At 37.7% G+C, this 59,019-nt stretch overlaps 3 protein-coding genes across 7 annotated transcripts; 1 reads left to right on the forward strand and 2 right to left on the reverse strand.

Annotated features, from left to right (window-relative positions):
- The first annotated feature begins 7,406 nt into the window (after positions 1 to 7,406).
- LOC104217172 (paired amphipathic helix protein Sin3-like 3) lies at positions 7,407 to 18,243 on the forward strand. Of its 3 annotated transcripts, none has more exons than XM_009767334.2 (24): positions 7,407 to 7,781; positions 7,901 to 7,931; positions 8,028 to 8,157; positions 8,620 to 8,775; positions 8,871 to 9,051; positions 9,130 to 9,228; positions 9,379 to 9,552; positions 9,641 to 9,791; positions 10,057 to 10,193; positions 11,018 to 11,093; positions 11,215 to 11,247; positions 11,378 to 11,652; positions 11,758 to 11,912; positions 12,057 to 12,184; positions 12,265 to 12,519; positions 14,038 to 14,718; positions 14,833 to 14,900; positions 15,916 to 16,530; positions 16,605 to 16,705; positions 16,790 to 16,928; positions 17,019 to 17,171; positions 17,279 to 17,442; positions 17,514 to 17,622; positions 17,707 to 18,243. In XM_009767334.2, the coding sequence occupies exons 3-24, from the start codon at positions 8,108 to 8,110 to the stop codon at positions 17,854 to 17,856; spliced, it is 4,050 nt and encodes a 1,349-aa protein (XP_009765636.1). In that variant the 5' UTR covers positions 7,407 to 7,781; positions 7,901 to 7,931; positions 8,028 to 8,107; the 3' UTR covers positions 17,857 to 18,243. The 3 variants fall into 3 exon arrangements, with proteins under 3 accessions (XP_009765636.1, XP_009765637.1, XP_009765634.1); XM_009767332.2 differs by having other exon boundaries at positions 7,408 to 7,781; positions 14,821 to 14,900; XM_009767335.2 differs by lacking the exon at positions 8,028 to 8,157 and having other exon boundaries at positions 14,821 to 14,900.
- Positions 18,244 to 19,153: 910 nt separating this feature from the next.
- On the reverse strand, positions 19,154 to 33,523 carry LOC104217171 (DExH-box ATP-dependent RNA helicase DExH15 chloroplastic). Of its 3 annotated transcripts, none has more exons than XM_070158486.1 (17): positions 32,915 to 33,522; positions 32,652 to 32,827; positions 32,217 to 32,330; positions 31,755 to 31,863; positions 31,568 to 31,654; positions 28,307 to 28,425; positions 27,584 to 27,731; positions 26,764 to 27,363; positions 26,410 to 26,688; positions 25,751 to 25,957; positions 24,618 to 24,980; positions 23,517 to 23,753; positions 22,246 to 22,466; positions 20,778 to 20,877; positions 20,538 to 20,684; positions 19,998 to 20,124; positions 19,154 to 19,727 (listed from the first exon to the last, which is right to left on the reverse strand). In XM_070158486.1, exons 1-16 carry the CDS (start codon positions 33,377 to 33,379, stop codon positions 20,083 to 20,085), a joined length of 3,414 nt encoding a protein of 1,137 aa, XP_070014587.1. In that variant the 5' UTR covers positions 33,380 to 33,522; the 3' UTR covers positions 19,154 to 19,727; positions 19,998 to 20,082. The 3 variants fall into 3 exon arrangements, with proteins under 3 accessions (XP_070014587.1, XP_009765632.1, XP_009765633.1); XM_009767330.2 differs by having other exon boundaries at positions 19,998 to 20,146; positions 32,915 to 33,521; XM_009767331.2 differs by lacking the exons at positions 19,154 to 19,727; positions 19,998 to 20,124; positions 20,538 to 20,684 and adding an exon at positions 21,647 to 21,705 and having other exon boundaries at positions 32,915 to 33,523.
- A 1,267-nt stretch (positions 33,524 to 34,790) lies between these two features.
- LOC138880007 (uncharacterized) lies at positions 34,791 to 36,159 on the reverse strand. Its single transcript, XM_070159656.1, has 2 exons — positions 35,664 to 36,159; positions 34,791 to 35,566 (listed from the first exon to the last, which is right to left on the reverse strand). The coding sequence occupies exons 1-2, from the start codon at positions 36,157 to 36,159 to the stop codon at positions 34,791 to 34,793; spliced, it is 1,272 nt and encodes a 423-aa protein (XP_070015757.1).
- Positions 36,160 to 59,019: the final 22,860 nt, after the last annotated feature.

Below are 59,019 nucleotides of genomic sequence, written 5' to 3' on the forward strand. Positions count from 1 at the left end.
CGTTTTTCGATTCGTTAACCGTTGGATCGGGCTGATATTTTGATTGAATGTTCGTAATATCTTGGTCTTGAATTTGAACGGTGCAGATCGGATAGGGGGTTCGTAGCATCTGATTTCGAGCCTCGAACAGTAGCTTCATTTTTGTGGATTATACTCTTTCTTCAATTGATTAGTTGTTGCTCTTGTTACTATTGTTGCTTCGTGTTTGACACTTGTTGTGTAGCCAATTTGGAGAACTTTTGTAACCCTCTTATTGTTATAGTGGAGCTTTTTTGGATCTTTGTGATCCCGTGATTTTTACCTTCGATTTGAAGAGTTTTCAAAGTTAAAATTTGATGTTCTTTATTTTCGCGTTTGCCTCTTATAAGGTTTGCCAAACCCCCTGCCCAAAACAAGGCGCGGCGGAATAAATAAAAAGAAGTCACCCCATTATGATTGTTAAATGGTTTGTGGGACTGTTTTGACATTCTAGACAAGCTAATTTTTGAACCCAAAATCAAAGCTTTGTTATAAGCATATTTTCAAGTGGACAATTTCAATTACTGTCTTGACTTATTTAGAGTAAAATTTAGTAGCCTATTACCTTTTGTTTTAAATCATGTTTTTGTTACTGTTGTTTTAGATCATGTTTTGTCTCACTTAGGATTCTCAGTCCTCAATTTTCAAGTGAGGGGCAGGTTATACATAAATGAGGAGCAACATAATTTGACCAAAAAAGAGAGAAAAGGAACTAAAAGGGACAGCACAATCCAATTATTATGGCACTTTTGAGTGGTTGTTAAGTAAAAGTGATGAGTCTTTGATTACACGAATTTTTGTGAAAATAATTTAAAAAACAGCTAATTAGTTGGAACTTTATCCCTAATGCGTTTGGTACTACTATTCCTTTCTTAGCTTTTAATTTTTAATTCAATAAAGCCACGATAAATCATGGATAAATCAATTCCGAGATGCCTATTTTGAGATTGTAGTTTTGGGAATTGGGATAAAGGTTGTTTTATTGTACTCTTTATTTTCCACTTTAATAAAGCATAACAACTTAATTTGGTAGGATTAAACAAGTCGTGCCGACAATTGTGAAAAAATGCTTTCTTTTTTCAATTTTAAGTCTATAAATAGCAAGTGTTGTTAGGCTCTTCTTGATAATTAAATATTAAGTCATAAAAAAAAAATCATGTTGTATATTAAAACTACGTTACGATAGCCTTTGGCAAGGATGCACTTTAGAGATTACAATTATGAGATATTCAAAGTTGTGGTTATACATTGACAAATTATTTTACGTAGGAGCCTGTTTCGAATAATAGTAATTGATAACATCGAGTGCTGAAAAACGTACTTAACCTAATTTTATAGATAAGTAGTAGTCTGTTTGAGTAGAAATGCAAAATTTTCTTGAATAGTAATAAAGTGTGTTTAAGTTTTAGTGTTAGAATCATAAAAATAGTTGATCCTTTAGCAACATTGACTCATGAAATAAATCATTTTTCTTTCTTCTCCCCTTATTTGCCATTGTTGTCCAACTCTTGTAAAAGGCAAGATCATAGTAAAGCGAGTGTGAACTATATGTGTAGGCTGTAAGGGTACACGTCCAATCTGATCACCCCGATTCGCTGCACTTACATATTAGATTCACTTGAATTTTGATTAAGTGCATGAACTTTTCCTCCCAAATCAAGTACTATATGAAATTCAATGCAAGATTAATTAAACGTGAAATTTGAACTCAAGAAAAGTACAAGACAATTTAATACTACTAAATGGTAAATCACGTGTAGGTTATACGCCAACTATTTCCTTTGTTCCAGTTTATCATACTTCACTTTTTAGTCTATTAAAAGAAATATCATACTTTCTTATTTAGAAACAGTTTAACTTTAAACTTCTTACATTAATCTTAATGAAATAATTTGTAGCCACGCAAATATCTATGATTTATTTGGACCACAAATATCAAAAGTTTTTTTTTCCTCTTAAATTCCATATCAAATCAGATCATGCCGCCATATTGTGTACGGGTAAAATCGGGGGTAATGCTTGCCCCAATTCTCCGGTGAAAGAATGAAGGGAAAGCACGGATCCGCGAGGTTATAATCTAGGCCAAAAACACCGGGCATGGTAAAGCAATGGACGATATATACGATATCGGGCATGGTCAAGCAACACACCCCGTACTGAGTATAACTTCTAGACCCCGGGAGACGCGGTGGACGGTTATGCATGATAGATAAGGAGCCATAATACTCGCCCTCAACCGGATATTACGACGCGAATCTCGTGCAGTATCGATTATGGATCAACAATTACCGAAAAAAAGATTTTTACCTTTTTTAGACTTATATTAGGACTGAAATTCTCTTGCTATATAAAGGGGAAATCTTTCATTAGTCTAACACATTGTAACACACAATTTAAAGCAATAAAAGTTTCATTTTGTCTTCTAACTACTGTTAAAGGCACTACTCACTTGTTCTTTTCTCCATTCGTAATCGAGCTTGATTTGAGGGTCCAATCGAGGGCGTGTCCTACTGTTCAATCCAAGATCAGACTTGGTCATTGTATTGCAATAGGTTTGATCGTTTATTTTGTCTTTAATCCATTTATCTGTTATTCTTAATTATTCGTATTGAATTAAATTACGTATCCTTTAAATCGCGTACAAATTTAATCGTTACTTATTTTGGGTAAATACATATAAATTGGGACGGAGAGAATAATAGATCTTGACCCATCTCCTACTTATTGCGATAAGTAATAAATATAATAATCCATAAGTGGATCACAAACCTAACTTATATATCAACTTTGTACTCTGTGTCCATCACATAGCAATAGAGTATATGGGCCTTTTGTCTCCAAGTTTAGGCCCAAAAACTATAAAAATAGCACGGTATAACCAGCTTTTGAATTGGTCATTCAAAAATAGCTAGCGTTTACGAAGTCAATGAAAAATAGCCACTATTTTGCTGCAACAGATACTGCTCCAGCATAATATACTGGAGTTCGGTACACCTGTGTATGAACTCCAGCATATTATGCTGGACCGATATACTTTGCTGACTCCAGTATATTATACTGGACAATTATACTTGCTGGAACTCTAGTATATTATGCTGGAGTTCTAGTGTACTTATGCTGGAGTTCCAGCATACTTATCCTGGAACTCCAGTATAATATGCTGGAGTTCAAACATACTTATGCTGAAACTCTAGTATAATATATTGACGTATTTTCCGGGTTTTGATCATTGTTTTCGCTCAGATTTATCTTTACATGAAAAGTGGCTAAATTTTGATTACTTTTAAAATTGGGTTATTTTTGAACGACCAGTTGTAAATCTGGCTATTTTGAATTTCTCCCCCAAAAACTTTCTGTTCCTCCCACATCGTTAAGGCCCAAACTTATGATCCATCCACTAAACAAACTGGACCCCTTGCTTTAGATGGGCTGTATATGGGCTCATGGCCAATGTTGCCAGCATATCATGAAAATCTTTGAAAACAATTAAAGGGAGAAGCAATTTGAATTTTTTTTATTCAAACTTTCAGTTGATTCTCACCTTATACGTTCTTTAAAACACCTGACAAGAGAAGATGCTGATGTTAATTGAAATAAACACTTGGTTTTCGTCAACGGGAACAAAAAATTACGAATATAATCAATACAATACACACTAATTGCTAACCTATATTTATTCTCAGATAGCATTACCATGTTATATTTCATACTAGGTAAAGGTTATTTACTGTTTTGTGTTAAATAACAAATTCTATGCAATTAAAAGTCAACTAACAAAAAAAAAAACATAGTTTCAAATTGTTTTTGTTTTTCACTATTTGATCACTTATCACCCATCGGTTCTTTCTTATGGTATGAGAACCAAACTTAGGTGAGACCGTTTGACCAATCAATTTCTTTCTTCGTGTTCTATTGCATTTGGATTATGTGTGTTATTGGTTTGATTCGATCGGTTATTTTATAAAATTTATATCATATTAATTTTTGGTTATTTTATTTTGTATAACTAAAATTAAACTTTTTGAAACCGTCTCAATCATCTTGGTTTCTCTTCGTATCTATACGGTTCAATTAATTTGTTGGTATTTTTTTAATTATCATGTAAGAATCACATGAACATAAAAGTTGTGCGGAATAGGGATTCGTCTCACTATTTTATGGTAGCTTAAAACAAATTGAGCAAAGACAAAAGAAATTATAAATTACATGAGTGGAAAGGTACTAATCAAGTTGGGACTCTAGAATAGAGTTTTATTAGAAAATTATTATCCAACAAGAGAAATGTTATATCATTCGAAATGAAAAAATCAATAGACTTGCTACTCAAGATATTGGAACTTATTTAGCTTCAATTGAAGTATAAATTTAGAAGTTTGGACTTTGGGTATTAATTACTTGGTAGCTTGTAGTTGTCTTCATAATCCCAAGCTCAAGGAAAAAAAATTAATGCTTTGTTAGTATTTAACTTAACATATATGGTTCAGTATTTTTTTGGATTATTTTTATAAAATTTTAAGCGTACTATGTTGTTAGGTACGGTTATAAAACCTACAATTTTATTAAAAAATTAATAATTAGTAGATTTGGAAAGATCCATTGAGCCCTATTTTGGACATCTCTCAACTCACCTCATACAGCTGCTCTGGGCTCTCTGTCAATTTGATAAAAAGAAGAAAAAAAAAACTATTCTTTCACACCCCCTCTTTGCTTTCAGCTAATTTTGTCCCTTTTTCACGGCTAGGTTTTTTTTTATTTTTTATTTGTAGTCCAAGTTGCGAAAGTTGTAATCGTTAACTAGCAAGAGATTCAAATTCTTCCCGTTGTCAGAGTTTATTCTTTTCTTTCTTCTTTTTATTTTATTTTTTATATAGTCGCGAAAATAGGCTTTGATTACTCAAGCGGATCACTATTCTTTTCATTTGGAATATTCTGGGCTTTGGAAATCCATGTACAGCCAGGCCTTTGAGGCCCAACTTTAAATAGCCCAATCCCAAACCATTCAAACAAGTAAAAATAGCACGGACTAACCAGTTTTCGGACCGACGATTCAAAAATAGCCAACATTTACAAATTCATTGAAAAATAGTCACTATTTTGCTGCAACACGAAAAGTTCTAGCATAATATACTGGAGATCGGTGCGCCTGTGTATGAACTTCCAGTATATTATGCTGGAACTCCAACACCCGGAAAGTTCCAGCATAATATACTGGAGATTGGAGCACCTGTATATGAACTTCCAGTATTCTTATGCTGGAACTCCAATATATTATGCTGGAGTTTCAGTATATTATACTGGAGTATTTTCCGGATTTTGAACAGTGTTTTCGTTCAGATTTATCTTTACATGAAAAATGATTAAATTTCGATTACTTTTGAAACTGTGGCTATTTTTAAAGGACCACTTATAGATCCGACTATTTTTGAATTTTTCCCTTCAAACAAAGGATCCGAAAGAATTGCTTGATTTACCCTGTGTCAAACTGTAAAGTTATCTTGGAGCAACAGTAAAGTTGTCTTTGTATGACCTATAAATTATGATTTCGAGCCGTTAAAGCAATTAATAATACTTGCATTAGGATAAGCTGTCTACGTTACATCTTTTAACTTTGGACTCCTCTTGTGCAAACAAAAATAGCATATATACATGAGATTATTATGGTTAAGAAGCAATTCTAATTATAAAACGCGTTTGTACTCTGCATCCTCTAACTTGAAAAAAGTAAAAATAGAAAAAAGCCCAAAGTCAAAGGCTGCTTCTCCTTTTAGTTTTGTTATCGTTAGCTCTTTTGCCAATAGGCAATAGCCAAATATAGTAAAAATAGCACGATATATCTAGTTTTTGGATTGGTCATTCAAAAATAGCTAGCTTTTACAAAGTTAATGAAAAATATCCACTATTTTGCTGCAACAGAGACCAGTCCAGCATAATATACTGGAGTTCGGTGCACCTGTGTATGAACTTCAGCATATTATACTGGACCAGTATACTTTGCTGACTCAAGTATAATATACTGGAGACTGGAGCACCGGTGCTCCAGACTCCAGTATATTATACTGGACAATTATACTTGCTGGAACTCCATCATATTATGCTGGAGTTCCAGCATACTTATCCTGAAACTCCAGTATAATATGCTGGAGTTCAAGCATATTTATGCTGGAACTCCAGTGTAATATACTGGCGTATTTTTCGGGTTTTGAACAGTGTTTTCGCTCAGATTTATCTTTACATAAAAAGTGGCTAAATTTCGATTACTTTTAAAATTGAGCTATTTTTGAACAACCAGTTGTAAATCTGGCTATTTTTTGAATTTCTCCCCCAAATATAAGGGATTCCATCTCACAGGTCACCGGGAAACAAAAAGGGGAAAAATAAAAAGAGCTGAAAATGAAATCCATCCACTTCTCCAGTTTTCCCAATCAGGTAATCCAAAAAGAACCCTAACCCTAAATTTATTAATTAGGCAACCAAATAAACCCAATTAGCAAACCCGCAGCGTGCACAAGCTTTAGTAACTCAGGTAATAACTTTTTTTTCCGGACAATTTTGCCCTTAGCAATTAGCATGCTATATTTGCTTAATTAACATAACCTACTTAACTAACCAAATGCTACTTAGTAATTATCTACACTTAAACCTCAGTCTCCTAATAATACATTCAAGTCCTAATTACCTACAAGTGGGTCTATTGATTGAAACCAACCAACCCCCCCCCCCCAAAAAAAAAAAAAAAAGAGAGAAGAAGAAGCAAATAACAATGCAATGTGACTTCTCTATTTTCTTCATTATAGGTTGTAACTATATATTTATCACACATGTATTCATACACATAGACACACACATATATAAGGGATTGAAAAGAATATGGCGTTGAAACAAGAAGCTCAAACCATATAATTTCAGGAAATAATCAAATATTGATTCTCAATTTATCCTTATAAAATATTAAATATGTAATATTACACATCACTCATTTGATATCCCGATTTAATTTTTGTCAAAGTATCATTGATTTAATAATAAAGCCAATGTGTAAACTCTAAAATCAGATCATAATTTTTAGATGGTGTTGAATTATATAGTGTTCCACGTCAATTAGGAAAAAGAAAATTACATAAAAATATTTCGAGTTTAATATACTATAAAATTGCTATAATGGCATATGAAATACAATAGGATATAAAAATTGTTTCTACTAATTAGTGTGTGACAGTACGTTCCTAATTTTGTTTGACCAAAAGAAAAAACACCAAAAAATAACAAAATTAGCGGCTTTTCTTTTCTTTTCTTTTCCTCTCCCTCTTGCTCTCTGTATTGAAATTTTTATTATATCCATCTCCATATAATATCACCAAAAAACACCAGCTAAGACGATATAACAAATAACAACACTAATATATAAACTCTCTCTCTCTTTTTTTCTCATTGCTCCTCTCACATATTGTGTATCAGAAAGCAGATAATTTTCTCCATATTATAATCTTCAATTAACTAGCAAAAAAAATAAAAATAAATCACAGCCATAGCCCATAGCCCATAGCTTTATTTTCCATTTTAGCTTCTTCTTCTCTTCTTTTCATATTATACGTTTGAATAAGGAATTGAATTTCATATTCATATTCATCTCACTCTATACACACACCAAAAACACACAGTTTTGTTAAAAGGAACTGTTTCTTTCTTCTTCCTTTGGAAGAATTTTTCACAATATAAATAGCAACCGCCATTAACGGACTCGTTTGAAGATCTCTTCTTTCTCTGTAAATATTCTCAACCTTTTACTTACGTCATTGTTTATGCTTTTCCTAATTTTCAAGTAATGTAATTTAGTAAAAGAAGAATTTTTGTGTTATTATTTTAATTATTTTGTTTATTGTAGGATTTTGATGAGAATTTGGAGGTGATCTGTGGTAAGAGTTAAAGATTGTTAGTTGATAATTGTTGTTTGTTAGATCTGTAATTGTGTATGATTAATGAAGTGAGTATTATGTGATTTGTTTGTTCAGGATTTTTGTATTATTTGTTAATTGGAGGGTTAAATTTACAAAATGGTGAAGAGATATGACTTAGAGATGATGACGTATACATGAGTTCTCAACTCAAACGCCCCATTGTTGTTTCTTCCCCTGCTGAACCGTAAGTCTTATAAATAAATTATCATAGTTTTGAACTTTTATTATACTGCAAAATTACTATGTATTTTGTCCTAATTCTGAGATTATTAGGTAATATTTCCAAAATTTTAACGTATAATTTGGTGACCTTCAACTTACGTGCAGAAGCTTTATACAATTGGTAGGGGCAGTAATTTGTTTTGCTAAAGTGATAAGCTTTTTTGTTTTTTACTAAATTTTATCCCCTATTTGAGCTGAACAGAGAGTAGTAGTATTAGTTTAGTTGCATCACAATAAGTCTCCAAATTTTGTTTTTCCTTTTTATAATATTTGCACGAAATGTTTTTTTCTCCTTTTTTTTCCTTTCTGGTATTGACATTCAGTATTGATACTGTGACTTAATGTGGGCTCATGATAGATGTTGATTTCCCTGTAGAAAGATGTGTGCTTTTTATTTCATGTCTTATTACATTTGACACTGCAGTTCTGGGCAATCCCCAATGATGGGTGGAAGCAGTGCGAATAAGCTAACAACAAACGATGCCCTTTCCTATCTAAAGGCAGTGAAGGAAATCTTTCAGGACAGAAGGGACAAATATGATGAGTTTCTTGAAGTCATGAAAGATTTCAAGGCTCAAAGGTAGAATCTTGATAGGTTAAATGCCATTGATTTAGCAAAATATTTGGTGCTTGATTAGTTTTTTTATCCTTTTCCTTGGGACTGTTTGTTTGCAGAATTGACACTTCTGGTGTCATAGCGAGGGTGAAGGAATTATTCAAAGGGCATCGAAGCCTAATTATGGGGTTCAATACATTTTTGCCCAAGGGATATGAGATCACCAATCCTGAGGACGAACCTCCAGTGAAAAAGCCAGTTGAATTTGAAGAAGCAATCAGTTTTGTAAACAAGATAAAGGTGAAGCATCACACCACTAGTGAATGCTGCTTTTCAAATTAAAATTGCTCCTCATTTGATTAACATTCTGCTTTGCAGACTAGATTTCAAGGTGATGATTTCGTATATAAATCATTTCTTGATATTTTAAATATGTATAGAAAGGAAAACAAGTCCATTGCAGAAGTTTATAATGAGGTATGTTACTCGCCTTTGCTTGACAGCTTCTTTGCATTTGAGTCAAAACGGAAAGCATGAATGTTTTCTAATCTCATAATGAGATTTTATCTCTTTCAAATGTCACCACTGAGATCTTACACATTTTGAGGCGATTTTATGTTCTTGCAGGTCTCCTACCTTTTCCGTGGCCATCCTGATTTGCTTGAAGAGTTCACCCATTTTTTACCTGATGCCATGGCTGCAGCCCGAGCTCGTCAGGCTCAAGCTCATAGGGCCCCTATCCTGCGTTATGATGCGAAAAGCTCTTCGATGACCACGGCAAGGCACATGCACGTCGAGAAGGTAGTTTCGTGATGGTGATTTTCTAGAGTCCGTTGTCGTTGAATTTTGGCTGATAAATCAGGGTATTTTTATCTTTTGGCTGGTTTAGAAGGCTACTTCACATGTCGATCGGCCTGATCCAGAATACGAAGAAACAACGATGAAAACTGAAAGGGATAGAAGGGATCCACAATATGAGGATAGAGAGCTGGACAGAAAATCTGTTCATAGAGATACTGCTGTTGACCAGTTTGAACACAGTAAGTTTGCCGATTGATGTAATTTGCTTGTTCCGACCTTGAAAAGTAATTACCTAATATAGAAATTATTACTTGCAAGGTAAGTATTGATATTAAGAAAATTATGATTGAGACTTGCACCTTGTTGTATGGTATATAACAATTTGGCCATCTGAATTTTGCTGCCTGTATGTTTCATTTCCTGTAAACATACTCTAAGTTTCATTTTATTAGCTCCATCAGATTTTTTAGTTGAATGGCTAGTAATCTACTTATGTTGGAGCAGGTATGCAGGACCATGGTTTTGCTTACTGTGAGCGGGTTAAGGAAAGATTACAGGATATCGGAGATCGAAATCAGTTTTTTAAGTGCCTTCATATCTATAGCAAGGAAATAGTTACAAGACCACAATTACAATCCCTGGTATCCTTCTTCATGCTTTGAATTTTTTTTTTCATTGAGCTTGGTTAAATTTTTAAATTTGCTTGTCCAGGTGAAGGTTATCAATACCCTTGAACTAATTAATACTCCCTCCGGTCTACAATAAGTGACCATTTTACCTTTGGCACACCCATTAAGGAAATACGAATTCCTAGAGAAAAAAAGATGCATCACTAAATTAGCCTTAATTAATTGCTACCTTGACACATTGGAATATGTAAATAAGGGCAAATTTTGGAAAAATAAAATTAATTCCTTCTTGATTATGTAAATGGACACTTATTTTGGACCAAAATAAAAAGGTAAAATGGTCACTTATTGTGGACTGGAGGGAGTATCATTTTATAATAGAAATATGAAACCAATAAGGCAATGACCTATATATCTGCTATATTCCTTCTTTTGTTTTAGGGAAGTAGTATACAGCTTTGTCTGTAGTGAGAAATCTTGTGTATGCATCCCAATGTTCATATATCTTCACATACATCTGACGTTATAGACAGTAATGGCGTTGATTATCAGTTGCATAAATACACCACCCCACCCCCACCCCCACCCCTTTTTCCAAAAAGAAAAATGATGAAAGTTCACAGAAGTATAATCTATCGCTTATAAACACACTGATGAATCTTTTCTTAATGAGGATGTGGTTCCACCAGCATGTCTTTCTGTGTCTGGCTTGACTTTATGCTTGCAAGGCGTAGTCTCAATGTTAGTTGTCAATTACATGATTCAGTTTCTTATCTATAATGCTTCTATAGTATCAGTGAAATCAGTAATTTGGAGTAAAAATTTGTTTGCCTTAGGTTAGCAGCTTACTCGTGAAACATCCAGATCTCATGGACGGATTTGATGAATTTATTTCTCACTGCGACAGGACAGGTAATAAGCTAATGATTCCTGCTTACTTTTCTGTTACACTTGCATTGCTTTGCTACTGCTACTTGAGTTTCATTTTCCAGATCTTAATAAAGATTTTATTCTATTTGGAGTTTTTCTGCAGATGGTTATCTTGCTGCTATTCTGAGCAAAACACGTAAGAATGATGTTAGCTGTAGTCTTGAAGATGTAGTCTTATTTCTTTTTTAGCAATATGACAATGACTATAATGAAATTGCGGCACCTGTATGTCCACTAGATCTCTGACTTATCTCAATCCATTTCAGGATCCTCATGGAACGATGAACACATTCCCAAGTTGGATAAAGTAGAAGACAGGGACAAAGACCGAGATTGTGAGTGGGAAGACAGGAATAGAGTCCGCGAAACAAGAGAAAGAGATAGACCTGATAGAAGCGTCGCCTATGGAAGTAAAGATATACAAGGGCAGAAGATGTCTTTGTACCCAAGCAAGGATAAATACGCAGCAAAACCTATACATGAACTTGATCTCTCCAACTGTGAAAGTTGCTCACCGAGTTATCGGCTTCTTCCAAAGAATGTACAGATCTATTGTTTAAAGTAACTCTATTTGCTTCCTAAGATACATGTATTGGTGTCTTATAAATCTTTTGCACCGATTGGTGCAACACTTTTCTTGCTACAGTATCCAATTCCATTAGCGAGTCAGCGAACCGAGATTGGTGCTGATGTACTAAATGATCTCTGGGTATCGGTGACATCAGGAAGTGAGGATTACTCTTTTAAACATATGCGCAAAAACCAGTATGAAGAAAGCTTGTTCCGATGTGAAGATGACAGGTTGGAAGTTGTCTTGATGCATGTGGTCTTAAAGTCTTAACTTTCATTTTACCTAGAATGTGAAGTGATCTCATATCCTCTGACCAGTTCTTGTAAAGTTTCCTTAATACTCCTTTGCAATTGGTGATGCTTCCATAATAATAGGTTTGAGCTGGATATGCTTTTAGAGTCTGTCAATGCAACAACAAAACGTGTTGAAGAATTGCTTAACAAGATCAATGATAATACTATTGCCAGTGATAGTCATATCCGTATTGAAGAACATTTTACTGGTAAGAGGCTGATAACTGATGCTGATATTGCTATTGGATTGTTGTAATCATAATTTCTTATGCTTTTTTTTTTGGTATAGCTCTGAATCTAAGGTGCATTGAACGTCTCTACGGTGACCACGGGCTTGATGTTATGGATGTGTTAAGGAAGAATGCACCACTTGCCCTTCCAGTTATACTCACTCGCTTGAAGCAGAAACAAGAGGAGTGGGCAAGGTGTCGTTCTGATTTTAATAAAGTTTGGGCTGAAATTTACGCTAAGAACTATCACAAATCACTGGATCATCGTAGCTTTTATTTCAAGCAGCAGGACACGAAAAGCTTGAGCACAAAAGGTAATGTAAGATGACATTTTCTGATTTAGAACTAGTTCATTCTAATAACTTTATACTTTCACCATATTGTGTTTCGGAAGTTATTCTATAATTTATGAATTCTAGAATTCTCTTCTAGAAGGAAACAGTTTTTTGTCCTTGTAGCCTGGGCTGTCTGAAGCAAGAGCTTACAATTTAAAAATTGGCTCTTGTAGAACCAGAACAATGTTCTTAGAAGTTGAAATGAGTTTTTAGAAAGGAGCTCAAGATTTATGGCTCTCACAATATTTGTCAAGAGGTCAGAATCCGTGTGGAGTTCTACTTTCTAACAACTAGAAGACCCAACAAGCAGAAAAATTGATGAAGCAGAAATTCCATTTTTGCTTTCACCTAACTGTAGTTGTTACTTGCTCTCCGAAGTCTTATCGAGCTTTAAGAATAATCTAATGCTTGCCCTGCTGGAGAATTTGTTCCATCAATGCCTGCCCGACCAAAAGTAAACATATTTGAGCCTACTGTTTAGCTTTATAATAATGTTGAAGTTTATGTTTACCGTATAAAATAGGACAACATGCATTGATCACAAGCCTTTTTTGAGACTATTCCAGATGATATAAGGACTATTACTACTTATAGGTATTCTTGTCTTGAATTATTTACTTATCTTATCAAAAAAAGGTATTCTTGTCTTGAATTATTTACTTATCAAAAAAAGGAATTCTTGTCTTGAATTACCCTCTATATAGGTGACAAGAGTATCGACGTGAAGGATCTAGTCTGAGACTCGAAGCTACTAGGAAATTTTAAACTAGAAGTAACATTCTCAACTTACAATTAAAAAACCTCTCCCCTTCCTCGAAAGATTAGAAACAAACCGTATCTGCTCTTTTGAACTTGATTTGGCAAAATTGGTGTGCCTAAGCTAGCTGTTGTTTGTGAATGAAGTAGCATGTAGCTGTCTAAGCTCACAGCAATTCGTGCAAGTGGCCTAATGTTCTTTACTTGGAAAGGTTCCATCACAACGGTAATAAATGCCAAAAGGAGGTGTAAGAGATTTGACCATCTATATGTTGTTGTGCCATCTCAAATGGATTACCCTTGGTAGTCATTTTTGATAGATGTAAATTCATTTGCTTGTGGATGGGCATGACAATGCTTTCACATAATTCAGCAGTAGGTTTTATTCAACAAGTGCCTTTATTTTCTTGCAGACAGAGGAGGAAGTTTGTTGTACATCCACAATAGTACTACTTTCTTGAGTTGATTATAGAATTTTCAATCATCTGTTTTTGTCCCAGCACTAGAAGCACACCTTGAATTGTAATGTAGAGAAAGATCTTTTGAGAGATCATAGTGCATTATATGAAATATTGTTCAAAGTCTTTCCAATTTTCACCAATTCCGACCTACCTTTATTTATGGGATATTTGAAGGAGAGCTTTGTTACTTTTTCTATAAAATTCTCTCTATCTCGAAAAATTAGTTTTTCCTTGCTACAAGTAGATGTTTATCAAGGAGCTGATGTTTTCATCCCCACAGCACTGCTGGCTGAGATCAAAGAAATCAGTGAAAATAAGTGCAAAGAAGATGATGTGCTTCTCTCTGTTGCTGCTGGAAATGGGCAACCAATTATCCCTCACCTGGAGTTCGAGTATCCTGATTCTGACATCCATGAAGACCTTTATCAAATCATTAAGTATTCATGTAGTGAAGTTTGTACAAGAGAACAGTTGGATAAAGTCATGAAGATTTGGACCACCTTCCTGGAACCAATATTTGGTGTTCCTCGTCAACCTCAGGGTGCAGGGGATGGTGGAGATGTTGAAAAGGCTAAAAATCAAAATGCTATAGGTAACACAGCAATTGATGGGGAAAGGGCTGGTAGCCCTGCTAGTGACTCAGGCATGAATTGCAGACAAAGCAGTTCCAGGAATGGAGATGAAGAGCCTCCACCTCAGCATTCAATTTCTTCCAGAGTTCGGATTGCAAATGGTGAAAATGGGTTTAAGGATGATAAATCTCCTGATGCAACTGGTGTGACACTGAAAATTGTCACTTCAAGGACCCTCCTTCAGCATGGAAAGGCAGCCGCTGATCCCAAAATGGCGGATGCAGCATCTGGTCTCAGCAGAGAGTCTTTTGGTGCTGACCAGCTAGTGCTTTCAAACAGCACGGTTGTGGAGGAAAGCCATGGAAGAGTCTTTAGAGAAACTGCTTCAGGTTCATGGGCTGCCTACTTTGGATTGCTCTTCCATTTTGTATTTTTCACACTTCTTCATAGGATTAGTAATTGAAAATTTGATGTACCCTTTCCATTGATAGGGCATGGTGCAGGTACTTCCAGACCTAGTAGTTCCTCAATCAAATGTGAACTTGAGATAAAATCTTCTAATGAATCAAAGGTACTGTGTTTTAAGACTTTTAGATCACTTGACTATTTTAAAGTTCAACCTCCAAATAGAGACTGACATTTCTATGCATTTGCTTTACCTATTCATGATTTTGAAGTTACAACCCCCCCCTCCAAAAAAAAGACAACACAAAGTTGCCGTACCACTTGTTCTCTTTCTTCAACCTCTTCCCCATGCTCTAGTCCCAAAAAGCCGAACAATTAGGAAATAAGAGGTAGTCTTTAACTATGTTGCGCGGACTCTTCAAAATGATGCCACACCTGTGTTGGATCCTCCAAAAATACACTATTTTTGGAGGATCCGACACCCACCTGGCAACATTTTCGGAGAGTCCGAGCAACATAGGTCTTTAGATAAACCACTGGCAAAAAATCTTGACATGAATCCAAAAGAAGGAAATTTTTGAGATCCTGCTGTGAACTGTGTTTATCTGCCTCTTGCTCCCTTGTCAGGCACAGACTAGGGGTGGCGAAATTTCCCCAAAAGTAACCTGCCCAAAATTTTATGGGTTGGCCAATTTTTCTGGTGGGCTAATTTGGGCTATGCCCAAAGTAACCTGTCAGAAAATAGCAACCCAAGTTGAGCTGTTTAGATACCCCACCCAACACTATATTAGTGGAACAAAAGCTTTTTAAGAACTTAAATCGTTATCTTGCTACATCTTTATTCCACCAACTGCAAACTCCACGACATGGCCCAGGGGGCGCATACAGAGGTTCCCCGTATTAGTGGTTTTGGGCTTGTTTTTAATTGGACACTGTTTGCAGTGCCTCTAAACTTGAAGCTGATACCTGGTTTTCTGCTTCTTTGGGATGTGAAACCGTCCGCAGTGAGGGTGTAATCAGATTACATTGAGAGTGCACAAGTAGCCTTTTTCCAAGAAAACCCCAAAGCACACAGACACAACTAAAAGAAAACCACATTCAGATACTATTTAAGCTTGCAGTATATCTGTTGTTGCCCCCCCATCTCTAATTTTTCCCCCTTTTTTGCCGCATGATTTTAGGATGGAGGGTTGGTGGACCCAAAGGCAGAAGGTGTCAAGGTTGAGAAATGTCTTGAAGAATCCATAGGAAAATGTAAACTTGAGAGAGAAGAGGGCGAATTAACTCCAAATGGTGATTTTGAGGATAATTTTACACCATCAAATGAAGGTGGTCCAAATGTATCACATAGTTTAAAGGGAAGTTCAAGTAGTAAGCTGTACCAAAGTGGACATAGAGAAGTAGTTCGTGGTGGAGAGAGAGGATGTGAGAATGATGCTGATGATGAAGGGGAAGCAAGTGCTCACGGGACATCAGAGGATAGTGAGAATGCTTCTGAAAATTGTGATGTTTCAGGTAGTGAGTCTGCCAATGGAGAAGGTTCTCACGAAGAAGAGCGTGAAGATGGGGACAATGATGAGAATGATAACAAGGCAGAGAGTGAAGGAGAGGTGGAAGGAACTGCTGATGTCCATGATGCTGAAGGAGATGGTTCTGTTATGCCATTTTCAGAACGTCTTCAACATACATCCAGGCCTCTCACAAAGCAAGTTCCTTCTATATTTCATGACAGAGAGAAGGAATCACGTATATTTTATGGAAATGATTCATTTTATGTGCTGTTCAGACTTCACCAGGTAAGGCTACTTAATATCATGTAGTAAAAATCCTTCAGATGATGCAACACTAATGTTTCTTCTCTTAACTACAGACATTGTATGAAAGACTACAGAAAGCAAAATCGCATTCTTCGTCATCTGAACACAGATGGAGAGTCTCAAATGCTATAAACCCCACTGAATCATATGCCAGGTCACTTGAGTGATTTGTTTCCTGTTCCATTTCATTTTGATTAATCTGCACTTAATTAGACCAAGCTCCTCTTTGATGTTTCAGATTCATGAGTGCACTTTATAACCTGCTGGATGGTTCCTCTGACAATGCAAAGTTTGAGGATGACTGCCGAGCTATTATTGGAGCTCAGTCATATCTTCTCTTCACCTTAGACAAACTGATATACAAAATTGTCAAACAGGTAAATGCTTGTGTTTTTTCATTTTCTCCTTGTTTGGTGTATGCAGCTGCCTTGTACTATTCTTAAAATTTCGTTCTGCATCTCGTGCAGCTACAGACAATTGCAACTGATGAGTTGGAAAGTAAACTTCTCCAACTGTATGCTTATGAAACCTCAAGAAAATCTAGCACATTTTCGGATGTAGTTTACCATGAAAATGTGCGTGTTCTTCTTCATGAAGAGAGCATATACAGAATAGCATGTGTAAGTTTTTGCGACATCTTTGCTTCCTTTTATGTTATGTGACCAATATAGAACCTAGCATTCCCTTTTCCATTTAAACTATCATTGATAAATGACCTCCACTGCAGTCATCTACACCAACACGTCTATCCATACAACTCATGGACTATGTTCATGATAAGCCTGAGATGTCTGCGGTGTCAATGGACCCGAATTTTGCAGCTTATTTGAGCAATGAACTCCTCTCTGTTATTCCTCAGAAGAAGGAGAACCCTGGGGTGTTCTTGACAAGGTAGTATATCAACAGAGAGTGCTTTCTTGAATATTTTATATCATAGGTTAATGCTTTCTCGTATCTTGCAGAAACAAGCGGAAGTATGGATTTGGAGATGAGACTTTTCCAGGTGCAGTTATGGAAGGAGTTCAAATTATTAATGGTCTAGAATGTAAGATAGCATGCAGTTCATCAAAGGTACAATAGCTATCCTTAGTAATAGATACAAATTGAAGAGCCTTGTCTCTCTTGCTAACTGTTTTGTGGTTCCGGATGCCCTAGGTCTCTTACGTTTTAGACACTGAAGATTTCTTGATCCGGTCAAGAAAAAGGCGGAGAACATTGAAGGACAAATTTTCATCCAATGGCCACTCGAAGTCTTTGAATGGTTCTAGTAAAGTACAACGTTTCCGCAGATTACTCTTCAGTTGAAAGATGTGCATTTTGCATGTCTGCAAAATGGTAGAAAGGTAATCTACAAATTCAATTAGTCATAGTTATAGTTCTATGACACACAAAATGGAGTAATGGAGTCCAAAAGGTAGAATTTCACACAATTTACATGCTCTCGAAGGTTTCTGACTTTATGCTTCTGATATTTGTTTCTTAGCCGACTACTCGCATTTGTGGAAATTCAAATTTTGGCCCCCGCTACCATAGATTTATGTACCTTTTCCTATTGAATAAATGATCCAGCTAACAGCTTGGAAAATTTGTAGGATATCATCTCTAAATTTTGTGCCCAAATTGATGTATATATCTTTGCCTTCTCTGTTGTAAAACACTATAATTGTCAATTTCATGAAATTTTCCTTGTTACAGTGTAGCAGATTCCTCGTGTATTTATTTTCTTCTGCCTAATTTCCCGAGTCCGAAATTCTTATGGCCAACTCACCTTTCCCGTCTCGATGCAACTTTTTGAACCTCTTTCTTTTTGTGTTGAAATAACTGTCAAGGATGGAGCATACTGCGAGACCGCAATAATGGAGCTAGTTTTTTGTGCTTTTTAATCTTAAATTAAGCTAATATGTTATTGAAATTTGCTGTCCAAGTTTGGTACAATTTTCCATAAAACTGACCGAGTATTTGGTCGCAAATTCATAAAAGCATATTCAAGTTGTGTGAGTATCACATAGCATGCTGCTAGAAATTCTAGTAAAGTAGCTAATGAACAATGATTTTGGTTAGTAGAACTAGAAACATTACCAGATTGTTTTGGCTTGGTAATAAATAAAAAAAATGAGCTGCTGCAATCTGATTTTGTTCACGCCGTATCCTCTACCTTTTCCATCCTTTAAAATAAAATAGTGATATGCCATGTAACAGTGGCCTGTTTGTAGAACAGTTTCGGGCAAATTGAAGATGGCCAACAAAGGGAAATTTCTGGCGCTACATTCTTAAGTGTTTGGGCTCCATTTATTTATCTTTTAACTGAGTTTCTCTGGAGAACACACTTGGAAATTTGGCAGCTATTAAGATGTAACAGAATTGTGTGAACTTACTCATCTAAAAACTTAAAAGATGGCACAAATTTGATATTTATTTATATCTTAGGTATACCCTTTAACATGCAGATGGATTGTTTTAATGTACGAAGTACTTGAATTCTTTATATGATGGGTGGTGAAACTCAAGTTCTCTATGTATTTTCGAATAACGATATAAAAAACTTTGTAATCTATATAGGGGGTAGGGGAAGGGGATTACAAGGCTGAATTATGTCACAACATGAACAAAATGGCTGAAGCTTATGTATATCAAAACAAAGAGGTTTGGGCAACAGGACCATTTCCGAAATGGAGTGATATACATTTTGACTGAAATCCTGGTTGATCTACAAATAAGAAATTTATTTGTGATGGAATATACAATCACACTTTCTAAAAGCGAGTTATATACCATTCTGGTCTATTGCTATGTTGCTACTCCAAAGAAAAAGGAGAGGGCAATCCTCCAAGCTAATTGGTGAACAATCAACTCTAGGAAATCATGCTCACTTAAATTGAATCTATACTTCATTTCCGCTGCATGGTCATTCTACCAAGTGCCAATCAATCTGGAAACACAGATAGACCAACCTGATGTAGTGTGTTTGGTTTAGTCCTTACTACAGATGTATACAGCGTACTCCACTATAATACGTCTTGTATGAAGATACTGATTTTGTCGTTTTTTGACACCTCGCCCATTATCAAAAGCTGCACCTGTCAATTGTTCACTAGATTCTTGCTACTCTGCTGCTCTGAGCAATCTCTCTTATAGCAAGGCTGAGCCTGGCTCAATAATTTAAAACTGTTCTGGGACTGGTTTTAGACCAGTAAATTCAGGACAATGAGAGAGAAATCAGTATCATGAAAGGAAGACAAAGATGAGTCTACTTTGCAAGGGTAAAAGAGTTGTTAAGACGTGGGAGCTGATTAGTACTTCGAACTGTGTGAACCATGGAGATCGTGAATGAACCATCAATTGACATGCTGGTGATAAATGAGAAATTCACTAATTTGTAGCCTCGTCGACAGAACATAAATTGATCAAGTTCTATTACTTTTACAGGAACAGTGGCTATGGATTACCTGCGTTTGAGTTCGACTCCTTAAGGAGATGATGAATTTTCGTTTGAATATCATCCAGCTAATTCACTTATTGGTGGGCGGTCCATTATGTTAGATGCACCCTTGGCATTGCTTTGCAGCAGTGGATCTATATCAGGCAATTTAGGAATCTGAAATCATACAGAAAAGGAAAAATAAAACAGGAAGAAAACTAAAAAGAAGTGAAAGGAAGAACAGAAAATAAGGAGTTGTATAATCCCTGAATATAAGGAACTTAGTAAAGTGTAGGGCCATCTCTGTCTTTATTTAATTATATAGGCTGGGTGCCTAAACGTATGCCCTTAAACTTTGTAATACTTAGTTCTTAATCTTGTACAATAAAGATTTAGTTGCAAACAAGAGACGAGGCAGAATGAAGATTGACTGCAAATGGTCGCCAAAGAATATGCAATCGCTAGTGCAATATGGATTTCCTCAAATACAGCAAGCAAGAGACTCATAGTCTTTAACAACATGCATACCAGCAAGCAAGAGACTGATAGTCTTTAACAACATGCATACCTGAGCTAATAAATCAATTGTTCTTCGTAGAAGGCGAGCCAAATCTCCTTCATCCATTGCACAGTCCATCATAATCTCTTTCCAAGTAAGACCAGAAGCCCAGGCTTCAACCATGCCAGAGAATTGGCTATCCAAGCAGCAAGGAATCTGTGAAATTAGCAAGTTTGTTTCATAATAATGAAGTGTGGAGCCAACCTGGAACCTATTGTGAAGTGGCTCCAATCAAACTTGAAAACTCACTTGTACTCCATGCTTTTCCTGAAGCTCTAGAATTGAGCTTTTTGTTTCTTCCAATAAGTCAATGACATTCAAGACAGCGGTGGAGGGTTCGTAAACGAAACTGCAGATATAAGATTTCAAATCAGATCTTTCCTTTTCAGCATAGAGGTTTATAAAACATCGGCGATTGTGTAAAAGCCAACTTAACCATGATGAACTGATATTGGAAGTTCACTAAACATTTGCTTTGATTTCTACAATTCTTTTTAAAATACCTAGTTTACCAAAGGAATATAAAGCTCCAGCAAGAACTCCGCACTAAATTCTGGATTAAATGAAACCGCAAACAGATGTCTCACACGAATTGTGCCCAAATTTATAAATGGTATAACATATAAGAACCTCTTTATTTCAGAAACCCAAAAATCTTGTTCAATTAGATAGTCAGTACCTACTGCAACACAACTATCCAGCTATCAAATAGAGCTACTAATCTCCAAACTATAGACTAGTCTCGAGGTCAAGCACAAGTAAAACACATATGACATCGAAAATCTGGAAATTCACCTCCTTATCCAACAAAAATTATGGAAATTCACCAGGACACAAGTAACACAACAGAGAGAAGCCATTGTAATTCAAACTAGAGTGCAGTAAAAGTGAAATACCGTTCCTTCTGGAAAAGTAGCTGTAAGGGTACTGTATGTCGTTAATCCTTACTAGTAAGTATTGCATAAAACTTCAAATCAGGTTTCAGCGAATGTCAATAGTAAGGAAATCAAAATAAAGATTTTTACTCCACAAAAATTTGCCACAAGATTTCAGCTGGATATCAGACTCCTACTTGACATAATCTTCAAGAAAGCATCAGATATCGTCTGAATACTTGCCACTAATGAAACAACAGCCTTGATAGGGATATGAACAGATCAACTACCATCAGCAGTCTCTGCAACATATAGGGGAATTGTAAGCCTATGCTGGATCAGGCCCCATTAAGATCACAGGTAGGTTTAGGTTCTTCGTCTGGAAACTAACTTTTCCAAACCTCTGTACTCTCTTCTTTTTGCACAAGTCTAATGTGACACTGTCCTGCTTGCTGCCTTCTCAAGGGGTAAGACAATGGCAACTTACTGGGGATCCTCTATCCAATATAAGAGGAAGAGCAGGAGAGAGAGAGAGAGAGAGATGAAAAATAATGCTTTACATGGAAATGAGTTGGTCACCAATATGAACTTGAACTTTCTTGTAACTCAATATCTAGACCACTAAATCCTAATTTAGCAATGCTAAGACAAAGAAGAGCAGCGGTGACCATTTTCTTCAAAAGGATAAGTCCTTTATTTATATGGTGGAGGAAAATCCGCATGGAGGTGTATGCAAGAGCTAGACCAACCTACACACTCACATGAACCTATAAAGGTGAATAGGCGATGTCGGAATTGAAATCAGACTGATAGTACTCTGCATCTTTAGAACAAAATTCTACCTGTTGTTTTTCCAGGGCCGAAGTCTAATTCCTTCAGAAACTAGACTTCCACAGACTGCAGCAAGCTGTGCAGGTTTTAGGTCCAGCAACAATTTATTTCGAAGAACCGTCGCAAGCCAAAGTTCATTTTCTCCTCTAATTGCAGCTGCAGTTTCACCCAGGGGGAAAATGACATGTGTATTGATATCCAATGCTCTACTTTCATGTATAACATTGCTGACCTGGCAGACATTGAGTGATGAGTAATTTCTCTGCTTTGTGATAAAAATGAAACAATAATCTGAAATTCTGTTTTAGGACACAAGTTAATCAAGGGCTTCAATCTCAACAGGGAAACTGCCCCCAGGTAATTTGCCAGACCAAGTAAAATAACAATGAGATCATGGGCGCTTGCAGCAGTTTCCAGAATATTTTCTATTTTGAAATTTTTACAACAAAGAACTGGTTCAAGTATCAAACAGTATTCACAAAGCAGCATTTCCTATTTAGTTATCCCGCAAGGCAATATCATAAAAATGTTCTCTCAATCCTTTCCCTGTAAAACACACTCCCTTCATTTCAATTTATATGACGCTATTCGACTGGATACGGAGTTTAAGATCTTAATTTGACTTATATAGCATACTCATGATAGTGGAAGAAGAATATTAAAGTAGTGGTTGAAAAATTTAATTTGATCGCGAAATCATCACATCAAAGTTTAAGGTAGGGGATACTTTAATGAATCTGAATTCTTGAAATTTTGAAAGTTGTACAGAAATGGGATGGCGTCACATTTTGGAAGTCCAAGAATGGAAAGTGTCGTATAAGTTGGAATGGAGGTTTGCTTAAGAGAATGCTGCTTTCCCAAAAGATTTCCACGTCAACTTCAGAAAAGTACAGTTCACAGAAGTGACCGATCATTTTTTCCTGCTCAATTAGCAAACATTTCCAAATTGCAAAATAAAAAAGTTGATCTCCAAGCAGATCCCCAGAAAATGACAAAGGCAACCAACAACAGTGAGTTTCTTAAAAATAAATAATATCATGATAAATTCTTCTTCTCTTTCTTTTGAGTCAAAGATGGTCTTAATGTGTGGTGTTTGAGTACATGAGAGAATAGCAAGCACACTTGAGAATAAAAAGGATTTTACACAATGGAAGAATATGAACATTCAATCATGCCCAATATGAGGATGTTGTAGCAGACATAATGGACTAAGGATGAAAAGTTGCACAACTACACGAAGTACAATCAGTGGCATGTAACAAGCAGATAAGTAGTAATATACCTGCAGAAATTCCTTCCAACCAGTCGGCTCAATCTGCTCTATACGACCAATCAAACGCTTTGACCTAACCTTCAACCGCCGAATCTTCTCCTCAGTGAACTTAGCTGAATCTATTATCTTCTTATACTCTTTAAAGCCCTCTGTACGAGCTATCCTTTTCTTCAAACGGGAGACCTTATTACGTTGGTTCTTGTAACATTCTACTGCATCATTGTATGCTTGAGACAATTGCAAGACCTGACAATACACATCAGCAAAAAGATATTTCAAGTGTACAAGCAAGGATAAATGCTTCAATGTTTCACATGGTTTAAGACCTAAAATAAAAACAAATCATATAGTATGTGACGCTAATTTTTTATGACATGCTATGCTTTTATAAGTAGATGTGTGCAAGAGAGAGACGCAGATAAGTGATTTTCAGGACCTGCTGACATAATCAAAATTACTCGTCACGAGCTATATGCCAATACAGAAGTATGTTAACTCCACCCAGTGCTGAAGCTCAAAAAGTTGGCTCGTGGCAAACTTGTAAAATAAATAATGATGTGAGTAATGCAAGTAACACTATAAAGAGGTGGTCTAACATTTAAAAGTTTGACCAAAAGAAGAGCGATAAGTTGTCCTTATTCCAACGGCATTCCACCAAGAAAAACTAACTGGAGCTTAAACTTCGCACAACTTGAAGTGTATAAATAGTAGCAACTCTACCCAGAGTTCTACATGTGGATAAAAATTCGAAATGGCGAACACTAAAATCTGCAGTACCAATGCTTACTAAAGCAAATGTTATTCGTGCTTACTCTTTGTAGTGAGCAATTCCTGGAAAGAATGTTCTGCTACCTTATATATATATATATATATATATGTTCCTTCTTACCCCAGATAAGAACATCTATTGGCAGAGAAACAAGAAAGATTGTATTCGACGCATAGCTGTTTCTCATCCCTCCTTCCCACCCCCATCCCCCTTCGAAATAAACATGAAATGCAAAAGCAGATGCTAACAAGCATCAACATGAGGAGGAAATCCCCCTAATAGAATTAAAAATGCAACACAGGCAAAACAATCACACCCAATAATCAAGACAAATAGGGTACCTCATCCTCTTCAGATAGACTGCTCAAGACTGGCACATTTAAACTCCAAGACCATGTCTCCAAGGAACCTTCCAAACACCATAGACCTCCAAGTTCAGACACAGCTAACTTCTGCCACTGCATCTCTGCCTTATCAAGAAGCTCAGTCATAATTTCACGAGGCAAAGCATCACCAAGAGCTAAGGCAACATTTGGAAAGCCTGTTCTGTAAACCATTCTAATCCACTTCTCTGTGAAAAGATACCAAGAGTTATCTGAACCAAGAGCCACGTGATAAGACGGTTTAGCATCTTCTCCTCCACTATCACCAACTTCAAAATTTTCCACTACTGTCTTTAATGCAAAGGCATCATAGTCACGCACCTGGAAAAAGGAAGGATTACACATTCCTACTACTGTACGTAGATAACCGGAGAGAAATTTAGTTCAAGAGGAAACTGCAGTACTACAATCATAAACGGCTGTAAAAGAACTAGATATTTGCATGGTAGTGCAACGATATAACTCCTATATGGAATGCACAATAATAATGGCCATCTATTCCCTCAATTCAAAAGAGAAAAGAAAAGACATACGCCATATGACTTGGAAGATAAGAATTATGAAAGAGAGAGAAAGTAAGAGACTCTTTCAACAACAAGATACTTAGCTCCATAGAGTCTAAGATAAACTCCAACTAATTTGGGATTGAGGCATAGTTGATTGATTCATTGATCGATTGATTCTTAGCCAAAGAGTAAAGATACAAGATTAGTGAGAATTTGATGGCGACATGATCCCCCATATCAAGTAACCACAACTGAATAGGAGAAAACAGCCGAAAATTAATAGTTTTATAAACACGGGCAAACTTCAAGGGGTTATATGATATGTCAAACATGTCGCCTATTAAATTTTAACATCAAAGAGCAAGAACTGCATTAAGGTCTTAACACCTTTTCTACTTGCTGCAATTGAGAAAAGCCCCTACGAAAGAGCTTTCTAGTATGTTTGCAGATCAGATGCCGAAGATACAAGCTAATTGCATCTCTGGAGGACCACAATCAAGCATTGTACTTGCTGATGATATGAACGCTTCCATACTTACTGTTTTTTTTTTTCCCAAAAAGAGGGGGGTCACTTGAAATGCTTACCATACTTTTAAGCTTTTCAATATTCAAAGTATCAACCTTCCCCAGATAAACAGCAGCAACTAAATGTTGTACTCCGTCACTGTCGCTGTAGTGCAAAGACATGAATGGAAGGTGTCCATCTTCTAGCTCCTTCAGTAATGGTTTCAACGAAAACACTCTTTCCAGCTCCATTTTTCTTCGCAGTTCTGTTCGAAGACGCTTTTCGGCCTGGAAAAGGTAGGCACAATGACCATTAATAGAATCTTTTCCGGTATCCTTTTAAATTACTGAAGCTGGAAGAAATAGTGGCTGGAAAGAGTGTATGACATGCTGAACACTAGATTAATTTTCAACAGAAAGCAAAGTAGAAAAGATACTCAATAAATGAATAAAGAGCCTTTTCCAATTCATCGTGCTTCCAAAAACTGAAACATATAGGCCAGTGTAACTAGAAAATCATCCTTTAGACAAAGAACCTTGAAGAATATAAAAGGGAAAGCTAAATTAGTTTATACTAGGTAGAAGTAGTTTCACCAGACGACTGGCTCTTTACAGGCTTTTCAGGTCAGAAAGTGAACCTTTTTTCTGATAAGCAAAAGGAAAAACAATGTCCTGCTGCCAGGAAACAAACTGTCTAATTTGAGGCAAAAAAAGTTGAAGAGCATGAGTAACGAAATTACTCTTAATTCTTCCTGGAGTCCAGCAATCTCCTGATATGCTGACTGCGCTAAGAGCTTCTGGCTCTTTCTATCAATCGCTTCCTCGCTAATTTCTGAAGTAAGTGTTTCTATTTCCTTTTCTATTCTGGCAAGCTCCTCTTTTGCGGCAAACATGACATTGCTTCCCACGTAATTCCCAAAACTCTGCTCAATTAACTTCCTTGCCTCTTCCAAAGTCCGCCCTGCTCGTGAGACTTTTATCTCATCTAACTCACTTGATCTACGGGTAACTTTGGCCCCCTGGAGAATAAGAAGACATAAAATCGTGAAATTAAAATAAAATGAGTCAAGGAGGCTCAGGCTAGAATAACGCACCGCAAGAAGATTAAGCACCATCCCATACGAGGCAGTAAATTGTGAAACAAGAGGCTGAAGCCCAGAAAAAAGAACTTTGCAGCACTCTTCAGGCCCTTCATACGGAGTCTGAACAAGAACCACATGACCCTTTTCATCAATACCTCTACGACCAGCACGCCCAGCCATTTGGAATAACTCATTTGAGCTTAACTGGACACGTCCACTATCACCCCTTTTGCTGAGAGATGAAATGACAGCTGTTCTAGCAGGCATATTGATGCCAGCAGCAAGTGTTTCAGTAGCAAAGACAACCTTAACTAGACCTCGCTGAAATAATTCTTCAATGAATGATTTCCAAAGGGGGAGACAGCCAGCATGATGTGCAGCCACTCCTCGGCGGAGGCCTTTCACTGCAGTCACACGCACAGCATCAGGGTATTGAATACGGAACCTCTTGAGTGCCAGCTCAACTTCACTCGTTTCACACTCATCCAGTAACCTGCAGTCTTCAAGATATTGAACAGCTGCATCACATCCTTTCCTGCTAAAAATGAACCAAACTGCTGGAAGCATATCCCTCGCCTTTAGGTGCCACAACGTGTCTATAATTTGAGGTACCTGAGAATATATATTTTGTAACTAAATTTTGTGAAGATAGTCATATCTATGAGTTACTTGACAGGAAAATTACAGGATATAAGTTATATTGACAGTTTTCTGTGAAAATTACAATTTTTTGATACATTCTGTGAAAATGATGATGTAGCAACAAATTATCTAAGAGACGCGAGATAACATTGCAACACAAATTTCAGACTCAATAAGCTTTGGTGCACACCTGTGAGCGGCGAATATTATTTATATCATTCTTTGAAAGCGGACGAACATCATTTTCGCATTTTCTTGATTTTCTTCTTTTAGATCCTTCTTCCTTGTATAGCTCACTGGCGGATTCATCATACTGTAAATAGTTGAGTGACAGCTTCCTGCTCAGTCAGACGAAGGTAATTAGAAATGAAAATTTCAGCATCTTCTTGGGTAATAATTGTCCTTCAAATACTACAGAGTATTTCACACCGTTATGAGTTTTGTCCCATCACGCCCCTGACTATTTTCTGGCCAATCGATCATATGTAGCTGAAATATAGATTCCGAAAATTTTGTAGATACAATCTTTTGAGTTCAGAGTGCATATGGCATGCTCAACATCTAATCAGTTTTATTATATGCCGTGAAAAACGAGAACAGGGCCCAAAATTCAAACTGAAAGAACACTAATACCTGGGAATCAATAGTTTATCAAGTTTTTTTTTTTTTTTTGATAAGATAAATAGTTTACCAAGATTATGATTTTGAATCAATGCATATACCACGACCTTTGGAAAAAAACTATAACAAGTAAAGCAACATATGGTACAAGTTAATCCAATGTTGTAAACGAAATCCGGTGCAAATGCAGTGAGTGCTAAAAATTCCAGAAACAAAAAACAATGCAAGACATTGCCACTGATAAACATAAAACGAGAAGATAAATGAAAGAGTTAAGGGAAAAAAATCCTACCTATTCATGCGTGTACCTTTGTCATCAAGAAGAGGTACTAAAGCTGTCTTTGTGCCGAAGTGCCAAGTCAATGGAACTGGACGCTTGGATGATGTTACCAACTCTGTTCTACCATGAATCTTGAAAGATCGTTAAATTAGAGAAGTGAATACCTATATTTTTTCCTTCTTGTCATTAGATTAACTTTAACAAAACCAGTAAGTAGAACCAGTAAAAGTTCTACTTTGGCAGCCTAGATCCAGTTCAAAACCAGTAACTTTAACAAAACCAGTAACTAGAAGTGGCAGCCTAGATCCAGTTCAAAATTGCACAGCCAAATCAGAATAAAAGTTCATTTTACTATTCTCACAGTATTTTCTCATAATCAAACCAATTTTACTGACAGGCAGGTGATGCAAAAAAATTTAGATAGCAGACACTGAAAGAAAGAGACACAACATCCAAACTTTCAAATCTCCTTAGAATGGAATTGCAGAGCTTTATCCTACGAACAAGAAGGAAAACAAGGGGCATTTTGAGCAGTAAAAAGAAAAGAATAAAAAAAAGATGTAACTAGCAAGGTGTTAAATGGTGACAATATGCCAATGATAGTTTGATTACATAATCTCAAAGTTCACCAAAATTTAAATCATAACCAGCAGTCTACAAAAAATTTATAACTGCCAAAAATGTTTAAGACATTAACTAGAATCAAGCCAACCAAAAAGGCAAATAACCTACAGTTTATTAAAATTCAAGTCTTCTCTTTTGTCGACGCCACAGGTTCCCCAATAACTACCAATTATTAAGGGGTTTACTTATATTACGTTATAGAAGAAGTTTGACAAATCAAACATGAACCATCGAATTGTTCAAGATATAAAGATTCCAATTAGTTGTTGTCTATAGTACAACTTTTAGTGAGGCTAATATGCATACATTTCAAAAAAAAAAATATTTGTCACCTAAGTCTCAAGTTTCCCAAATCCAAGAACGCATTTAAAGTTGAATAAAGTAGGTCAATTATAAGAATCTATGCTCCTGCAATAAAAAGTGCACTTCGAAAAGCTCAACTCCAATAAGAAAGGAAAAGTATGGTAAATAAGACCAGCATCAAGAATGTCACAATCACAATTAAGTAACAAATAGTTTTGGTTTTCCTTAAATGGACAGTAGTTTAAAAGATGGCATATGAATGGATAATTATCGTTCCAACATTTATCTTGACGTGGCAGATAAAAAATATACTGGAAAAAAGCTCAACTAATTAAAAGAAGGAAACAATGTCTATAAACTGTGACCCGCCATCTATCTCTCAACCTGCCTCCCCACCCAAATATCTGCGCTCCTCTCTCTCTCTATATAGAAATTTCAGTTATGTATTATTTCAAATGCGACATGAGGATTACTAATTTCAAAGTAGCCCAAATAAACTGAAGAGTTATATATACTGTTGACCACATGAAAATCGAGAACATAGAAATGGGGTGAATGTCTATGTCTCCCCCCCCCCCCAAAGTTGTGCAAACTCTTTGTTTTTGGTGTCGCGCCCGTCGACAAGGGACGGGTGCGGGATACATCTCGGATTCGGTCAACTAACTTCGGATACTTTGACCCAAGTCCATCGACAAATTTGTGGGGGGGGGGGGGGGTGAGATTTTGATTTCTCAAAATTAAAAATAGAACAGATTTAAGACATGGGAAATGACACACCTTCAATTTTGTAGAACTTTTGTCTCATATTTGCTGCTTTGTGTTTCAGAAAAACCAAGAATTCAAGGGGTCGTGTTCTGAGTTCGGACTTCTGGTAGATAGTAGCAGCTATATAGATGGAGGGTTTTTCACAGAATAAAAATTTAGAATATCTTTATAGCTCTATTTTTTATAATTTTGAATTTTCTTAGTCGAATCCCTGCACCCGTATCCATACCTGGATCCGCACCCCGAATCTTAAAATTTAGATTTTGCCGAATTCGACATCAAATCTGTGCCCGTATCGGCTACCCGCACCCGAATCCGAGCAACTTAGTCCCCCTCCCCCCCAAACCCCCGATTACAGGTGCTTGTCATTTGTGAAATGGGGGGGGGGGGGGGGACGAACTTAGTATATTATAAGTAAACTAAACAAAATAAGGAAAGTTTAAGCTAAGTGAAGTTTCCAAATTCCAGAACTTTAAATATGACACAATAATTATGAATTTTCTCTATCATATTCCTTACCCTTAACCTGACCTATTCTATCATATAATTGTTGAGGGTCTACCGGAAACAACCTCTTTGCCTTCTTGAAAGTGGGGGTAAATTCTGCATACATACTACCCTCCTCAGACCCCACTTGTGGGATTATACTGGGTTTGATATTGTTTTTGTTAATTGCATCATTTCTCTTAAAACTTTATCATATTTAACCCTGGCTGGATAAGAAAATGATTTTTACCTAATGGATGCTCACTAGGGCTGTGCATTTGGATCGGATATCCGAAATCCGATCCGATCCACTCTATTTCGGATTTTCGGATTGGATACGGATTGTGTTTTATGAAATTTCGGATTTTCGGATTGGATTCGGATTGGTATGATTTTAATCCGATCCGATCCGATATCCGAAATTATATGTACCTATATAAATACACACTAAAATTTTAGGGTTATGCTTATTCATTTTTCACACACCCCCTCACTCACTTAGATTTTTCCGCCTCTCTTGCACCTCTCTTCTCTTCAGTGAAGACTAAAAGAGTCTCAATGACTCAAACTTCCGATTTTACTTTGATTTTATGTCTCTTTCTTCCGCCTCTCTTCTCTTCTCTTCTGTCTTTTATGTCTATTTCATGTTCTATTCTTCAACTTTTGATTTTATTATGATTTTTTTGTTTGTTTTGGTAGATGGAAGATGAGATAGAGACACCGAATGAACTTTAAATTGTTGAAAATTTTTGTGACAATCCGATCCGACAATCCGAAAAATTATCCGATCCAAAGTTTAAAATCCGATCCAATCCAATGTTAATTCGGATCGGATTCGGATTGCCCTTTTCAGAATCCGAAATAGGCTAAATCCGATCCAATCCGATCCGTGCACAGCCCTAATGCTCACTATAAGGACAAATGCATCTTTTTCACTTCTACTAATAAAAATGTAGATAAGACACTTCAGCCCAAAAAAAATAATATCTGAATAACACAACTTGAAAGCAGCAACGAAATTAAAGGACCGGAAAAGCATTTGCCAGATAGACTTCATTCGCTATACAAGCAATCACAATTGGTTCACTGCAATACCTGACCTATCCATCCAGCCAACTCATCTGGATTAGCTACAGTCGCCGAAAGACATATAAGTTGAACTTCCTTTGGGCAATATATAACCTTAAGAAACAGAAAGAGGGGAGTAAATATAGGAAATTGGTACTCTGAGGCTGCTCATGAATTGAGATGTAAAGAACTTGCACATTCAGAAGACACATACTATTTCTTCCCAAACTGTACCCCGAGATATGTCACTTAAATAGTGTACTTCATCCAAAACAATTACATCAACATGAAGAAGACCACCATCTGAGGAAGCAACCCCTATGCTGCAGCGTGAAGTGTAATGCAGTAGTAAGTTTAGGAATGAATAGAACAAGCTTGTAATAAAATAGAATAAAAGTCTGACAGTTTCTTTATCCTTTAACCCTTTTTTCAACTTTAAAGGGAAGCCACATGTTCCACAAATTTCAAAAACTAGAGCTCTTTAATAGTTTGATGGTATACATGGTCAACTTTGATTGAGCATAGTATCTCTGAAATTTCTAAGCACGAAAGCTAAATCAAGTTGTCACAAGCAGAGAGCTTTTTTCTCCTAAAAAGTAAATCAGCATGCTGTTAGTCTCCATTTCTTCTATCAAATAACTAATATGCAACAGTTCATAAAACCACTGAAATGTACCTCTGGTATAGCATATTGCGCAAAATCTCAGTTGTCATAATTAAAACCTGAGCATCTCTATTAACAGCTGAATCTCCAGTGAGGAGCCCCACATTACTTTCACCAAACGTTTCACTGTAAGGTGCCCCAAAGAAAATTGAAGCTCAGAAACATAAATATTATGTAAAGGGAAACATGACAAAATTTGATAGAGGTGAATCGTACAAAACAGGACAAAAGATAGGGAGTATACAAAGTTTATGCACTGACGGTATAAAAAATATTTACTCAATCAGGTCATTTAAAAGGTAATTGTAGGTAACTCTAGTTGATAGCATTGATTGGTAATCTACAATAAATAATAAGTAACCTGCTATAATAGTTTAGATAACAATGGTGTAAAAAATCATTACAATGTCACTGTATAGAACTTAAAATACTTCAGTAAATTCGTACCAAAATTCTCGAAATTTCTGATTGGATAACGCCTTAAGAGGAGTAGTATAGAATAGTCTCCTTCCTTTTGCCACTGTAGCAACAGCGGCAGCTTCAGCAATCAAAGTTTTGCCGCTACTTGTAGGCGCAGATACCACAACTGATGAACCTCTCAAAAAAGCTTGAATGGCCAATCGCTTCAACATTTCCCAAAAATATATCAATATAACTGAAAATTAAAAAATTAAAGAAAAACAAATTGAAGTATTTGAAACAAAACTGACCTGAAATTTGTCAATTCGAAAAGAGTAAATAGAAGCAAGTTCATTAGCATCAATAATTTCATCACCGAACTCTCTAACTTCATTCCGAAGCTTCTCGACCCTCTGCTTTCTCGTTTCGTCGAAGTTCAACAATTCACTAAGGGAACTTTCAAGTTCATCATCACTCTCTTCGCCTCCGTCGGATACCTCAGCCGAAACGACGTTATCGTAATCTTCCGCCGCTTCTTCGTCATCATCATCATCATCCTCTTCTTCGTATTCGTCTTGAGACTCTGTTGGAAAAACTGACCTCGGAAATTTGTAGAAGATTCTAGATTTAGAACTGTACGGAGTGTGAATCGAGTTAACGGAGCAGAACCCTGGGGTTTGGATTTGGAGAAGTGGAAGAAATGGAGAGAGGCTGGTTATGGAGTTTAAAGGAGAAGGTGAAGGCCAAGGGAAGAAGAGGATAGGGAGTGTGCTCATGGCGGGAGGGAATTAATTGTAATTTGCTACTCTCTAAAAGAAGATTTTATTCACAAACATTCCGTCATCGTCTGAAAAATAGTAATCATTTTGGAAACTACAACGACAACGAAACACATTAAGATACAAATGATTAAATCCAAAAATCAAACAGAACCACACTGAAAGTTTAATATGGGATTACTTTTTTGTTTCCACAAGTTAAAGATTTCGAATCTTTAGTTTGATTTCGGATTTTTAATATAATAAGCGGAAATTAAAATTTGAGTATTTTATAGTCTTCAACCTGGCTTACTTACTGACCTATTTATACTAGGGTATATAATGCCTTATTCTTCATTTTTAAAATATAATTCCTTATTCCTCCTCGTTGCTAAGTAGTATTTTCATTGCGAAGCTTTTATCAAAAGTTATATTATTTCTCAAACTTTAATATTTACAAGCAAGAATTAATATCATTTGAATTTGGAATATAAATTAGATTTTGTATTTTATGTTTGGACGAGTTACTTTAAATAGTATGTTTTTAAGAGATTTAATATTGTTACTTTTCATTCTCTATAAAAAGACAAAATTGCCATAAAGTATAAATATTTGATTATGTTAATTATATTATATGACATGACTGAATAACCAAAAAGACAAATCGAAAAAATCCTATCCAAAAGAGAAAATAGAATCAAGTCAAACTTACTTTTAGGAGCTAAAAAAATAGCTTTCTCCGAAAGTACTTTTGGAAATCTTGGGCAAACACAAGTATGTTGCTCCGACATTGATAAATGTATTTTTCAAATTGATTAGTCAAACGTAAACTAAATTTTCTGAAAGTATTTTTTTGAAAAGCACTTCCTACAAAAAGAACTTTATAAAATAAGCTGATTTTGAAAGTTTGGTTAAAGAGGATGTAACACCTCTTCTTCAATTGTGTTTGAAATCAATTATACGAGTTTAAGTTTTATATAACATAGTATCACAAGTTAAATTACACTGATAGCTTAAAAGATTTACATTGACGTTGTATACTACTCAAATTCTTTTTGCAAAAAGTTTAAAGTCCTAGGTGTGACAATATAAAGATATTTGCTCACTCAGAGTAAATATATCTTTATGGTTAATGTTTAATGGTAATTTGGTAAAAAAATAATAAATTAACTTGTTATCACATATTAAATTAAGTTTAAAGAATCATTACACTATCATTATATGTATCTTATTTTTTTAAAATTTTGATTATATTAGCTTACGACCTATTAAGTATCAATATCAACTCAAAACAAAGCAAAAATTTGATATGCTTTAATTAGCACTTTTCACGACATTACAATGATAAAGTCGTTGGATACGCCGTTGCAAGTATAATAATTTATTTATTTTTTGGTTCAAGAGGAGTAATATTGTTAAACATGTTTCATTACGGAATAGCGCTACCATGAGCACTTGGGATTATCCCACCAGTATTAACCAAATAAACATACTTCTTCGACTTATCATCATCGTCAGAGGAAAGGACAAATTTGGCATCAGCCTCGTCTGCCTTAGCTTGCTCTATCTCCTCGGAAAGATCGAAGCCCTTAGCATGGATTTCTTCGAGGGTCTCCCTCCGGGATCGGCGTCGGGCATAATCATTGCTTCTTTTCTCTTGATCGGAAGACCCCCTCAACTCCATCTGAGCATCGGTAGCATCCTTCAAATAGATGGTCACCGTCCTATCGGCCTTGGCTTGTATTTCTCTGGCTTCGGCCCGGACTTCCACACCTTCGTCCTTGGCCTTCGCAAGACCAGCCTCGAGCTCGGCTATTCTGCCAGCCTGAACCAAGTTGATCCCTTGAGCATTCCGAAGTTGAACCTCGAGGGCCGATACCTTCGCCAGTGCATCATTTTTAGCCACGACGAGGGTGTCCATCTTCGCTTTCCAATTATTGCACCCGGCTTGAACTTGATCTACCTCGCCCCGAAGCTGCCCAATCATATCGAGCTTTTGCTGCAGCTGAGACATTGAAGTATTAGCCTCCGAAGACGGGAGAGGTAGCCCGTATTTTTTTAGAACAGAAGTTACCTGCTTTTCTAACTCACTCTCATATTCACGAGCTTTGGTCAACTCCGATCGAAGATGCTTTAGTTCTTCCTCCTTTTTGTCAAGGAGAAGCCTAAGGTTTTTCTCCTCATTCGAAGCTCTACGCAACTTGGCTTCACAATGACGCAACTCGATTTAAGTTTATCGAAGGCCTACAGAAAGGAAAGATTGACTAGACAAAAGAAAAAAGTATGACGTCGGAGAAATTACAGTGCCACAAAAAATTTACAATTGAACAAAGACGTTGAGCCTCCTCGAAAATTGAGCTCACATCCACTGGGTCAGCCTTATCGACCCCAGCAAAGCAACCCTGGAAGAGGTCATTTTCACTCGGGACTCCGCCTAGCTCGGACGTCTTCAAATTCTGAGCATCCCTAATGGCATCCTCGGAGAAGGCCGAAAATGACAACGAATGACCTGCTGTCATGGCCTCGGGGAGATCACCCGAGGCGCTCTGTTCAGGCAAACGAGCTTCGAAGCTCGCTCCCTTTGGAGTATTTCCAGAAGTTTGAGAAGCAGTTACCACGTTAGGTGATGCAGGGCCTTCATCCCCCTTTTCTTTTAAAGTTCCATCCTCGAGACTAGGGAACCTGATCTCAGCAGGCTTGATAGCCTCGAAAGATTTCCTGGTTCGAGTCACCAATGTCAAACCCTGCACCTCGTCACCGTCATCGTCCATAAACTGGTGGACCGAGTCAATATCCATATTGATGACGACGATTTTCCTGTGTCTCCGAGCGGGCTTTGCTTGGCTTTGAATGTCCTCTATCTTCTAAGACCCTTTTCTCTTATTATCCTTTTTTGGCTTTAGAGCCGAAGATCCTACTTCCTCCCCGGAAGGGGGTGGCCTCATCTCAAAGAACTCACCAATACCTGCGATAGAGGAATTAGGTCGCATGAAGAAAGACATTCTTAATAAGGAAAGAAACATTATAACGCATACCGTGGTGTTTCGCCTCCCACTTGCCCTTCGACAAGTCCCGCCACTTGTGTTTGTCGTATGATGAAGTAGCAGCTAGTTTGAAAACCCAGTCCTCGAGGTCGAGGACCGCATTAGGCATCCACGGGACCGCTGCGGAAAAGGGAAAGGAATAATTATGCGAAGTTTAGCAAAGTTTATGGAAAAGAACTAAAGCAGAGAATTCCACTCAAAATCGAAGTTCCATTTCTCGGGGAATGGCAGGAACTCTTGGGGAATAACATCGACGGTCCTCACCCGGATGAACTGACTCATCCAACCTCGATCCTTGTCTTCGTCGTTACTGGCGAAAAAGGACTTGGTTGATTGGTATTGGAGTTTGATTAAACCTCGGAAATGTTGGGGTCGATATAATCAGATGAGGTGGCTGAGGGTGAACTCGAGCCTGGCCATTTCAATGAAGAACCTCATCATTATTACGATCACCCAAAAGGACGGATGAATCTAGCCTATGGTGACTCGATATCTTCGGCAGAATTCAAGCACGAGCGGGTCGAGAGGACCCAACGTAAAGGGGTATGTATACACACTCAGGAACCCCTCTACGTAAGTTGTGATGTCCTCCTTACGAGAAGGTATTTGCAGAACAACCTTCTCTTCCCATTTACACTCTCTCCTCACATCGTTGAGGTATTTTTTCTCAATTGAACTTATGTACTTCGATACATGCTCTCGACGGCCGGGGACGTCGGGAGGGTTCTCAATTATAAAGTCCTTTTTCAAGGAAAAATTGCTCCGTATGATCTCGTGAAGCGCCGGCGGTTTACTACCGGCCGGACCGGAAGTAGAAGTTGAGGTTCCTTCTTTCTGAGGAACGAACTTGGAAGTTTTTGCCATCGGTTCTTTAGAAAAGAAGGAAGAAATGAATAAATCGGTGAGGTTTTGAGCTAATACAACGGAGAAACTGGTGGTGAAAAGGAAACATATAGAGGAAAATAGATGTTGCAAGGTGTAAAAGTTCTTGATAAGAAGAGAAAACGAGTATATATAGAGGAAGGTGGTGACGGTTCTTTAATATTGATGGTCGACCGGCTCTGACGTGCATTTAATGCTTTTTGGGAAGAGAACCGACGGGACGCTTCGGTCATTTCAACGCTTACGTCATAAAAGTGATGCCATCATAAAGGACTTCGAAAATTCAAATCGTTTCATATCATTTCATTCTAAGAAATGCGGAAACTATCTGTATACGGTCTAAATCAGAGAGCTCGATTTCGAAGACTTGATCATACCCCGAGCTCGAGTTTGGAAGCTCGAAGTAAGAATCGAGCCTAGCTGGGATATGCGCACCTCGAGAAGCCAATCGAAGGCCCGTCATGATCTACCTCGAGGATAGTATAATTTTGATGACACTCAAGAAAGAGCGGGAATTTCTCAAGGACACGTGGATCAGGGCATAAATTAAAGGATAAGATTTGTACAAAATAGTACAGGTCCGTACTAGGTTGTTTCAATAGAATTCTTTACCACAATTAGGAATGTACTATATTGGGGTTTTCTCCTCCTATATAAAGGGGACCCCAATCATTTGTGAAAAGAACATTATTAATTGTGATAGAACATCCTACCCTACTTTTCTCGTGCTCCACATTTGTTATTCAGCTTTATTGTTTTTACTTTATTGTTCTTACTATATTTGCTCTTAACTCACCTCAAGGTCCCAGGAGATAATCGAGCTCGAGGTCCCCGTGACTCTAACAATACTGGTTTGGTTCATCAATTCTTCTCACTTAAACCTAATATTATTTGTATATTCATTAGTATTGGAATAAATCACATATCTCTAAAACCACAAATCACCTTTAATTGTTACTCATATTTTTCGAGGTAAACAATACTACATATGGTCTATCTTGTTTGACCAAAAAACATAACTTTCGGTTAAAACAATTGTATTTATATAATGATGGGTTAAACCTAGTTAATGATAATATCTCTAAATGTGAGTTCCGAAAATGTGGCTAACGTTAAACATATCTAGTGGGGGATTGACAATAATATGCATTAAATATTCCAAAAGATATGAGCAATAATGGAGAAGTAACTAGTAATAAATAACAATAAATGGCATTTAAGTAAATAGAAGAAGTGATTCACCCAATAAAGAATGAACTACATGGTTGTTCTTCCTGACAATGATGAATGATAGATAAATCATTGAATGTTCGAACTATTCTCGGATCTGATGGAAAAGTATGGAATAATATGAACAAGAATCTTGATGAAAAGGTAGTGTTTGTATCTTTACAAGAGAGAGAATCTTTATCAAAAGTCTGTCCTTATCAAGTGTGTGTCCTCCTTTCACATTCATTGTCTTTTTTTCTATTTATATGGAATATATTCCTAAAAAACCCTAATAGTACATGTGCAAAGAATATTCACTAGAATATTCCCTTTATTATCCTATTCTAAAAACTAGCCGTTACAACCCTTTCTGAGGTGCTCAACCTCGATCATTGTTGACATCCCAACCACGAGCTTCGCCGTTTCCTAATCGACTTCGACCGACTCTTTTCTCAATTCTACCTTGCCCTAAATGTTCTCTAACAGATTTCGACCTACACAGTTAGTCCCTTCGCTTATTGAGACCGGCCGCAAGCGACCTTGATAAGCAGATTTTGTTAGTTGTGGTCGAAAAGAGTGGATGAGTGGGCTGGACAGTTAAGTTTCGGATGAGCCGGCAATGTGGCCTTCCGTGAGCCGCAACTTTTGGGGTTACGTTGTTTCTATACTAAAGTGACGTCATGACATCATGCGTCATTATAACGCATTTTCCTGATGTTGTGCATAATTTCCGGTGTGTCTATCAGTTGGGACTGCCATTTCGATTCCAGTGCTGGGTAATGATGGCATAATTTCTTGGTTTTGATGCCCAAATTATTATAAATAGATGTGTAAGGGCATTCACTTGTTCTTTACGTATTTTTCATGTCGAAACATTGTGCCTTCCTCTCCTTACTCCATTGTCGTGTGTTTTCTTTCCTGGTTCTACTGACTCCTGTTGCTTCTAACCCTTCTTCACTTGAATATCCTTTCTCTTATCAAAATTATGGCTAATATGTCTTCTAGTTCCGGTGAGGGAAATAACCATGTCCCTTTGGCGGTGGTTATACCTCCTCATGTTGATGGCGTTTCTGTTGCCATTGAAGACAAGAACTTTCCTACGGTGGAGGAAATAATTCCTCGTGGTAAAAAAGTTAGGTCTGACTTCTTAAAGGTGCATGAAGACAGGCTCGAGGTCTCTGAGTCAGTGATGAAAGAGGTTGATCTAGCAGAGCTTAGGGCTAAATTCTGTTAGCTTCAAGGTTTCACATATTAATTTTGATGATAACGAACCAATATAAATCAAAGAACATTTACTTGTGGTAATCTTATTTTTTTACAGGTTTATTCAAGAAAGAAGATGCTGATAAAGATCCAAACAAATATGGGAAAGAGAATATCATGTGAAGAATTTATCAAGGAAGATTATTTTCATAGATTTAATCTCCAAGCGTCATAGAAGGAATAATATTTCAAAGTGAAAATTCAAATATTGAATGGCTTACTACAATATTAGAAGAAGAATCTATAGAAATTATGGATGAAAAGCTCTTCAACATCTTGAAAGGAAAGTTGCTAAAACCATGGAGAAGATCTATTATTTTGTGGAAGGAAGACACTATATGGAAAGGATATTACAAGGCAAGGAAGAATATATTTCTTATGGAAAGAAAATATATTATGAGTATAGTATATTCTCTATTATAGAAAGAGATTATTTTTCAAGATCAAGAAATGAGTCAAAGATATATTGAGATCTATCAAAAAGGAAATATTTTATTGGAAGAAGATATCATGGTTTATTTTAGGGGGCAAATCTTTTACACCAATCAAGGAAGTCTATTACGAAAATGAAAGAGGGGTTCTACGGAAGGAACCCTATATAAAAGAATACTAGAGGGTGCATATGTCAAGCCACAAAGATATGATCAGTACCTGTTCAAAAGGAAACTATATAACAAAGGAAGTTCCAATGTCAAATTGTCCACAAGGAAATAAATGGCATCAACATGTACTCCACAAAATCAATTAAGCAAGATTTTGTGAGCAATTACAAAAAAGTAGCGGGTGTCATGGACTCACACTCAGAAGGCAAGAAGTACAAAGTGTCCAAGTTCAATGGACATTTTCAAATACTGTCATGGCAATTTATGGAAGCAAATAAAATTAGAAAAGAACATGATCAAGACGAAATATGGAGTATCAATTGACAAAAACTACTATCAGCAACCAAGAAGGATTCAATCAAAAAAGGAAAATAAATATTCTTGAAGACCCATTGACAATGATCAAGAGAATCATTTCTAAATATCCTTGGATTATGCAATATCCAGAAGATGTTAAAAGGCTATAAAAAGGAGATCTACAAAGGAAGAAAGTACGCAGCCTTCTATACAATTGTCTATCCAACTATAAGTTCTTTATTCTACTCTTAACAAGCATTGTAATTCACTCTAGTAGATTTACTGTGTACACAAAAGAGAGAAGAGAGACAAAAAAATATTGGAGAGGTAGTGTGTCCGAGAGGTTGTGTCATTGTTCGTTTCTTTGGTGAGCGAGTGAAAACCGAAGGGTCATTGTTGGTGAGAGAATGAAAACCAACCTTTGTTCATTGTTGGAGAGCGAGTGAAAGCCAACACTGTCAATGTTGGTTGGTGATCACTGAAACCACATAGGTTGTACTCAATTCAATTTACAAAGAGATCTAAAAGACAATACTCTTGCAACCCAAGAGGACTGGATTAGGATACCACATTAGTTCCAAACCAGTATAAAATTCATGGTGTCATTTACTTTATCGCTCTCATATTATATTCTGTTCCTTTACTATTTATTGTGATTAACACTTATTTAAATCGAAAGGACTAACAGTTCTGTGCAGGCTGTCTCCGCATAAGTCGACTAGGTCCGAAGAGTAGTCGACTAGAAATTTGAAAAAAAAACTATAATTAACCCCCCCTCTTGTACTTTCAAATTCAACATTCTCGCTCGCATTGATTTGGTCCCAGCAGGGCATGATGCGGTTCAAATCCACCGCCCTAGGTATTGCGCGTTCTATGCATACCTCTTCCAGGTTGGCTATGCTTTTCCCCTTCTCCCATTGGCGGAGGAATTTTATCGCTACTATGGTGTGTGCACGGCTCAACTTACCCCATATATCTACAAGCTCATCAGGATGCTTACTAAATTTGCGGAGTTGGCCGGGGTCGAGATCATACTCTGGCATATGATGTATTTATTCTCTCCTAGTTTTTATAAGGGGACGATGTTGAACCTTTGCCATCGAAGGGGAAAATGCCTGGTGGTGAAGATAGATGATAAGAAGAACCGTCAGTTTTGGCACAATTTTTTCTTTGTCAGAACCGAAGACGTGGTGGCCAACGCAGACGGCTTCCTTGAGACTTGGAATTATACTCGTAAACGTCTAATCTTCTTTTGTTAAAACATTTGATCTACATGTTTTAGTGGTAGGCTCTGAACTCTTGTTCCCTTCTTGTGCAACCAAGACTATGCCCCCTCCTTTGGTCGGGGACATTTCTGATTGGGTTGGCCGGGTTCTTCCTCACATCATGGGAATTCGTGAGTGGTCGGGCTTTTTTAAGAAGTTCGGGCCTTCTCCTTCCTTGACTGGTGAGTTTGTCTATATATTTTTGTTGTTGTTTTGGCCTCTTAGTCGCCTGCTTCTTATAGTTTGCTCTTGATGATGGTGATAACCTTATTTCGTTTATTTCTTTTCCAGCCCGCGGATCTTCGAGTCGGCTGAGGGCTCCCCCTCCTGCATTTTGTAAGAGGAAAGTTGTTTCCTCTTCGGCGTCCATCCCCACTACGACCGTGGCTAGGCCTACTCATTCATTCACATATGTTCTCTCCTCAATCGCTGCTAGATATTCTCAGTCTTTGGCCCCATCTACTGCTGCCTCAGCATCGATTTCTTCACCGCCTGCGGATATTTTGACAGCGGAGCTTCCGGCTTCCCCTTTGTTCCGTCTTGTGGATGAAGAGGAGGAATTGTCACCGAGAAACAGGAATTTGGTTCCATGCAAGAGAAGGTCAGTGAACGTTGTTGATGGGGTCGCTCGGGCCGTAGATTCAATAATGGATGATTTTGTCATCCACGAGACGACGACCATAATACTTGAGGATGATGTCGAGCTGGCATCTGATGTTCCGATATCGGCGAAAGCCATTGAGGGCATTCCTCTTCCCTTTGCGGTGGTAGGAGCCAATAGGCCCCGCTGTGGCTTCTAATAAATTACGGTAGGAGGGGTAGTCAACTTCGCAGCTAGCTAACGATGTTTCTTCGCCGGCCGATGGGAGAGGCAAAGGCGTTACCGAGGATGGCTACAAGACGGGTTCTAATCTCGATGCTGATGAGATGAGGATGATGGAGGAAGAATTTACTCAGCTTGAGGTGAGACTGGAGGGGTCCACGTGGACTATTGCGATACCCATGGATCGAGAATTATTAAAAAATACAGAGAACGTGGTTCCTGCCCTCGGTTCCCTTTGCTCCGATGTGGAGGGTCAAACCCTCCAAGAGTTGGATTATGCTACCTTATCGAGGAGCATAGCCGGCCTCGCTCTCAGGGTAAGTTTTTTGACGCTTCTCATTTCTATTCGTTATGTTCAACGTTTAGGCTTCATTCTTATTCTGTCTGTTTTCTTTTTCTTTATTGTTTAGAGTGTGATCTTGGAAATTGAAAGCGCCCGAAGAGAGGAGAGGCATAAGGCTACTTTTATGAAGTTGCAACAAAAATACCGTGAGTGCCGTGGCAAGTATTGGGAAATTTGTAGGCGGTTTGGTGAGGGTGGCAATTTGCAGGCCCTTCGGGGTGAACTGAAGGAGAAGGATGACGAGCTGGTAAGGGTCATCAAAAAGTGCAGCGTCCTTGAGAGGACGCTAAGAAATAAAGAGAAAGAGCTTGAGGTTAGCAGGGCCGTAGAGGCTCAATGTGGCGATCTCCAGGCATAAGTGGTCGAGCTATGCATGCAGTTAGATGAGTATCACCGCATATGGAGGTTCTTCACGACGAGATTACTGAGAAGCAGAATGAGCTAGAGAGGGCGGAGTCTGCTTGATTGGCGGCTTCGAGGAAAGCGGAGGCCCTCGAGGTGGTGATTCGGACTCTCCGTTCTGAGTGAGAGAGTGATTTGGAAACGACGAGACTTAAAAAGGAGAATTTGATGAGAGGATTAGGGAGTTGGAGAGAGACAACTCCCTCCTTCAGGATCAGGTGGTCGCCTTAGAGGCTAAGAAGGCTCAAATGCTTGTGCAACCGTCATCTTCTCATACTTCAGATTTCCCAAACGTTCTCCGGGACCTGTACAAGGAATGGATTCACGCTGAGACTCAGTTGGATGTGTGAGCACGTGATTTTTGCATTACGAAAAATTGCTCCAAAATAAATCAAAATAAATTTCTTGTACTGTGTAATTTGTGAATTTGCGTGGTGTTAAATATTTGTATTATGTCCGTAAATGTTTATATTTGTCATAATAAAATAAAAATAAAATAAAATACATATTGCATGCATATAGGATTTAATTATGCATTTAAGAGATAATTTAAATAAAATCATAAAAATATGCATTTTGTGCTATTTTTAATGTTCCACTGTGTGATTAATGTTGTCTATGTGTTAATAGTTGTTAAAAAGGTAATTAATATCTTTGTAATGGTAATTTTGTTTTTATAATTTTTAATTAAGATTTTTGTTAATTAATAATGAAATTAGAAAATAATGAAAAAAAAATAGCACAAAAAATAGCACAAGTTATACAAAATTGGACCTGGATTAAAATCCAGGCCCAAAACGTTAAATCCCCCCACAGCCCAATCCAAACAGCCAAGTCTGACCCAGTCCCAAGCTGATACCAAACGACGTCGTTTGGTCATCTCTAATCAAGGGCCGTCAGATTAAATACAACCAACGGCCAAGATCTCATCACCCTTACCCGCAACCCATAACCCGATCCATTAACCCGATTCAATCCGACCCCAACTTCAAATCAAACGACGTCGTTTGGTTTAATGAATTAATCCTGGCCTTTCATCTTGCTTGATCGGACGGACGAGATCGATCCATCCCACCCCTATATAAATCCCAAACCCTTACCCCGGCCCCTAACTAAACACCCCCCCATCCTCTCCTGTTCATCATCTTCTCAAACAGACCCCTAACCCTAGCCGCCCCTATTCCCCTTCGCCTGAAACCCGGCGGCATCAACGCCGCCGGTCACCAAAGTAACACCCCAGAACCCCCTGAGCCTCCTCTATCCGAATATGTTACCTGCTTGGTTCGAATCTCCCTGGAGGTTCTCGAATCTTCATTTGAAGATTCGAGCCAAGTTCAGACTTAAACCAATCAACCCCAAATTAACACCATGGCTTCCCCTAACAACCCTTGTTATGGATCTGAAGATAGTTTGGCTCGAATCACTTCAGAGCTTCTCGAATCTTCTTTTGAAGATTCGAGTCAAACAAAAAATTACCCAGATCTGTTCCAAAGTGACACCAATCAACCCCTAGGCTTCCCTCACCCTTGTGTCATACTTGGTTTCTCTCGAATCTAACCAGAAATGATTAGATCCCAAATCGAGTCTTCAGGAAACCTAGAAATACCAAATTTCTGGATTTTTTGTCCAAATTGATTCAAGGATTGAGGTTTAATCGACCTTAGTCGAAGTATTTTCAGTGGAAAATACTTCGACTAAGGTCTGTTTGATTTCAAACAAAAATCCGAAGCTGAGTTGGGATCGAGTCTGATTAAAGTTCAGAGGTATTTTTCTATTTATTTTGTGTATTCTACGTGTATTGTTGTCCGTATTAATAGCTTGTTAATTTTTCATATTTGTTTTGATCAATTCTGTCATTTCTGTCTATTTAATCCGAATGTGAATTGTTTCTGTTGGTTGTGGTTATTTACAATGTGTGTAATCGACTCGATTAAGTTCGTCGATTAATTATATTACGAATTTTTTCATTTCTGAAAATGTTGACTAAAACAGTCTGCTTCTATTATTTTAGACTAATTATTGACAAATGTTGTAAATAGTCAATTGATTAATGCTCGTCAATTAAATCATGATTGTCTGTGAATCAGTGAATTCAAATGTATGTTGTATATGTTATTGTCTGAACATTAAAATTTCAGGACATTGTCAGTATTGACAATGATCCTGTGTGTGTTTGATTCTAGTTCAGTATTAAGTCCAGTCTGAATTGTTTTGATAATTGCAGTAATATGTTGTTAGTTCTGAATTCAGTATAATATTGCTGTAATGTCCAGTTTGAATTCAAGTTTGCAAAAGTTGGTCAAATGCAATTGTGTTAGGAAGTTAATAGGATTGGTTATAGCTGTAAATCAGAAAGATAACTAAGTTTGTACAGATTTTAGAATCTGTTTTGCTGTAGGTTCTGATTTTGTTTTCAGTAATAACATTAGGATTTCAGGGGCATTTCTGGGAATGAGCAGTAAAAAACAGGGTGTTAGTACTAGTATATTATAATGTAATGTTAGTTGCTATTAGTTAATAATACTAATGGGGAACAAGGGATAATGGGCTGCTGAAAATCAGGGAAAAGGTTTTACATAATGGGATTTTCTGTTTTTAAAAAGAAGAAGGGGGTCCAAGAAGCACTTAAATTGCCTAGGACCAGCCCTGTATAAATACAGGAGCTGGACAGACAGTTAAAGGACAGAATTTTTGAGTGAGAAAAAAAAGAGGGAATTTTTGAGTGAGAAAGAGAGAATTTTAAGAGAGAGTTTTGCATGCAGAATTTAGGAGAGTCTTTGAGGAATTTTCAGAAAAACTGGAAGAAAGTTTAAGAGTTCCTTTTGAAGAAATTTTAGGAAAATTGAGAGGGAGTTTCAGATTTTAGGATCAGTTTTCAGAAGAGGAGAGTTTGAGAGATTTTAAAAGAGGAAAAAGAAACAGAAAAGGAACAAAAGAGCATTCACACACACACACACAGATATACAGCAACAGAAAAACAAAAATCAGAAAAAATGGGATTTTGAAACTGAAAAGGAATTGAAATTTGAAATATTGTTTCTTTTGTTGAATTTGTTCAACCTTACTTGGTTCCATTGATTCAATTAATATTTGAAGTGTCCAGTTTTAAAAATAGCTGTACTGTGTATCTGTTTTCTTCGGATCCTCTTATTGCTCAAATTTGAGGGAATACTGGTATTTCGCTGTTTTTGTTACTGCTGCAACTGCTGAAACTTACTTCTTCTACCTTCATTTTCAGGTATATATATCCTTTTAAATTCTATGTTGGAAAGAGATTCAATATGGTGGATAAATGAAGATTGAATTGAAATTCTGTTTTTATCTGTCCAAATTCATCAATTTAAATCTCGTTTTTTTATTTTATGTTAGTTAATTAGTAGTGAATTCAATTTGATAGCTATGAGCTAATTGTCTTACTTTGAAAGTTCGTATAAAGATTTGTAATAACATTAGCTCATTATCTCATTAGTTTAATCATATTAAATTGTCGAAGTAGGGAATATGGTATGAATGTTGGTCATTATTTAAATTTTGTTGTTGGTTAAGTAAGAAGTGATGTAGAAGGGCCAAGATAACTATAGTAGTGATATTTTTTGTTACATAAGGTTAAGATGATGATGTCGATAAGATAATAGATGTGTGTATAAACTTTGGTGAAAGGTGACATGGTATAGCTTGTTACGATGTTTAAAATATTATGAAGGTTTACAACATATAACTAAGTTGCATATAAGGTAATTTTATTGAATTGGCTTGTATAATAATTCCTTTCTTATAAACTCGAATGCCTATCTACCTTCTTAAAATAAATTAACCAAGTAATTAGGCCTATTAGATTAAAAGCAAGCATATAAGAATGAAAAAGATGTATAAGCATAAATTGCCACACTTCATATCAATGATAATTAGAAGTAGAATTTGCATTAAATAAATAATGAAAATTCTCGGAAAATATTTCCTTCCTTTATGAATCATTTATTTTCAGTTTCATATGCAATTTATTCTTTGGCATATATATATATATGTCATATATGTTTAAAAATAGTACTAATCATGTTTTTATTCTGTTCTTTGAACTTGAATAGTCTTGGATAAACATGTTATATGTGGAAATTCCATAATATCATTATAAATATGTCGCGCGATTAGGGATACGTTCGCGTACCCTGATTATATTTTTAAAAGCAAAAAATTCGGATTATGCGTACGCGCAATTTCGAACGAATGTTTAATAAAAGGATTTTTCTAAAGGCGTTAAATCAATTTCATAAAAAACCCAAGATGTACGGTTCACTATTCAAGAAAAATAAATATTCTTGATTCAAAACAATCTCGGAGAAATGATTGCTTAATATATTATAAAAAATTATTGTGTACACGTACGCGTGACACAATTCCGCATTTTTAATTTATAACACGAATATACGTACGCGTAATTCGATTCAAAGAAGGTTTCAATCGTAATAAGTATAAGCAGTAGTAAAATCAGAAAACATCAATATTTAATAAAATCAAGATGATTAAGCCAATAATAAAAACAGTTAAGCGACCGTGCTAGAACCACGGAATTCGGAAATGCCTAACACCTTCTTCCGGATTAACAGAATTCCTTACTCAGGATTTTTGGTTCGCAGAAAAATAAACAGAGTCATATTCTCCTCGATTCAGGGATTATAATTGGTGACTTGGGACGCCTCAAAATTCCCAGGTGGCGACTCTGAAACAAATAAACAAATCCCGTTTCGACTGTCCTTTAATTGGAGAAAACTCCCCACGCGCCTCGCGGGGCGGAAAAAGGAGGTGTGACAGCTCTGGCGACTCTGCTGGGGACCGAACCCAGAATCTCTGGTTCAGGGTTTAAAGAATTCGAGCTTAAAATATCTGTTTTATTGGCTTTACTTACTATATAATTTTCAACTGTTTATATGCTAATATGCTAAATTTTTTTTTTACCGCTTTAATATTATTTGAATTGTGAATATATACAACTGCTACGAAACCCCCTTCTTTCTGAGTCTTCTGAATTTATGGTGTACACGTGCGCGTGACCCACCTTTCTGTTAAAGTCATACCAAATAAGACGGAGTTGGGACAAGTAACTAGGCCGGGCAGACTTTCGTGCTCCCGGTACGTTGCCCCCGCTTCGGCTCAAACTGTCCGTTTGGGTAAGCCAGGTTTAGAACAATCAACCTAAGGTTTTACACTTAGAATAACTCAGCCATGTACCGGATCCCTAGTAGGAACGAATATTTGCATCATATGCATTTGCCCTTGGAGACTCAACACAGGGGTTGGGTCTGTCTAGGACAGGTGAACCCAAAATTAAAAGACCATCATGATGCATCCTACTTGCTACTTGTGCATTCATTTGCCTCAAACATGCTTGTTGACCAGCTTAAATAAAATCATGGTAAGAAGCAAGGAATAAAATGGGTTGTTTTAAAATTTTCAAAAAAAAAATAGTTTTAAATTTTGAAAAAAAAATATTTAATGAAAAAAAAAAATTCGAAAATAAATTTTAGTATAAATTTTCCCAAAATAAATTTTGACTTTATTAAAATTAAATTTCAGATACAAAATGAGCACCACACAAAGCCCCTCATCCACAAGTACGGAGGAATTTCTATGTCAGCTTCAAATGTGGTGGTATGATTTGGGCGAAGACGGTCAAAAATGGGTCGTCAAGCATTTGGGAAATCTCACGGACATTATGAAAGTTGAGCCTCGGGATGATCTGATTACGGCATTAGTAACTTTCTGGGACCCTGTTCACAATGTTTTCCGTTTCTCTGACTTCGAGCTTACTCCTACATTAGAGGAGGTAGCTGGCTATGTTGGTTTTGACGGAAGTTTAAGAAATCAAAGCTTGATATTCACAAAGGCTCCTTCAATACATCGATTCTTCGGTCTTCTGAACATCAGCAGTCAAATCAGGAAAAGCAATGTCATCAATGGATGTTGTTCCTTCAACTTTTTGTATTCCAGATTTGGAAAGTCAGATGGGTTCGAAATTCATGAGAAAGGCCTTACTAATAAGCAAAACAAAGACACTTGGCAGATACACCGACGATTTGCTTTCATGGTGGCTTTTCTAGGAGTCATGGTCTTCCCAAATAAAGAGCGAACAATTGATATTCGCACCGCAAAAATTGTGCAAATCCTCACCACTAAAGAAAATCACACCCTTGTCCCCATCATTCTGTCAGATATTTATCGGGCTTTGACTTTATGCAAATCAGGGGCGAAGGTTTTCGAAGGATGCAAAATTTTGTTGCAAATGTGGGTGATTGAACATCTCCAACAACAACCCAAGATCATACAGTATGGGTCGAACAGAGCTAATTGCATCGAGAGCTATGAGGAAAGAACAAAAAATTACCAAGCTCCAGAAGGGATAGAAGCATGGGTATCTCATCTAAAGGCTTTAACGGCAAATCAAATTGAATGGACTCTGGGATGGCTCCCGATGAGAGAAGTAATACATATGTCAACCTCAAATAGTTATCTACTACTATTGGGATTGAGAAGCATTCAGCCATATGCACCACTAAGAGTCCTAAGACAACTAGGGAGATATCAAATAGTTCCTGATGAGGAAGATTTGAGTATGCAAGTAATCGAATTACACCCAGAAGCCACTATTCCCGAAGCTCTACTTCAGCAGATGTGGAATGGGTGCCGATACTTGAAAAGTGATACTCAAGTCCTAGACGCTACCAAGGGTGAGATAAATCCTGGATATGCAAGGTGGTTCGAAAAGCGGTCCCGCGTGGATGATGTACCGGAACCTGAGCTAAAAAGGCCAACAAAAAGACCCCATGTTCAAAATTTCAATGATAAAATCCAAGAACGGTTAATCTGGGGAGAAAAAGAAAAAGGGTACAAAGCCACTATCCATGCCCTAAAAGAAAATCTAAGAAGCCTCAGTTTGGAGAAAGATTTGCAAGAACAAGAAGCCAAAGGCGAGAAAAAGAGTCTAGCTTGTGAGAATGAAAATCTTCATGCTCGATTCCAAAAAATGAAAAGAGTCTCTGAAACGCCAAAGAGAAGCTGGAAAGATCAAAAAACCATCGCCAATCTCTTCGAAAAAATGCAAGATTTTGACTCCATTCTTGCAGAAAACGAAAGGGCATTGAGCAAAGCAAAAGAAAGGATCCAACAATTAAATGAAGAAGCCAGATCTAACAAGGAACGCCAGGATAGGCAATCCGAAAAAGACAAGGCTCAATTCAAGAAGGAAAAAGACTATTGGATGCGATCAGAAGACCAGCTTCGTGCACAACTAGAAGAGGCAAGAAGATGCAACAGAGAATACCAACAAGCAGACCTCGACAGGGAAAGATCACAAGCAAGATTAGAGCAGGCCAGACTCCGAGCTCTATTAGAATCAGCTTTAGATCGTGAAAACCGTGTCAGAGACATAGCCACCACTCGTCAGCAGCAATTGCAAGACCAAGACCAACGTCTCCAAGGTTTCAGGGCACAAGTCCACGACTTGGCAGTCTTCACATCTCAAAGTTATGTAAACTGCCAAGGAATGGATTATGAAAGGTTTACAGAGCATGCGCCCACTTTTGCTCGTCATCTAGCAATAGAGTTGGAAAGGATGTATCGTACGCTGGGAGGCCATCCAGGTCAAGCCCCACATTGAGCAGATAATCCAATATTAGAGAACAAAAGTGGAAAGTGGGGCATTTTGTGAGATGTTATGAATTGTATCTTTTATTCTGATTTAAGTGTGTGTATTTCAAGCTATTTTCTTAAAGTTTTCGAATGTAATTCCATCTTTGTGTAATAAATAAACATGATTGACTTTGGTCCGAACTACGCAAGGTCTGATTCATGTTTGACATAATACATAGGCAATCTCTAAGAGTCGACCACCACGATAAAGATATCTATAGTAAATAAAAGCGAATGACAATTTTTCAATTTCAATAAAGCTGGGACGATACAAGCAACCGAGCGAATGCATAATAGAAAGGGATTATTTGTCTAGGAGCATTGCATCTCAACGTGTGATTATATATGTGTTAAACTCTCAAAACTAACAAGTTTGTTCATTTTCAGAATTCAACCAGTTAGTTTCTCTAAAGAGTATACTGGCATATTATCACTATCATACAAGATCAAAAGGACCAGTACCCGAAAGTATGTCTATCCCAGATGTTGACACAAGTATGGAGATAGAAGAGATGGATGTCGGGAAAATGAAAGAAGAAATGCTTAAGCTCAAGCAGCAAATGGCAGAAATGTACCAAGCTTGGTCTACAGGACAGTTGCCCCCATCTTACCCAAATAACCCTGCTCCATCAATAATCCAAACTCAGGATAATATCACCACTGAATTATCCCCAAGTTTCCCCATTTATCAGCACTACCGAGGCACCACCTCTCAGACACCACAGTCTCCACCTCCAAAACCAGTTCCGTACCTTCCTCCACCTATGACTCCTGTTTTTGTAGCACCTCCCCCTGCTACATTTCACAAATCTCCTAGTGAGCCTACATTTCAGGCCCAAGACAACCAATATTACCCCCCGGAGCCCACCTTCAAAGCCTCCGAAATCAATTCACCTGCTCCTCAGTTTGATCTCCCAACCGAAATTAACAAGCCAGCCAAAAATGCTGAACAAGAAGAGATGTTCAGGAAGGTCAAAAGTCTAGAACAGTCGTTCCGAGACATGCGAGGATTAGGTGGGCAAGTCAGTGTAGCCTACAAAGATTTATGCTTATTCCCTAATGTACAATTGCCATTTGGCTTCAAGATGCCCAAATTTGACCTATACAGCGGGCACGGCGACCCAGTAGCCCACTTAAGGGGTTTCTGTAGCAAGATGCGAGGAGCTGGGGGAAAGGATGAATTATTGATGGCTTACTTCAGTCAAAGTCTAAGCGGATCAGCTTTGGAGTGGTATACACGCCAAGACCATGGAAGATGGTACACCTGGGATGACCTGGCACAGGCATTCGCATACCATTTCCAATACAATCTGGAAATCATCCCAGATCGATTATCTTTGACCAAATTTGAGAAGAAACACAATGAAAGTTTCAGAGAGTATGGTTTTCGGTGGAGAGAACAGGCGGCAAGAGTGGATCCTCCTATGAAGGAGAGCGAAATGGTAGACTACTTCCTCCAAGCCTTGGAACCAACTTACTACGCCCACTTGGTTTCAGCGGTTGGAAAATCATTCAACGAGGTAGTGAAGATGGGAGGTATGGTAGAAGAAGGCCTCAAGACAAACAAAATCATGAGCTATTCAGCAATTAAGGCAACTACTCAAGCTATTCAAGGCGGGGTAGGAGGAATCGGAAGAAAGAAGAGGGAGGAAGCAACCGTAGTTGATTCAGGAATTTGGCCAGGACCCAGGGGTTCACCGCTTTACTATAATCAGCAACGACCTCGCCAATCAGCTTACCACCATGATTCATCCCAACATTACTATCACCCTTCAGAGCCTCATTTCGCCATTAACCACGCTCAAGCATACAATCAGCCACCTGTTCACACCAATTGGCGTGCTCCTGTCACACCAAATACCTACCCCCGAGCTTATCCCGGACCAGGTTTCAGGCCTAGACCAGCATTCAGGGGAGAAAGGGAACAGAAAAAGAAAACTTACACTCCATTGGGAGAGTCTTACACTAGTCTGTTCCACAGGCTGAGACAGTTAGACATGTTGAGACCAATACAATCCAAGCTACCCAATCCTCCACCAAAGAATCTGGATTACACCATTAGCTGTGAATATTGCTCCGGTACACCAGGCCATGATACGGAGAAATGTTGGCATTTGAAAAATGCAATACAAGAGCTGATTGATACTAATAAAATCGAGGTTCAAACCCCCGAAGCTCCAAATATCAATAGAAATCCAATGCCAGCCCATCAAGAGGCTAATATGATAGAAATCATACAAGCTGATGGGGAGACAAAGAAGCCGTCACAAACTGTCATGATGATCAAGTCTCATGAAACCAAGCCAGATAAGCAGTTAATGGAGGAGAAGCCGGTGTCTAAGCATAACAAGAATGGTGGTGAACCGTCTATGATAGTCGATGAGGGATCATCGAACAAAGTTGCCGCAAAACAAGAGAGGACAAAGGTGATAGTACCAGGGGTTGCTAACAAACCCGTCGTAATTGTGGAAGGAGCACGTACAGATCGAGTTATTATTGCACCTGTAATTCAGCTGCCAATCATCAACAACAAAGCCATCCCATGGAACTATGAACGGGTGACCGTAATGTACAAAGGCAAAGAAATCAAGGAAGAAGTGTGTGAGGTACAAGGCTTGACTCGTTCGGGAAGATGTTTTACTCCCGAAGAGCTGAGAAAAACTAAAAACAATCCAATGCCCACGAAGAAAGCTGTGACGGAAGAAGAGGCGGAGGAGTTTTTAAGAAAAATGAAGCTCCATGATTATTCTGTTGTGGATCAATTAAAGAAGACCCCCGCTCAAATTTCATTGTTGTCATTACTGATCCATTCAGAGGAACACCGTCTGGCATTGATGAAAATCCTGAATGAAGCTCATGTTCCTGAAAAGATCTCTGTAAATCATTTGGGCAAAATAGCCAACAGAATCTTTGAGACGAACAGGATTACATTTGCTGATGATGAATTACCTGTGGAAGGTACCGAGCACAACAGAGCTCTTTACCTCACCGTGAAATGTGAAAACTCCGTAGTAACCCGGGTATTGGTCGACAATGGGTCCAGTGCAAACATATGCCCTCTCTCCACTTTAAACAAATTAAAAATTAAAGAGGAGAGGATTCAAAAGAACAGTATCTGCGTACGAGGATTTGACGGTGGAAGTAGAGATTCATTTGGCGACATAGTGTTGGAACTAACTATAGGGCCAGTTGAATTCACAATGGAATTCCAAGTTTTGGACATGACTGTTTCTTACAACTTGTTGTTGGGTCGACCATGGATCCATGCTGCTAAAGCAGTCCCGTCAACATTACATCAGGTTGTCAAGTTTGAATGGGACCATCAAGAAATAGTCGTGCATGGAGAAGAAAATTTAAATGCTCACAACAGCACCATTGTACCAGTCGAGGGAGCAGAAATTGACCAAGGACCATGGGTATACCAAGTGTCAGACACAGTGTCGGTAGAGAAAATTCCAGAAGGAAAATACCTTACGAATCCAAAGGTATCCTCTACATCAGTCATGGTAGCTTATGAAATGCTGAAGAATGGCTTTATACCCGGCAAAGGCCTGGGCTTATCTTTGCAAGGAATTGTACAACCAGTATCTCTCCCCGAGAACTGGGGAACATTCGGTTTAGGATTCACACCGACCGCCAATGACGTGATGAGAGCCAGGAAGTTGAAACACCAAGCATGGGTTCTTCCAAAACCAGTACCACAGCTGTTGAAGTCTTTTGTCAAGACCGGTGCTAAAAATCGCCCGATAACAACAATTCCTAAATCCCAGGTCAATCCTGAGGAGGAATTAATTGAAAGGTTCGAGAAATTGTTTAGTGATGTAAATATGCTGGAAGACGGAGAAGGGTGTAGCAACGCAGAAGTTCAATTCGTTGGACCAAAAACAAAGCTCAATAATTGGAAAGCCACTCCTCTCCCAATTCGAAAGGAGTCTTGGTAGTTTATTTTGATTTTTTTTCAGTTTGTTTGGGATATTTCAAGGTTGTAATCCCAAAATTTATCTTACAGTTGGTTTGAAGCGTGCAAAACCTTGTTATTTTTCATTATCCAATAAAAAGCAGTTTCCTTTTTATTATCATTCCTAATAGCTTTCTTTTCTTTTTCTTCTTTTTTGTACAGTTCTTTTTATGCTGGCTCTAGTGATATGGCATGCATGAGGAATCTTCAGCCCAGTCTTAAAAATCAATCTGATTCCGAAATATTAATTCAAGAAACATATTGTGATTATGAATCAGAATATGATGAAGATGAGGTTTTTGAAGAGATTAGTAAAGAGTTAATTCACTTTGAGGAAAAAATCAAACCTAACTTGAATGATACCGAGGATGTCAATATAGGGGACACGAGTAATGTCCGAGAAACTAAAATAAGTGTCCATCTCGAGCCAAAAATCCGAGAGGAGTTAATTAAAGCACTCATAGAATTCAAAGATATTTTTGCATGGTCGTATGACGACATGCCGGGCTTGAGCACTGATTTAGTGGTCCACAAATTACCCACCGATCCAACAATGCCTCCTGTCAAGCAGAGGTTGAGAAAATTCAAGCCTGATATGAGTGTGAGAATTAAAGAAGAAATCACCAAACAATTGGAAGCAAAGGTCATTCGAGTCACTCGATATCCTGTTTGGTTAGCTAATATCGTTCCTGTGCCAAAGAAAGACGGCAAAATTAGAGTATGCGTCGACTATCGCAATCTCAACAAAGCAAGTCCAAAGGATAATTTCCCATTACCCAATATCCATATCTTGATCGACAATTGTGCCAAGCATGATATAGGATCTTTCGTGGACTGTTATGCCGGATATCATCAAATTCTAATGGATGAAGAAGATGCAGAAAAGACGGCATTCATCACACCATGGGGAACTTATTGCTACAGGGTAATGCCATTCGGTTTGAAGAACGCCGGAGCAACCTATATGAGAGCAATGACCACAGTGTTTCATGATATGATACACAAGGAAATTGAGGTATACGTGGATGATGTAATCATAAAATCAAAGCATCAGACCAACCACGTTGGGGATTTGAGGAAGTTCTTCTTAAGACTTCGCAGGTACAACCTCAAGCTTAACCCTGCCAAGTGCGCATTCGGAGTTCCATCTGGAAAATTGCTGGGATTCATAGTCAGTCGACGAGGCATCGAGCTAGACCCATCAAAGATCAAAGCCATCCAAGAACTGCCACCCCCAAGAAACAAAACTGAAGTAATGAGTTTGTTGGGAAGGTTAAATTATATCAGTAGGTTTATTGCTCAGCTCACAACAACCTGCGAGCCAATTTTCAAATTGTTAAAAAAGGATGCTGCAGTCAAATGGACCGATGAGTGTCAGGAAGCGTTCGATAAAATAAAAGGGTACTTATCAAACCCACCCGTGTTGGTCCCGCCAGAGCCAGGAAGACCTTTGATTCTTTACTTAACGGTTTTGGAAAATTCATTTGGTTGTGTATTGGGGCAGCATGACCTCACTGGCAGAAAAGAACAGGCCATCTACTACCTTAGCAAGAAGTTCACAGCTTATGAGGTTAAGTATACTCATCTGGAAAAGACATGTTGCGCCCTAACATGGGTAGCTCAAAAATTGAAACACTATTTGTCATCCTACACTACTTACCTCATTTCTCGGTTGGATCCATTGAAATACATTTTTCAAAAGCCTATGCCAACAGGAAGACTTGCAAAGTGGCAGATATTGCTCACAGAATTCGACATCGTCTATGTGACTCGAACTGCAATGAAGGCTCAAGCACTGGCTGATCATTTAGCCGAAAACCCGGTCGATGAGGAATATGAGCCGCTGAAGACTTATTTTCCTGATGAGGAAACAATGCATATCGACGAGGTGGATCAAATTGAAAAACCTGGCTGGAAACTTTTCTTTGATGGAGCTGCTAACATGAAAGGAGTCGGAATAGGAGCTGTAATCATTTCTGAAACAGGGCATCACTATCCTGTTACGGCTCAACTACGATTTTATTGCACCAATAATATGGCTGAATATGAAGCTTGCATTTTGGGGTTAAGGCTAGCTGCAGACATGGGTATCCGAGAAATCTTAGTCATGGGAGATTCGGATCTTTTGGTACATCAAATTCAAGGAGAATGGGAAACCCGAGATTTGAAGCTCATACCATACCGACAATGTCTACATGATCTTTGTCAGCGGTTTCAATCAGTGGAATTCCAACATATTCCAAGAATCCATAATGAAGTTGCTGATGCATTGGCTACTCTAGCATCAATGTTGCACCATCCAGACAAAGCTTATGTGGATCCAATACATATTCAAATCCACAATCAGCACGCTTATTGCAATATGGTTGAAGAAGAATTTGATGGAGAACCATGGTTCCACGACATCAAGGAATATATCAGGATGAGCATATATCCCGCACAAGCCACAGGAGATCAAAAGAGGACCATCAGGCGATTAGCAAATGGATTCTTCTTAAGCGGAGGAGTTTTGTATAAAAGAACACCAGATCTTGGATTATTAAGATGCATAGATGCCAGACAAGCTACAACTGTCATGACTGAAGTACATTCAGGAATTTGCGGACCCCACATGAGTGGATATGTGTTGGCAAAGAAAATCCTCCGAGCTGGTTACTATTGGCTTACCATGGAGAGAGATTGTATCAGTTTTGTACGCAAATGTCATCAATGCCAAATACACGGAGATTTGATTCATTCTCCACCATCCGAGTTGCACACAATGTCGGCACCATGGCCTTTCGTTGCTTGGGGCATGGATGTGATTGGACCAATTGAACCGGCAACATCCAATGGACACAGATTCATTCTGGTAGCTATTGATTATTTTACCAAATGGGTTGAGGCCAAGACATTCAAATCAGTGACCAAGAAAGCTGTGGTCGATTTTGTCCACTCAAATATCATATGTCGATTCGGAATCCCGAAGGTGATCATCACAGATAACGGTGCTAATCTTAACAGCAACTTAATGAAAGAAGTATGTCAACAGTTTAAGATTACACATCGTAACTCTACCCCATATCGGCCCAAGGCGAATGGAGCAGTAGAAGCAGCCAACAAAAACATAAAGAAGATACTGCGGAAAATGGTAGAAGGTTCAAAACAATGGCATGAAAAATTACCCTTTGCATTATTGGGATACCGCACTACTGTTCGCACTTCAGTAGGAGCAACTCCTTATTTGTTGGTATACGGCACCGAAGCAGTAATTCCTGCAGAAATTGAGATTCCTTCCCTTCGGATCATTGCCGAAGCAAAGATTGATGATGATGAATGGGTCAAAACCCGTCTAGAACAGTTAAATTTGATTGATGAAAAACGATTGACCGCAGTATGCCATGGTCAATTATATCAAAGAAGAATAGAAAGAGCATACAACAAAAAGGTGCGTCCCCGGAAGTTCGAAGTAGGTCAGCATGTGCTGAAACGCATTCTTCCACATCAGGTTGAAGCAAAAGGCAAATTTGCTCCGAATTGGCAAGGACCATTCATTGTGACCAGAGTATTATCGAATGGTGCACTATGTTTAACAGATATTGAAGGCAAATGCATAGATATGGTGATCAATTCTGACGCGGTAAAGAGATATTATGCATAACTTTTGAATGTTTGTATTTAACATTATTTCAAAGATTGAAATGACAAAGGCAATTTATTCTGTTGTCCAAACACTATACCATTTGCTTCCCCTTTGAGCCATACTTGTTTCTTTCCTAACCTCTCTTGGAATCAATAAAAAAAAAATCTTCACTATTATGGAGTGAACTACGTTTGACCTGATTCCTCAAAGAAGGATACGTAGGCGCCTCACGGCTCGGTCATAGGGTGAACAACATGCACAATGT

Source organism: Nicotiana sylvestris, chromosome 10 (assembly GCF_000393655.2).
Source record: "Nicotiana sylvestris chromosome 10, ASM39365v2, whole genome shotgun sequence".
Lineage (NCBI taxonomy): Eukaryota > Viridiplantae > Streptophyta > Magnoliopsida > Solanales > Solanaceae > Nicotiana > Nicotiana sylvestris.

Bases quoted from the DNA above. Each gene is read 5' to 3' on its own strand.
- LOC104217172 (XM_009767332.2), top strand. From the start codon at position 8,108: ATGAGTTCTCAACTCAAACGCCCCATTGTTGTTTCTTCCCCTGCTGAA. The intron at 9,792-10,056 runs GTAAGTTTGCCG...ATGTTGGAGCAG, and splicing joins TGTTGACCAGTTTGAACACA to GTATGCAGGACCATGGTTTT. The intron at 11,248-11,377 runs GTAAGAATGATG...AATCCATTTCAG, and splicing joins TGCTATTCTGAGCAAAACAC to GATCCTCATGGAACGATGAA.
- LOC104217171 (XM_009767330.2), bottom strand. From the start codon at position 33,379: ATGAGCACACTCCCTATCCTCTTCTTCCCTTGGCCTTCACCTTCTCCT. The intron at 31,655-31,754 runs GTATGTGTCTTC...CTGTTTCTTAAG, and splicing joins GTACAGTTTGGGAAGAAATA to GTTATATATTGCCCAAAGGA. The intron at 23,754-24,617 runs GTACCCTATTTG...GTGTATTGTCAG, and splicing joins GTCTATCTGAAGAGGATGAG to GTCTTGCAATTGTCTCAAGC.
- LOC138880007 (XM_070159656.1), bottom strand. From the start codon at position 36,159: ATGGATATTGACTCGGTCCACCAGTTTATGGACGATGACGGTGACGAG. The intron at 35,567-35,663 runs GTAATTTCTCCG...GTCATTGTGAAG, and splicing joins TGTAAATTTTTTGTGGCACT to CCAAGTTGCGTAGAGCTTCG.